The sequence below is a fragment of the Pistacia vera genome, unplaced genomic scaffold (assembly GCF_008641045.1).
Source record: "Pistacia vera cultivar Batoury unplaced genomic scaffold, PisVer_v2 Contig660, whole genome shotgun sequence".
In the NCBI taxonomy this organism is placed as follows: Eukaryota; Viridiplantae; Streptophyta; class Magnoliopsida; order Sapindales; family Anacardiaceae; genus Pistacia; species Pistacia vera.
In genome coordinates, this window is record NW_022196513.1 from 673568 (window position 1) to 745656 (window position 72089).

Consider the following 72089-nt stretch of genomic DNA (forward strand, 5'->3'; position numbering starts at 1 on the left):
CCTCTCTTTTTCAGTTGTTGTTTAATCAAGAACCTCAATATAATGAGTTAAAGGTATTTGGGTGTAGTTGTTTTCCCTATCTCAGACCTTATCACAAGCACAAGCTCTTTTTCCACACTGAAAAATGTGTTTTCCTTGGCTATGACTTAACTCACAAAGGGTGTAAGTGCATGTCTTCATCCGACAGAGTTTATATAGTCAAGCAAGTCAGATTTTGTGAAGATGAGTTCCACTTCAAGCATGGTTTTCATTAGCAACCCAACTACTCTATGTCAGAATTTTATCCACCGCAGCCTCAAGAAACTTGTTCCTGGTTTCTGTCTTCCACATTTGTATCTCATGTTCTCACTTTCCCAAGTGACAGCTCTAATTTACAAAGCACCACTTTTTCACAATCTCACTCTATCCTAGCAACGATTCAACCTAAGGATAGCCCTAAGTCTATAGAAACTCACTTTGCCACTACTGATACTTCAGCTTAGCTTCACCAGCACACTCAACTCGAAGTTAGCCAATCTTCTACAACACATAATGTTAATTGTTTAACTCAGCTTAACCAGCATACTCCACTCGTGGTTGATCAATTACCAGCAGTACATCATGAGTTGACTAAACTGAATACAAATTCTGAATTAGCCTCCACTTCACACCTGTCTTCTTCTCTTGGTATTCAACTGGAGGTTGTCCTGTCGTTTATGGCTTCTAGTATTCCACCTGGTTATAGTTCCAACTCAACTCATGATGCTCACCCCATGCTTACATGATCAAAAACAGGTTGCTCTAAGGTCAATCATAGACTTCTTCCACCAGCTCAAGCTTTACTCTCCACTCATGTGATTCTTCAAGAGTCAAAATCTGTCAAGGAAGCTCTGAATACTTCCAAATGGGAAAAAGCTATGGAAGTAGAGTACCAAGCTTTGCAAAATAATAAAACTTGGGAGATGGTACCTTATGAACATGGTATGCATGTGATTGGTTGTAAATGGGTGTTCAAAACCAAGCTCAATTCTGATGGGACTCTTAAAAAATACAAAGCTAGATTAGTTGCCAAGGGTTTTCAACAAACCCCTGGCTTGGATTATTTTGATACCTTCTCTCCGATTGTTAAAGCAGCTACAATACACATGGTTTTGTCTTTGGCTGTTCATAGGAATTGGCAACTTCAACAACTTGATGTTAACAACGCCTTCTTGAATGGAGAGCTTACAGAGAAGGTTTACATGATGCCACTCGATGGTTTTTCAGATTATTCTGGTCTATAACATGTTTGTAAGTTGAATAAGGCCCTGTCTGGTCTTAAACAGGCCCTGCGAGCTTGGTTTAATAAGCTGAAAGGGGCACTTTTGGCTTGGGGTTTCCTAAATTCCATTCTAATAGGACTCTTAAAAAATACAAAGCTAGATTAGTTGCCAAGGGTTTTCAACAAACCCCTGGCTTGGATTATTTTGATACCTTCTCTCCGATTGTTAAAGCAGCTACAATACACATAGTTTTATCTTTGGCTGTTCATAGGAATTGGCAAGTTCAACAACTTGATGTTAACAACGCCTTCTTGAATGGAGAGCTTACAGAGAAGGTTTACATGACGCCACCTGATGGTTTTTCAAATTATGCTGGTCTATAACATGTTTGTAAGTTGAATAAGGCCCTGTATGGTCTTAAACAGGCCTTGCGAGCTTGGTTTGATAAGTTGAAAGGGGCACTTTTGGCTTGGGGTTTCCTAAATTCCAATTCTAATGTCAGTCTTTTTTATTACAAAAAAGATAAGGATGTGATCTATCTCTTCGTCTACATAGATGATATTTTGGTAACCGGTAATAATTCTTAGACAAGTGGTTAAAGACTTCAATGATCAATTTGCTCTCAAAATTATAGGAGAATTGAGCTATTTCTTAGGTTTTGAAGTTTGTGGGAACAATGCTGGACTGTTACTCACACAAACAAAGTATGCTCAAGAGCTTTTAGATAAAGCTAATATGGGAGATTGTAAACCATGTCTTAGCCCTATGACTATTGGGACAAAATTGGTGAAAGAAGATGAAAATTTATTTGAATATCCAACACTCTATCGCAGTATCATTGGCGGCTTACAGTATCTCACATTGTCTAGGCCCGATATTGCATTTACAGTCAACAAACTCAGCCAATTCCTTCAAAATCCCTCAGCAGTGCATTGGACAGCTTGTAAAAGAGTGTTACGATATATTAAAGGCACTCTTCAGTATGGCCTTGTGTTTAAGAAACATAATCACTTTAATCTTGAAGCCTATGTTGATGCTAATTGGGCTAGCGATGTTAATTATCGTCAATCAACTAGTGGTTATGCAGTATTCCTTGGGGACAACTTGGTTCAGTGGAGCTCAAAGAAGCAAAAGGTGGTTTCCCTATCATCTACGGAAGCTAAGTATAGAGCCTTAAGTCAGAGTCAACAAAAGTGGTTTAGGTTCAACACCTCTTTAAGGAACTAGGGATTGAAGTTAAAAAGACTCTCATCATTTGGTGTGATAACATGTGTGTTAGGGCTTTATCCTCCAATATTGTCTTTCACGCTCAAACCAAGCATATAGAGATAGATGTACATTACGTTAGAGAGTTGGTTGCAGAGAAAAACTTGGCTGTTCAATATGTCTCCACCGAATTTCAGAAAGCTAATATCCTAACCAAACTTTGTTAGGCAGCAGATTCAATACATTGCGGGAGAAATTAAATGTGTTCTCTATCTTACCTGGTTAAAGTAGTTGTGTTGTATGATTGAAAAACAATTCAGTAGAGTTAACAGCTCACATTTTTTAGATCGGGAAGTAAAAGAGTAGAAGTCAGCTTAGTTAAGTGAGTTACAACTTTAGTCAAATGAGCAAATACAAGTTCACTTTACAGGAGAATGTTGCAGAGCAGAATTGAAGTTTGCATAGTCACAAAAATTTATAGAAAGTGAGAGAGTCCAATTTAAGGGAGAATATTGAAGAAATGAAAGCAACAAATGAAAGAATATTAAAGAGATGAAAGCAACAGTTGTTCACCTAGTCAAGGGAGTTTGATTTAAGGGAGAATATTGAGATAAAGCGACAAAGAACTGGAGTCATCTTTATAACAATTAAAATGACGATGACTGTTTGGAAATTAGTAAGTAATTAGTAGTCTTATACGCTGCGTTTTCAGTGTTGTATCAGCAATATAAAACGCTACGTTTTCATTGTTGTAATATCAGTATAAAAGAACTTCTTCTTTGTGAGAGCTTAATGAATGAAATCCAAAGACTACTCTCTTAAAATTTCAGCTCGTGTAACTAACTTATTTCCTCTCTTGCGTGTGTCATTTTTCTTTTTAGATTCTAGTAGAATTTCTACATTGAGGAAAACATTAATATTCATTTGATTAGTGCAGTGAAGTTGTCGAATCTCATCACTCAATTTTACAGTGACTCTTTAATGTCCATTTTTGTACTATCCTAATGAGACTAAAACAATTAATTGAGATCATAATACTACTAAAACATGAATTGAAATTTTAATACTACTAAAACATGAATTATAAAATCAAAAATCAAAACAATAATTCTTGTAACTACACCTCTATTAAATTATAACCTCCTTATAGTAATAAATTTAATTAGTCTCAGCATTATGACTATAGAGAGGTTCTACTGTACTATTTTTGTGTTTGATAAGTATCATACTAAATCTAGTTATATAAGCTGATAAGTTCAGAATTCTCTACTAAATTGATTTAGGGTTTTTTTTTAAATAACCAAAAAAATTTAGGTCTGTATGTAATTAACCAAAATGTCAAGCCCGGTACCAATGTAACTAACTTCTTCAACTAAATACTATCATACCATCATCCCTAACCTTCCAACACTTGAGCAAAACCTCGTCATTTTCAAAATTTCATTTACAGTGTCTCGCCACCAAAAATATAATATTAAGCAAATAGAATCACTATGTCCAAGTAACAAGATTGATCTTTAACTTAAAATTATTATATTCCTACTATTTTTCATTTTTTATGTTAAAATGATTGTCTTGTTATTCAATATTTTTTGGTTGATGTAATTTAATATGTCAACAGGCTAAAAAATACACCAATGGACAAAATATTTTACATAATAGCATAGAAAATTACACCAATAGAGAAAGACAAAATTTGTATTTTACACTACCTGGCGTATTTTTAAACCAATTAGCATAAAAAATTATGCCAACTGGGAATCTTTACAAGAAATTCCCCAGTTGGCATATTTTCCCATGCCAATTGGAAAAACAACATCAAGTGTCGAATCACCTACAATTCCTCAGATTCAACACAAACAAAACTATTGAAGTGGATGCTCTAAACGACAATGTATTGGATATTAGTGGAATGGTGTCATTTTGGACTGCTTCGAGATGAATCCTGACCATTGATCCAACTCCAATCCAACGGCTGAGAATACGCTACAAGTCAACACTCTAAAAGAGAAAGTCTTTAGTTACAACGAAGAGGGTTTTTTCTCACATCGAAAGAATCTGATTAAATCTTAAGTGGTTTGGTGTAATCATTTGAGGAAGAGTAAGATTGTTCTTATTCTAAGGATTCCAAGGTTAGAGTGTTCCTAGGGTCAGATTACAGGTTTGATTTCAGAGGTGTGTGGTGATGTGTAGGCGTATTCGAAGCTAGGGTTGTAATTGATTGATTCTGATTAATAGTAGTGCAGTGAACTCCCCTTTTCCGGAGTTCAACGTAGATGTAGCTTGCTCAAAATAGAGCAAGGGAACCACAGTAAATTTGTTGTTGTTGTATGCGTTTGATTTCTTGATTCTGTGTAGTTTGGTTTTTGACATAACAGTGGTATCAGAGCCTTTAGGCAACAAATCTTTGGGTGTTTGGATTCGGAATTACTTAGATAAAAAAATTAGGGTTTCTCGAAATTTGGGGATTTCTCAAATCTAGGGTTTCTTGATCAAATTGAGAGTTCTTAGAGCCAATATCTGAGGTTATCAGTCTCAATTACACTAAGGGTAAAACAAATTAGGGTTTTTATGGGTCGTGTTGTAAAGAGACAGATTTATAGCAAGTTCTTGAATTTGTCATTTCTAAACACAAAACCAAACACAGAACCATGACCAACACCAACACCTGAATGGAGATCTCCCAATATGATGGGAAGATCGACTTCAAGAGTTGGAAGGAAAAATTGAAAGCCCTACTTTCACACAACAAAGTTGGCCTTGCACTGGAGAAAGATCCCAAGAAGTGGCCCGAAGAGAAACTGAAGAAAAGGGAGGAAATTAACGAAGAAGCTTACAACCTGATCGTGATGAACCTATCAGATAGCGTACTGAGAAAGGTTGATGGAATCGAAACCCCTCTGTGGTTATGGGGTAAGCTCGAATCCTTGTATGCCCTTCAATTTGCCCCAAATTTAGTAGTCCTTAAAGGTGCTTTATTTTTGTATAAGATGGATAGCAATAAGTCCGTAAAGGAAAACTTGGATGAATTCCTAAAAATGACACTAATTTTAAAAGGAACCGATCAAGAATATGGGGAAACTAGTTTGGCTATGATACTGTTGAATTCTATAAATGATGAATACCAAGTAGTCAAGAATGCACTCTAGTACTCCGGTACTGTTCCTATTGTTAACTTGATAGTTGCAGGTCTTAAGGCTAGGGAACTAGAATTAAAGGTCCAAAAACGAAATGGGAGCAATCTGTTTGTGAGGGGAAAACCATATACTTTTCAACCTGCTAAAGGAAACCAATCTAGGCAGGGGTCCAAAAACAAGAAAAAGGGTAAATGGAATAATAGGCATAAGACTGAGTCTAGAAAATGTTTTTTTTGTAACAAAACTGGCCATCTGAAGAAAAAATGTTTTGAGTGGCTTAAGAAACAAAAACAGGGAAACACAAAGAGTAATTTAGCTTCTACCAAACAATTAGCAGAAGAAACAGAAGTACTTAATGTTTCTATTTCTGATAGTACAAAGGAGTGGGTATTAGATTCAGGATGCTCATTCCACATGAGCCCTAACAGGAATGGTTTCAGGATTTCGAAGACTATGATAGGGAGACTGTGTTTATGGGAAATAATAATGCTTGTAGGGTGGAAGGAATAGGAAGCATAACTCTTAGACTTTGTGGTGGGAAATTGATAAAACTCACACATGTTAGGTTTATTCCTGAACTCAAGCGGAACCTTATCTCTTTAGGGACCCTAGATGAGGCAGGGTGTTGTTATAGGGCTGAAAATGGGTGGCTGAATGTGTATAGGAACCAGAACCTCATTCTGAAAGGAGAAAAAAGGAATGGGCTATATATACTTTGTGGTGAGTATTGTTCTGATTGTTTCAATACTACCTTAGTCACCTCAAACCTATCAATTACTAAAAAATGGCACCTTAGAATGGGTCACATGAGCCAAAAAGGGTTAGACATCCTTAGCAACCAGGGATTAGGAAAAGATACTGTATCAACCCTTGAGTTCTGTGAGAACTGTGTTCTAGGTAAGCAACATAGAGTTAGTTTTCAAAAGGGTACACACCTTGCCGCAGGATGCCTAGAGTACATCCATTCTAATCTGTGGGGGCCTGAGAGAGTTAGGTCACATGGGGGCAGTAACTATTTTATGTCAATTGCAGATGATTTCAGCAGGAAAGTTTAGGTTTACCCCTTAAGAACAAAAGATTAAGCCCTGTCCAAGTTTAGAGAGTGGAAGGCCGTTGTAGAAAATCAACTAGACAAGAAAGTAAAAACCCTAAGAACTAACAATGGACTAAAGTTCTGTAATACAGAATTTGATAAATTTTGTAGTGAGCAAGGCATTCTAAGACATAGAGCGGTAAGAAAAACTTCTCAGTAGAAAATGGTAGCTGAGAGAATGAACAGGACTCTCCTAGAAAAAGTTAGATGTTTGCTTTTCACCTCAGGATTACCTAACACTTTTTTAGGGAGAGGCATTGTCCATAGTTGCCTACCTAATAAACAGGAGTCCCTCTACTGCTATAAACTTTAAATGCCCTGGAGAGGTGTGGTCTGGGAGAAAGCCTGGTTTTAAATCACCTGAGAGTATTTGGGTGTGCAGCCTATGCATACATAGTAGGGGGAAAGTTAGAGCCCAGGTCCACCAAGTGTGTGTTCCTAGGATATTAAGAAGGGACCAAGGGATACAGACTCTGGGATAGAGAGTCATCAGGGGTAAAAATCATCATAAGCAGGGATGTAGTGTTTAATGAAAGGGTTTTCCCTTGCAAAGCCACTAACCATGACACAGTCAAACACACTTCACCTAAGCACACAAATCACTCAACTGAGACTACAACAATTGAGGTGGAGCCTGTGGGTCAGCAGGCTGGACCACCTCAACCTGATGATGAACAGGTACCCAAAATCCAACCAGGACCAAATAGCCTAGAATCTGAAGAGGAAGAAGCTGTAGCAGATGCACCCGAGCCACAACAAGCCTAACTAGAACACTACCAACTTGCAAGGAACAGAATAAGAAAAGAGGTAAGACCCCCTGCTAGATTCTCTTATGCTAAACTAATTTACACTGCTTTGCTTGCAGGAACAGAGGTACAAAGAGTAGAACCAGACTCATATAAAGAAGTAATGAGATCCAAGGAGAAGGACAAGTGGAGGGCAGCAATAGAGGAGGAAACGAGATCACTTAAGGTAAACAAAACCTAGTCCTTGGTTCCAAAACCAAAGGACCAGAAACTAATCCAATGTAAATGGCTGTTTAAAATAAAAAAGCGTGTTTTAGCTGCAGACCCACTTAGGTACAAAGCTAGGTTAGTAGCCAAAGGGTATACCCAATGTGAGGGAATAGACTTCGATGAAGTCTTTTCCCCAGTAGTCAAATACAAGACCATTAGACTAATGCTCTTCATAGTTGCCCATTACAACCTAGAGTTAGAACAAATGGACATAACCACTGCCTTCTTGCATGGAAACTTAGAAGAGGAAATTTACATGTGCCAACCTATAGGTTTTATAGACTATAAAGTCCCTGATCATGTCTGCATCCTGCACAAATCTCTATATAGACTGAAACAGTCTCCTAAGCAGTGGTACAAGAGGTTTGACACTTTCATTCTAAGCATAGGGTTTACTAGGAGTAAATGCGACAGTTGTTTTTATTTTAATTTGAATAAGGACCTACCTATTTATCTTATACTGTATGTGGATGATATGTTGCTAGTGAGTAAGTCCAAGTCAAAAATACTTGAGCTAAAGGGAAAACTTAAGTCAGAATTTGACATGAAGGATCTAGGAAATGCAAAAAGAATCCTAGGAATGGACATTACTAGAAACAGGAGCAAACATAAGCTGAAAATTAGACAACATTCATACCTTAGAAAACTGGTGTCTAAGTTTGGTATGGCAGACTCCAAACTGGTATCTATGTCTTTTACAAATCATTTTGTGTTAAACAAAAGTTAATGCCGTAGAACTGAAGCTTAATTAATTAAAATGGAATATATCCCATATGCAAATGTTGTTGGATCTATGATGTATGCAATGATAAGCACTAGAACAGACCTGTCATTTGCCATCTCCTTACTGAGCCGATTTATGGCTAATCTAGGCAGTGAGCACTAGGCTGCTTTAAAGTGGGTATTGAGGTATATTAATGGTTCTTTGAATGTTGGGTTAGATCTCTGTAACAGGCATGCTTCACTTGACTTGGTTGGCTTTGTAGACTCTGACTTTGCAGGTGACAAAGACACAAATCCACTACCTCATATTACTTCACTCTTGGAGGAAACTGTATAAGCTAGAAGTCTCAGCTTTAGCCTATTGTAGCCCTCTCATCGACTGAAGCAGAGTATATTGCCATCGCTGATTGTTCAAGGAAGCCTTATAGCTGCAAGGTTTGCTAACTGAAGCAAATCTAACAGAGGGAAAGGTAATCATATATTCAAATAGCCAAAGCGCAATTCATTTGAGCAAGAACCCGGGTTTATCATGAGAGGACAAAGCATGTAGATGTTCACTTCCACTTTGTCAGAGATTTAGTCACACAAGGGGTAATCGACCTAAGGAAAGTATCTACTGAGGATAATCCAGCCGAAATGGGAACCAAGATTGTCTCCCCTGCCAAGTTCAAGCACTTCTTAAACTTACTGCATGTGAGGTAATCTGTGGAGACAAGAACGATAAGGGAACTGGTTTTGGGTTTGCTGCACTACGGTAATTTCAAGCATTCAAAGTGGAGGTTGCTAAAGTGAATGCCCGAAACGACGACGTATTGGATATTAGTGGAACGATGTCGTTTTGGACTGCTTTGAGATGAATCCTGGCCATTGATCCATCTCCAATCCAGCGGCTAAGAATATGCTACAAGTCAACACTATAAAAGAGAAAGTCTTCAGTTACAACGAAGAGGGTTTTTTCTCACATCGAAAGAATATGTTCTCTGTGTTCTTTATATGCAGTTAGGTTCATTTTTTCTGGTTCTGATTTCATGTGTAATCTAAGTAAATCTTGAGTGGTTTGGTGTAATCATTTGAGGAAAAGTAAGATTGTCCTTATTCTAGGGATTTCGGGGTTAGAGTGTTCCTAGGGTCAGATTACAGGTTTGATTTCAGAGGTGTGTGGTGAGGTTTAGGTGTATTCGAAGCTAGGGTTGTAATTGATTGATTCTTATTAATAGTAGTGCAGCGAACTCCCCTTTTCTGGAGTTCAACGTGGATATAGCTTGCTCAAAATAGAGCAAGTGAACCACAGTAAATTTGTTGTTGTTGTATGCGTTTGATTTCTTGATTCTGTGTAGTTTGGTTTGTGGATCAGTTTAGTTTTTGACATAACAAAAACCAATACAATTTTATTTGCATCAAACACAACACCACCCACACCACCAACACTCATAATATTCATAAAAGAGTAATGCTAATTCTATAACTCAATCTCACAACCTTCTCTCACAACTCCGACGTGGCAGCTCGTAATTGGTTAGCTCACAAATGGGCAAGCGGGACCCATAACAAGCAGGTAGGATCCATTTGCAAGCTATCCAATTACGAGTTGCCATGTCAGGGGTTGTGAGATTGGGTTATGAACCTAGTATTACTGTTCATAAAAACAACAACTTCTACTGTTCTACAACAATAATCACATTAACTTGAAAACCATAGAAATTTAAAATAAAAAACCTTAACTTAAACCCAAAAATCTTACATAAACTAAAAAATCCAACAACTTCCTTCACAGTGTCCAGCTTACTTTGTTCTCACCACCAAAATCGCCTAGAAATCAGTCAAAGTACAATCAAAATACTTACTTTAATCAATGTACACCGTGTTAATGCAATAAGGGAGTCTCGAGTGAAAATCTGAAAACCAAAATCGGCTCCAAATCCTTTTTCTATTTTTTTTAATGGGAAAACAGTGGAGAAAATTTTGGTAACATACGAGGGTTATTTCGAGAAAATGGCATTTAGTGGTTATATGGATATAGGGTTTGAAATTTTGGTTAATTATTATAGGCCCTCAAATTTTGGTTATTTAATTAAAACTCATTGATTTAATTAGATAATTGGATATTTATATAATGTAATATAAATATTATATGTATGTTTTATTGTAATTCATTAAATGTGATTTGTTTGTGGTGATCAATGGTCTTCCTTACTAATAGAATATACAAACATTTAGTACACTACAAGTAGACCTGGCAAACGGGCGGGTGTACCCGCGGGTCAACGGGTACCCGTATCCAACGGGCAAGTATGGATAACACATATTTTGACCCGTGAGAATCTGACCCGTACCCGGTCCACCTGTGACTTTTACGGATGGACCGGGTATTACCCGCGGGTACCCGTGGACCCGCAAATTTGAAATTTAAAAAAATTATACGTTTATCAACAATTGTTGAATTTCACGCCTCTATTTCTTCTCAGTTCTCAAACCAACCCATTGTTGAATTTGTTCATGGTGTTCTTCATTTCGTTAAGTAATCGCCAAAGTAGATATCAACAATTGAAAATATTAAAAAGATAAAAAGAATGAAAGCAAAGCAAAGCAAAGGGAGATCTTCTCATTTTGATATTGATGATAAAAAAACAACTACAACACGGGAACTTAGCTAAAAAGCCCAGTTAAATTTTGACATCCGTGACCTTCTGGTCATCTTTTAACACATTTTCCGGGGGCTCCACGGCAGGTGAAGGCAGCGGCTGCGATGGAGGGAGAGGAGCACGAATCTGAAAAGATGGCTGGGCATGATTGGATGGTGGAGATGAAAGCTTATCTCTGTGAAGAAAATAAATGAATAAAATAAAAAAGAGGAAAGAACAGTGGTTATGCACTTATGCTTAATTGCTTATACTCAGACGTTACAGGTGTCCAATACTGCCCCAATAATATCTTCTCTCAACTTAAAAAGACGGCAATTTTTTAATGAGATAATCATCAACAGTGAATCTTCTATTATTCAGGTATTCCAGATCTTTCCACAACCTTCCTCTCTTCCTGTGGGCTACCTTATATCTCCTTTCCAATTCTCTCCCCACAATTCCATTATTCACTTATTCAGATTTCTCTCCACGCTTTCTTCACTTCTCTGATTTTTGCTTGCTGCCATGGCCTCTGAAGCTGAAACTCCTGAGATTTCTTCTTTGTTTGAGCGACTCTTTGAGGCACAGAGATATGTTCTTTGTTTCTTCCCTTTATTTTCACGGGTGACCCGCGGGTGACCCGTAACCGCACGGGCGGGTACGGATCATGAAAATGTCAACCCGTGAGATTTTTCACCTGTGAATCCACGATCCGTTTCACCCGCGACCCGTTGTTACCCGGACCATACCCACCCAACCCGCCCGTTTGCCAGGTCTAACTACAAGGACGATGTTTGTACACTACAATGACGATGTTTTGTCCGGTTGTGAAAAATTGTACAATCAAGTTTGTTTTATGTGAACAATCGCGTCCTATATATGATCTGTGGGTACTTTTAATTGACTTAAGTTTTACAAAGTTCATATGTATTTTATTACTCAATTTCTAGAAAAGCTTTGAAATTATCTTATCTTTCAACTGATACGGATTATTGGAATAAGGAGAAAAGTTTTCCACTTACCCAAAGTATCTATTCTTGGGTGAGGGACAAGTTGAGATTATCCACCCGTGACCCATGAGTGTGTGATGCCCTTGTCAAACTAAAAGCATCTTTTTAATATTAACTATTTAATGTAAGTTTGATTAGATATTTTATGTGAACGTGGTATATATTTTATTATCTAACTGTTCATTAAAAAAATCATATAATAAGGTTAATATTGACTTATCAGTTACCCTAAGACTCTATCCTCACCATTGGGGGAGGAATCGCACCTAACATTACCTAATTAAATTTTTAATATATTTCTTAATCTCCAATGCCACTTGTATTAATTTCATTTCCATTACAATCACTTGAATAGTTTTACAAAATATAGAAAATAAAGGTATACAGTGTTAAAAAGAAAGTCTATAAAACCAGTGAAATTGCAGTCCCCTTGTATCATAACTCAAAAGAAAAAATGCCTTATTTTCCCATTTTTGTGCAGGACAAGCCCATTACAGACGTGCCTCTGACCACAAAACAATTGGAGCAAATTTTTAAAAAAAATGACGTCGACGGAGATGGCCGCCTCACCAAGGAAGAGCTGAAGAAAGCATTTGAACAACTGGGTTCACGCAATCCTGGTTGGCGAGTTCATCGTGCGTTTCGCCATGCAGACAACAACAAAGATGGATCCATCAGTTTGGAAGAGCTGGATGAACTAGTCAAATATGTTGTCGGTTTAGGATATCGCATCAGTGACTTTGAGGTATCCAAACCCTTAAAATAATTAATTAATATCAAGGATTTCTATTAATTCTGTGTAGGTACGTGTTTACATGCGCTGGTTTGCAACTGATGTATCTCTAAAAATTGGTCACTTATATGTATTATCTTATGTTAAGTTCTGTTATTTCAATATATATATTCAGCGGCAGCGCTTCAAGAGTGTGCCAGTGTGATATGGTTTGATCTTTATCACTATTAAAAATAAAAGTAAAAGCGTACGTTTGCGGGTTACTTGTTAATCTCTTATTATTATTCTTGATGTTTGCATCTTCCTACTGATATCATTATATTCATGTTATCTATATGACTCCTTGAATCATGGATTACGTATATATATATTCAAGTTCTTCTTATATGTTATATTGCTTCTAATCACTCTTAACAATCGTGTAGCCTTTATTGAACTTGCATGCGGAGTATATATTTACGATCGATCAGATTCTTGCAGCCCACCTTCAACTGCACCTTTGAAACCAAAAGTACACAAATACTTCTGAAACCAATTAATCTTGCATTTAACTTGATGAGACGACTCTTAAACAATTGTTTATAGTTATATTATTATACATTCTCTGTTAAAATTAGGTAATTTGAAGTCTTCACTTCATTTATCAATTAATCTATTAAATTTATAGCATATATTTGAAGATGACTCCGCTCTTATGTCAAATTGTCTATTTATTACACATATAAACTTAGATAAGAATCCGATGAAAACTAATATAATGTACATGGAGCACTTAAGTTGGCATAAAAAATAAATGAAAACTGTATTGTTAATGAGACACTTTTTGTAAATGCATTGTTGCTAACCTTTTTTCTTTTTTTTAATAATGGAGATTGTAATTTAATAACTAGAACATGCAGAATCTTTTAAACTTTTTTCAGAAAAACTCCTATGGCCATGAGTATGCTTCCTTCACCTTCGTGTAAGGGTCGTGTTCGTGTCACACACCATAAAGCAATGAGAATGAAAGGACATCTTTATCTTATTTTCTCATATATATTTTTCGGTTATATTTAATGATTTATATACTTTTAAAGTGAGAAATGTTAGTCTTATAAAAAGAAAAAAGAGAGGGACACGCAAAAGTGACGTGACAACTGATGTGGCTATATAGTAATGTCACATCATCTGTCAGATCATTCACTTACCACAATTTTTATTATTAATTTTTTTTTTTTTATTGCATTACTTTGTATAAAAATTTTAATAAAATTTATTTATACTTATAAAATTATTGATATGCACAACTCTTTTAAATTATTGTTTAAATATACAAATACAAATTTAACAACACTATTCCCGGATCCTCTACATTTGACTGTTGTTAGGAGTGATTTATAACAAATAATTGATATCCACGTTTTATGCCTTTTAAATTTGTTGAATAAATAAATTAATAAACATGAAAAAATCGTGGCGCCAGGCTAGTCAGGTAATCTGCTTTATGCCTTTAAAATTTGTTGAATCCCCCAATGCCCAGTGTTCCCACAGTCCCACTTTCTATTCCAATGTGATAACCATGTACAAAGATACTAATAAGAATCTCACCCACCGGGAATTTTGTTACCTTGGGCCCTAATTTTTATATTTTTTCTTTGCTTTTTTTTGTTTTTGTATTATATTAAAGAGGCATAATCCCCTTTATTACTTAAAAACACACACATCATACAATTTATACGGCTATCAAAAATAAGTTACATCACTTGGAACTAATTTAAATTAATTACTTGGAATAGAAATTTAGAATATATGTATACATAAGGTACCCTTAGGCACTTCAGGTAGTCGGACAGAGCATGGCCGCCTTTTTGGTTTCCAGGTTAGAGCTTCCAAGTATAAACAAATTGGCAATGGTATGTTGATCAAAAAACATTTACCTTATCTTGGGTGAAATGTGGTAGCGACTATCGATAAAAATCATTAGACATGAATAAGGTAGTTGATTAACACTTTTAGGTCCAAAACGATAAGCACCATTCGCTTGGTTTTCCAGCAAATTAAATGTATATGATGCCGTATTTTGCTTATCTTTTGCTTCAAATCTTCAAAATCAAGGTGGTTCCACATGATATATATGTTTTGGGAGAGCATATAATTATTCCAGGATTGTAGAATCTATCAAAATCACCATAATTAATTTTAATGCCCACTTCACTTGTCCTCAATACTCAATAGGTGAATCTGAGGGAGCCACTTGCATCAACTTCTTGAAGGCTCAATACAATTATGATAACGATTCCACCTCTTATGCTTTAGACTTCATCCATCCAAATAAAAGAGAAAAAAAAAAAAAGGTTCAGATGATTCTCCTGCGACTAAGAAGAAGATGAATTTTTAGATAATTTAGACTGGAGAATAAAATAAAAGATTAAAGATATGCAATATATATATCTAGCTAGCTAGCTAGCATTATATTTGCACTTACAGAACTGAACTCCAAAAACATCTCAATGTCCACTGATGAAGGCCTTAAGACTACAAAGGTTAACTTAACTGAAGAGCTGTTGAAAGGTTACTTTTGGCGGTTTGACGCCGATGGAGATCGCCGTCTTAGCAAACAAGAGCTTAATAATGCCTTCAGCAGCCTTGGTTCAAGTTTCGCAGCTTGGCGGACGTGGCAAGCGCTTTGTCATGCAGATGAAAATGGATATGGATACATTAATGAGAAGGAATTCGACGAGCTTGTCAAGTATGCTGTAAAATGTGGTTACGTCATCAGTTAGAGCTTAATAATGTTTTTTTAATTTAACCGATGGTAATTAGTATGTAAGTGGTTCTATTAGAAGGGAGGAATTGTGTGGTCTTAATTTGTACTTTCTCGTTCAAACATGCACTTAGCGGTTGGCTATATGTAGAACAATCCTCTGAATGTACTTTTTGTTTTCTTTTTCTGGTTTTATCATGACCGAAAATATTGATTCCTCTGTTTCTTTTATCCATGAAATAAAAAAAAAAAAAAAAAGGTTGTTATGGTGTTTAATTAATTCCGATTCAATGACTACGTCTATGAATACTCTATGGATTTAACTAAAAAACTTACTCCTTTTGTGTCACGAATTATAATATACTCAAGTCTCACGTTCACCTAAAAAATTATATTTGAATACATGGCTTTAGTATTAATTTCATAATATCTTTAGAGGATTGTAGCAAGTTTGATTTAATTTCAATTGAAATTATATTAACTACCAAAAAAAAAAAAAACAATCATTTTTTGTTACCAAATGTCCAAAGACAGCATTACTTTTGGGTGATACATACTCATTTCCGCAATGGTTTTCTCGGGATTGTTTAATCACCCATCTTTACCTCGATTTTGCCATCGCTCAGAGGGGATTCTATTCGCCCATATTTTCATCAATCTAAGGATTGTATGCCGATTTACAGCAGTAATTCTTTCTATTGTAGTTAATCTAACCCAAAATAACATCATTACTGGTAACCTATTACTAAAAATTGAAGTCTCCAATCTTGTGCAATGAAGCCATTGATTAATTAGTACACATAATCTCGCTCTATCTTATTTTATTTTGTATAAAGTTTTTTCTCCAACTTTTATGATACATCAGATTTCTGATTCGGATATTGAAGGATATGTGCTCCTTTCATTGATTTGTTTTGTAAAGGCCAAAAGCCCCTTGACATGGAACAACGACCTTGACTTGGACAAACTTAATAACTAATCAACCACACTTGTGACTCAATCTAGGACTTTAACTTCACATGGAGTTGACGTTACAATCTGGTTGAGATAATCTTCACGCAAATTAATCTTAACTATTTGTACTTATTTGTCCAAAAATAGGGTGTTAACCATAATTAAACGCAAACTATTAATACATATGGACCATGAGGAAACTGCATCTGTTATGCCTCAAAAGTCACATTTATGTCAGTCTAATAAATGTGCTGCCAAGCCTATATCTCTTCAAAGATACTCACACCAACTCTATCTCATTTCAAGAAATAAGTGGACGAAAGTCTTCCATGTGTCAAGGCAACTTGCAAAACACTCATTACATTGAGTGCAAATGTGTATAAATGGGCACTCCTCTTCCTAAAGAAGGAGGCTAGGTTGAGATTTGAGCTTTATTTCATTCTCTCTCTGTAAAAATTGTATTTCTTCATCTTTGTATGTCTTCTGGACAACATCATAGAAATAATCAGAGATCAATAAAATAACAGTGGATGTAGGAGTCGCATGTTGAGCATCCGAACCACTATAAAAACCCCTCTTGTCAATCTTTTATTTATGTTTTCTGCAACATATATAATCTCAGCTCCATATTCAAATCTCATGGATCCATCACGTGTGATTCCTAAGTCCGTTTAGCGTTTCTCACGTGCGAGTCGTTGGCGTCTAAAATCAAGCGTCAACAGTATCTGAGTATGACTTCAATTCACTTATATATTTCTTGAACATATAATTATAATATAAATCATTTAAATTGGGTAAACTCGAATCTTTGAACTTTATCATGTGATAAGATTCTTGTAAAAAACAAGAATCTTATCACTTAATGTAATCTCATATGATATAGAAGAAATTATCGGAATTTTGTGAATATCAAACGTTAATATCATGTATATGAAAAACATTAATTGATTGTCTCTGTATCCAATATGGTTGGGACCTTATATGTGATTACAATCAAAATTACAAGGCCTGGGAAGATTAATTAGTGTTTAGTAATAGCAGAAGGCCATGAATTCGGTTCCCTGGAGGGTTTATTATTTGTTAAGCTAGTGAACATATTCTAATAGTATTAAAACAAACTATAGGCCTACCGCCAGGGGCGGACCCAGCCCCTTGGAGGGTAGGCCCTACCCTCACATTTAGCCAAAAAAAAAAAAAAAATTGTTTATATGGGCCTATGCAAAAATTCTATTAATATATATGTTCAAGCCTGCCTTTATATTTAAAAAAAAAAAAAAAAAAAAAAAAAAAAACAACTATTGCATATATATCTAAACTCATGCAAAATTTGTTACTAATATATATATTTCAAGCCTACATCATATTAAAAGTTTAAAATTCTCTCCACTTTTTTCTACGTCCACCTATTTTTTATAATTTTATCCCAAAAATTTTTACTCTCTCATTCTCTCTTTCACTTTCTCTATGTTATTCGTTCTTAAAACTTTTATATACTGAAATTGTTAAAGCTTTCACTAATCAAAGTGTCACAATTAGCTTTGTTTTCTGTTTTATCAGTTTTAGGTATGTGTATTGCTCATTTCATTTTAATTCATTTTAAGATTGAATCATGCTTATTTTTTGAAGATTTTTTATTCTAATTTGATTGAAAAATGCATAGATCTTGTGAGTTTGTTTTATGTTTTGTGTTTAAGAATGTTCATGCTTTCCTAAATTAAACCTTAACTATATTTTACTTAATGTTATTATTCATCCTTCACCCATCACTTTCTTACATTTCAAACGTCACCGTTTGGCTACTCAAAATTATTTAAGAAGTTTGAGTTATTATCTATGTTTATACTAAGAAAATTTCCCCTTTTTTTATTAATTCAATTAAAAGTCAAGGCAACGTTGACTTAATTTAAGTTTTGATTGACTTTAGCTTAGGCTAGACTTGATCAAAGTCATGAAAATTTATATTATAATATTTGAAAGCAAAAAATAAAACAAAAAAAAAAAAAAGGAGGAATAAGAAATTTGTGTAGAACATTTTTGGTGGATTATGATTGTTGAAAACTCTTTTAATTATATTGGATTTAAGTGGATCGTTAGATTCCCGTGGTCTTTTGCTCTCTTTAATTGAAGAGGGTTTTTTACGTAAAAAATTTCTTCTGTTTCCTCGTGAATTGAATATTATTTTCAATATAATTTGCTCAATGTTTTGCTTCTCATAGATTTACTAAAATAGTAAAGTATTGTGTTATTGCATTATTTTCTTTCATATTATTAATATTATATTATTTTCTTTGTTTAAGGTTTAATGATTTTTTTAAAGTTTTCACTAGTTGTTTGACAAATCGCGGAGGCCCCCAAGACAAAAATCTTGGGTCCGCCACTGCCTATTGCCCACGTTGGTTATCTTCCTTTTCATTAGCAGAATAATTGAAGATTTAAACAATAAAAAAGATATTTAAATTCCGAACTCTTTAAATTATTGTTTAAATCAAACGCCAACAGTGTTCCCGGATCCTCTACATTTGACTGCTAACAAGAGTGAAGAACAAATAATTGGGCTCCGTTTGGTTGGTTTTTGGGAATACTATTATTAGTATTCCCAAAAAAGTTAAACAGTAATATGCCAAAAAACTCACAATGTTATTCAATTTTTTTTAAACCCCCTAAATTTGTTAATTTAATTAAATACCCCTAAATATTTTTTTTGAAATTGCAAAAACACCCCTAACCCACATTATACCAGATTCTTGCCACCACTATTGGAAATTGGCTGGAATCTGATATAATGGCGCACTACTGGCTGAATCTGGCCGGTAGTGTGCCGATCTAGCCTTTTTTGGCCAGATCTAAGGCCAAAGATCTGGCCGTTGATGGCCAGATTTTTTGCCGTAACAAGACGTCAACGACGGCCAACATATGGTTGTCATTGACCATCAATGACGGATGTATCTTTGGCCATCATTGACGAGCAAATGCGGCTAGATCTGGCGGCAAATGCGGCTAGATCTGGCGGTCAATGGCCAGATCTAGTCGTAGATCTGGCCTTTGCCAGGTGGATCTGGCCAGAAAAGGCTATATCGACGCACGACCAGCAAGATCCAGCCGGTCATGCATCGATACAGCAACTCCGGTCAGCCGGCTGTGATTATTCAATGGGTGGGTTGGCGGTGTTTTTTTTAACTTTCAAAGTTTTATTATAGGGGTGTTTAGTAAATAAACAAACATAGGGGGTATTTTTATTAATTTTCAAATCCTACATCGTAATACCTGCCCGATTCAACTTTTTAAAAAAAACTTTTCTAAAAAATGCAAAAAAGTGAACCAAATGGAGCCTTGATATCCATGTTTTATGCCTTTTAATTTGTTGAATAAATAAATTAATAAAACTTGGGCCGAACGACTTACGCATACCCAAGGTTTGGAAACGACAAGTTGGTACCCAAAAGGTAGACCTGACAAAACGGGTGGGTGGGCTGGGTACGAGCCAGGTCGAACAGGTACAGGTCAAACGGGTACGGGCCCTTATACGGGTCGATCTATATGGGTCCAATATTTTGGACCCGTGCCCTACCCTATACGGGTATGGGTGAACCCCCGGGTGGACCCGTTTTCTCTCTCTCTCTAATTTTACTTTTTACAGTTTCAGCCCTAATAGTTTTCAATTATGACAATTATACCCCCAAGATTCCTGCAGTTTTAATTTTTTACATTTACATCCCCTGAATCAACTACTCTAAATTCAATTCAATTAAGAATATAAACAAATATGAACCAAAATAAATAAATAACCCATAAACAAACAATAACATATAATAAAAAGCTACAAATACCAACCAAAATAAATAAATACAAAATCACTAATACACAATTACACAAAAACAAACAAAATAAGTTAATAAACTATAAATACCAATTAAAATAAACAAATACATAATCCAATATTCAACAAAAAACATTCTTAGGATAGCAAATGTTCATCCCAAAGTGGACGTGATAGAGTCTCTTGATTCCACTGTCTTGAGATCAGTCAATGTCATATCAAGATCATCATCCAAATCATCTTTCACCTCATCATTTACAAAACAATGATCAACTACAAATATTAATAAATGTAAATAATAAAATATAAGAAATATTATGTTAACATGTTACCTTCAAACTCATATCCATATAGCCAAGTTCGAGTGCATATCAAAGATTCTGCATTTTTTGGTCGAAGTGAGCTTCAATATTTGTTGAGCACTTTACTGCCAATACTAAAAGCGGACTCTAAGGCTATGGATGTTATTGGCATTGCCATGATATCACGAGCCAAGTTGCCATCTGTCCTGATCTCAGCTCTAAGAGAAAATCCAGTTAGAGTCGGATCCTCACCTCACCAAACAGAAGAATCAGTGTAACTGAAATCAAAATTGCACCCCAAGCTGTTATCAGACCATCAAGAAAAATCGGAAGTGCCTGAAAATTAGAAAGAAAAAAATTCATTCAGAACATTTATTTATCCTTCCAAGAAATCTAACCAAATAATTAGTTCACAACATCTGAATAATATTACCTCCATGGCAGCAGCATTGCAAATGAGTAGAGTGCATAGCAACAGATGCTGCTTTTTGACAACCGACAATATCTTTGCTGTAGCACAACTTATCAGCATAAGAAGTATGTAACATATTAAGAAATTTCCATGCAAACATATCAAGTAGTCCTTGGGTTGTCAATATAATTGTAAAAGGTCAAGTTGTAGATATATAGCATTCGCAGTAGCGGTTATTACCAATTACAGACCATGAATTGTAGAAGATTTAGTAGTTGGGCCTGCTAACAAAATCTAGGATGCCCAAAAACTATTCTCCAAGCTCCAATAACATTTCTGGATCACAAATAGTCTACTGATGTAGGACAGAAACTCACAAAATCAACAAAACCAAATGAGGAAGATTAAAAATACTTGGAAGTTATTTTGAATATAATTCACTTTCTAGAACTTCCTGAGGATTTTGGATTAGTTTTCCAGGTTTTAATCTAAACCAAACTTTTCACTACAAAAAGGCTATCAAACTACAATTTTCATTTCTAGATTTTACAATCCATTTTTTACTTTAATAAAAAAATTCGCAATTCCTGGTAAAATTAATTCTTTCTCAAAACTTCTCTGATAAAAAATATATATAGCCCTTACACCACATAATCCTATTTACATTGAACTTAGAGACATCATGCTACCAAATCCCGTACAAAACTCTTCCGTAACTTTTGAAACATCCAAACAGAACGTTTTCACAAACTTAACCAAAACTGGAAACTTAAACAACAAATTTTCTAACTCTCAACATCATCACCCCAAGAAACCATACAAAACTAACTTACATCAGAGTCAGATCCGAATTTTCGAAGATGCAAATAACTCTACATTAGCTTCAATCTTTTTAAGTAGAACTTACGGGATCTCCACAACCCACTTCTGTTCTCACTTTCTTAGCAACCCAACAACCAAAACAAACAAATGCAGTAGAGCAAAAGAGCTAAAACATACAAATAAAGAAACAAACATCATTCATAGCATAAAGAGATATAGATATATACCAGCATGTTTGCGATCCTTAGGAGTTCCAGACTTGGCAAGAACTTCAAGATCAACTAGATTCATAGACATGAGTCCCAAAGTAAGGCCAGACATCAGCCCAGCAAACAGCACCAAAAACACTATTATCACAATATGTATAAAGAAATTAGTCTCACAACAATTATACTCCGCCGCATTCTTTCCCCAAATCAAAAGAACACTCGAATTTCACCCCAAAGCAATCTCTTTGATCCCAACAAATATCTCTCAACTAATAACCAAAATGACTGCGTATTAAGCAACACTGAACAAAAGCATATGCCCAGAATGTTCAAGAAATTTAATATCATAAATAAATCAAAAAAGCATAAGCAGTTTAGCTTAACTGCAATGTTGTCTGATCTGGGAAAGAGGTGCAGCAATCTTAGCACCAACGAGAGCATTATTTTTCCCAAGTGCAATGTCTATAAGGACAGTCTGGATTGCTGACTCGATTAAGTTTCCAGAAGCTGCGAGTTCTTTTGGTATTGGAACAGTAATTAATATTCCAGATCCAGTTACAAATTTCCTATTAGTACTTAAGAGTTTCTATAGTTAAATTTTCATTTGGGATTTTGTGGATGAAAAACGGAAAGCTTAAGGCAAAGCCTTGAAGCAGAGGAAACTAAAAGAAAGGATTAAATTTTATATATATATATATAAAAGAAAGGATTAAATTTCATTTAACACAAGACTCACCCTTTCGAAATCAAACAGACAAGAACTTGCTCTTTATTGATCTTTCATTGTAAGGGGAGATAAACCCACGTTATTGGCCATGATTTCACCCAAACACAAACACACTCAACCCAAACAACTCTACATATCTACGTACAGGGAAAGCTCAACCAGACAACAATATAAGTGTAAACAATGTTAATCTCACAAACAAAAATTAAAATACAAAATATTAACCATTCAAACCAAAAAGAAAACACAAAATCTGTCAAAAAAACAAAAACAAACACACAAAATTAGGGGTTAGGGATTCATTACCAGCCGACGAGTGACGAACTGACTATTAATCGAAGATGGAGACACCGAGATAGGGAGTTGATTCAGTTGAACTTCAGACAAAGAAGAATGACGAGAGATTGAGATGCGACCGCGATAAGGTTGCTGAGAATCTGAGAGTGAGAAATTAGAGATGAGATGAGAGTGAGAGATTAGAAATGTGAGAGATCAGAGACGACTGAGATGAGATGAGACTGAGAGAGTGAGAGGTGTGAGTGCGTCTGTGCGTGACTGCTGCGTGAATGGCGAAGGCGTGAAAAAATTAGGGATTCAAAAAAAATGAAAAAGTTCATTTCTGTAAATACGGGTGCCCGCGGGTTCACCCGTATAAACCTTTTGTTTTTGGGTCGGGTACGGGTACGAGTCTAAAAAAACAGGTTTAATAAATTGGACTCGTACCCTATATTATTTACCTGGGTACGGTCCAACCCGCGGGTCCAGACCCTTTTTGCCAAGTCTACCAAAAGGTTTTGAAATGATAAATAGGTACCTTCTGTCATGTTCTGTTAATGATTTTCGTTTGATAATAGTGAAAAGACTAGAATGCCCTTGAAAGTTTGATATTTTAGTTTTTTATAAATTTAAAATTTCTAAAAAACCGCCCAGGTTTGCTAATTTAACTAAATACCCCAATATATAAAAATTTTGTAAAATAAAAAAAATACCCCCACACCCACAGTGCCAAATTCTAGTCACCACCGCTGGGATCTGGCCAGAAAATTGTTTTACAACACAGACCCCGTCGGATATGTGTCGTAACGCGTCGATCTGGCATTTTTCGGCCAGATCCTTGGCGGATCTGGTCGGCGAGGCCGGAAAAGGCCACATGGAGTTTTGCGGCCTCGACAGCCAGATTTGGACGTAGATGTGGCCGGAAAAGGCCATATCGATGTGTTACGATACAGATCTGATGGGTCTGTGTCGTAACGCAATTTTTCGGCCAGATTCCAACGCTGATGGCCGAAATCTGGCACTGCAGGTGGGGGAGTGTTTTATTATTTTACAAAAAAATTATATATTGGGGTAGTTAGTAAAATTAGTAAACTTAAGAGGTTTTTTAGAAATTTTTAAATTTATAAAAAACTAAAATATCAAACTTTCAAAGGTATTTTAGTCTTTTCACTATTATCAAACGAAAATCACTAACAGAACAGGACAAAAGGTATCTATTTGTTGTTTTAAAATCTTTTAAGTATCACCTTATTATTTTGATAAATCTTGGGTATGTATAGGTCGTTCGGCCATAAAACTTGCAAAATCTCAGGCTGGTTACATAATCTGCTTTATGCCTTTAATATTTGTTGAATTTCCCAAAGCCTAATGTGATAACCAACAAAGAAATTACTCAGATTCTCACGCACCTGGAATTTTGTTACCTTGGGCCTAATTTTAATCTTTTTCTTTTTTCTTTTTTCATTTTTTTTGGGTAAAAAAGCATAATCCCCTTTATTATATGCCATATATAACTTTATTCGTCTCTATCTAGTGATGTTGAAAAATTGCACATGAAAAAGATTCAATCCAATCAAATAGCATCTTTACGTCTATTACTCCTACAACTGGGGATTAATTTGTAACTTAATTAAAGTGCATATCGGCTGTAGGGTCGGTCAGGCATTTAATGGTTTTCGGAACAATATGTCAGAGTTTACTTTAAACTTGCATTTGACACGTGGTAGATAATTTAGTTCTAGAGAGTTAGATTCACTTAAATTGTAAATACTATTTTGTGTTTAGTAAATGTCAGACCAAATGTAATTTAAATCTAATTATATAAGCGGATAAGTTCAAAATTCTCTACTAAATTGATTTGGTGTTTTTAAAAAAAAAAACCAAAAAAATTTGGGTCCATAGTCATTAACCAAAATTGCAACCCCGTGCCAATGTAACTAACTTCTTTAACGAAATACTATTATACCATCATCCTTAACCTTCCAACACTTGAGTAAAAGCTTGTCATTTTCAAACTTTCATTTGCAATCTCTCACACCAAAAATAAAATATCAAGCAAGTAGAATCACTACATCCAAGCAACAAGATTGATCTTTAACTTAAAATTGTTATATTTCTGCTATTTTTCATTTTTTATGTTACAGTAACTGTCTTCAATATTTCTTGGTTTACATAATTTAATATACCACCAGGCTAAAAAATACTCCCATGGACAAAATATTTTACATAATAGCATAGAAAATTATGCCAATAAAGAAAGACAAAATATGTATTTTAAACCAGTTGGCGTATTTTTAAACCAATTGGCATAAAAATTATGCCATCTAGGAATCTTTACAAGAAATTTCCCAATTTGTGTATTTTCCCATGCCAATTGGAAAAATAGCATCAAGTGTCGAACCACCTACAATTCTTCAAATTCAGCACAAACAAAACCAATACACTTCTATTCACATCAAACACAACATCACCCACACCACCAGCACTCATAATATTCATAAAAGAGTAATGCTAAGTCTATAACTCAATCTCACAATCTTTTCTCATAACTCTGACGTAGCAGTTCGTAATTGGTTAGCTCGCAAATAGGCAGGCAGGACCCGTAATAAATATGTGGGATCCATTTACGAGCTGTCACATCGAGGGTTGTGAAATTTGGTTGTGGACCTAACATTACTGTTCGTAAAAACAACTTTCACAACAATAATCACATTAACCCGAAAACTATAGAAATTTAAAATCCAAAAACCTTAACTCAAACCCAAAAATCTTACATAAACTAAAAAATCCAAATATTCCGTTAACTTTTTCTCACCACCAAAATTGCCTAGAAATTAATCAAATAAGAATCAAAATACTACCTTTAATCGATGTATACCGTGTTAATGTAGTAAGGAAGTGAAAATCCAAAAATCAAAATCGGCTCCAACTCTTTTTTTTTTAAATGGGAAACCCGTGGAGAAAAATTTGCTTACATATGAGGGTAATTTCGGGAAAATGGCATTTGTTGGTTATATGGATATAGGGTTTGAAATTTTGGTTAATTATTATAGGCCCTCAAAATTTTGGTTATTTAATTAAAACCCATTGATTTAACTAGATAATTGGATATTTATATAATGTAATATGCAAATTTATGTATGTTTTATTAGCAATTCATTAATATGATTTGTTTGTAATGATCAATGGTCTTCCTTTCTAATAGAACGCACAAATATTTAGTACACTGCTTTGTCCGGTTGTGAAAAATTGTACAGTCAAGTTTGTTTTGTCCAACACTATATGAACAATCGCGCCCTATATATGATCGGTGGATACTTTTAATTGACTTAAGTTTTACAAAGTTCATTTGTATTTTATTACTCAATTTCTAGAAAAGCTTTGAAATTATCTTATCATTCAACTATTATGGATTATTGGAATAAGGGGAAAAGTTTTCCACTTATCCAAAGTATTTATTCTTGGGTGACCACGAGTGTGTGATGTGTAGATGCAAAAAATCTACCGTCATGAAAATTGGGTCTGATCCCGTAAAATTGAGGCCACTAACAATCCGTTAGACCTGCACACATGAAAGGGCAAGCGTGAAGCTTCCGGAAAACACCAGGGTGGTGTCTGTCATAGGCACTCCGACGCTTAAGTCAGCAAGTCTGAAAGAGATTATTTAATAAGAATTAAGGAGAAGAAGAATTACCCGGAGTCTTGTCGAAGGCTAGGACTACAGTGAAAGTGTCGAGTTCTTGGGAGCAAGAACTTCAAGAGCAAATAGATGGTGTTGAGTAGAGTAGATTGACTATCGGAGATTGCATGCCTAATGAGAGGGTAAGCCTCTATTTTTATAGTGAACCCAAGGGGTTGGAATCCTAGTAAGACATTGAGTTCTATTTTGGGAGATAATCCCTATCATGATTTCTTGACCTTATCAGATTAAGTTTAATAGTTTATATAAGATTTGGAATCTTAGTAATGGGGGATAATCTCTATCCTGAAAGAGATATGATATCTTGACCTTATCAGATCAAGTTTAATAGTTTGAGTAAGATTTGGAATCATAGTAGAAAAGGAAATAGAATGTGATTCTGATTTCCTATTTATAGACTGTTGTAGGCTAATGGGCTGAAATCCAGTTTAAATAGCCAAACTAGTAGAGTGGGTAGTTCACAAGGTGATTTTAATTGTAGGCCCGATCAAGATTGGGTTGAGGCCTTGGGCCATAATATGTTTATTTAGTTATTAGGCCTCGTCAAGCCCAAGATGATTTTTGGCGCTAACAGTTAGCCCACCACTTTCTAAGTTAAAGAGTATTTAGCTTAGAGAGTAGATTTAATCGAATGTGTCAACTTATGAATTGGGCTGGGCCAATCGAAGGTGTAAACTTAAGAATCAGGCTGGGCCGATCGAAGGTGTAAATTTATGAATCGGGCCAGGCCGATTGAAGGTGTAAACTCATGAATTGGGCAAGGCCAATCGAAGGTGTAGAATCGTGAATCGGGTAGGGCCGATTCGAATGTGTAAACTTATGAATCAGGCAAGGCCGATTCGAAGGTGTAGAGTCATGAATCGGCGGGGCTGATTCGAAGGTATAAACTCGTGAATCGGGTAAGGTCAATCTGAAGGGGTAAACTTATGAATTGGGTAGGCTAACCCGAAGGTATAAATCTGTGGATCGGGCAGGGCCAATTCGAAGGTGTAAATCTGTGGATCGAGCAAGGCCGATCCAAAGGTGTAAATCCGTGGATCGAGCAGGGCCGATCCGAAGGTGTAAATCCATGGATCGAGCATGGTCGATCCGAAGGTGTGAATCCATATTTCGGGCAAGGCTGATCCGAAGGTGTAAATCCGTGGATCGAGCAAGATTGATCCGAAGGTGTAAATCTGTGGATCAGGTAGGGCCAATCCGAAGGTGCAAATCCGTAAATCGAGTAGGGTCGATCCGAAGATACAAATCCATGGATGGAACAGGGCCGATCCGAAGGTGTAAATCTGTGGATCGGGCAAGGCCAATTCGAATGTATAAATCTATGAATTGAGCAGGGTCGATCCAAAGGTGTAAACTCGTGAATCAGGCAGGATCGATTCGAAGGTATAAACTTGTGAATCAGGCAGGGTCGATTCGAAGTGTATGCCAAGTGGAGCTTGTATGGAGCATGTGGTCGAGTCTGCGTGACCGGCTTGTAGTTGAAACCTTTGAGGGTTGTGTGGCCCCGTCGGCGTGACCGACTTTGTAGTTGAAAACATTTGATTGAAGCTAGAGCAGTGACATGCATGGCATGCATGTTTTAAGTAAAGAGCCGAATGGAGAGTCAATATGCATGGTGTTCATGTGTAATAAACCAAATGAAAAATAAAACTTAAATGGAAGAATGGCATGCGTGAAGCGCATTTATCAATAGTAAACCGAGTCAACCGAATAAGTCATAGGGAGAAAGTAATATGCATGGCAGCATGGTGTGCATATATAATAAAGCAAATGAATAATAGGTTAAAGAGAAAGAAAAATACCAATGAAGTGGATGAGCCAAATGAAGATGATTGAACCGAATGGGGAATTCCAACCGAATGAAAACCATTCGTCCATCATATTGGAGCAAGTAATGTCCCCCATGCTGAGAAATGTAAGAAAATTAGGCAAGCAATTGCATCGCATGTTGAATGCTCCATACAAGTTGGGTTGGCTCACGTTGCCAAGTGAGAGATGTTAGTCGAATGGGAGTGTCTATGGTACTTGTCATGTTGTGGTGCTTGACATATGCTAAGTTGTAATGAGACATACCTTTTACTTGACTCTTCTCGAGATGTCGAATGGAGGATGCCTACCGACTGATGAATTTGACATTTCATTTAGCCGAGTGAAGCTGGTTGGAAGTAGGTAGGAGTCTTTTATTTGGTTGTGAAAACTAGTGGTCTTCCAGATACAAGAGTGCACTTTTGCCAAGATGATAAAGAGCCATGTTGTGAGGCTTTAATAAAAGGTCTTAGCATACTAGTGACTAGGTTGAGAGCAGCCAAGCGAGCTTGAGGCAGCTTGTTTGTGGCTGAGTCGGTTAGCTTCATGTTTGCCGAGCAGAGTTGTGGGAGATTTGGATCGGTGATTGGTAGAGTGTCGTAAGAAAATGGCCAGCAGTTGTGAACGGGTTTTGACTGGAATGTTCTACAAACTGGAGCTGAAGCTGTTGTCGATGGTGAAGGAGATGGCGAGAAGAAGTGATGGTGAATGGATTTGGACTGAAATTCTTAGTAAATTGGAGCAGAAATCAATGTTGATGCTAATGGAGATGGCAAGAAAAAGTGGTCAGCGTTATATGTTGATAAGGAGGGGGTGGAAGAAATTGGTCTGTGGCGTGGCATATGAAGTGCTATGATCGGCTCCGGAAAAAGCATATTTAATTCTAAGACGTAGAAAAGGGAAAAGGGAAAGTGCATTCATGTTGAGCAAAAGAAAGTGGAGAGTTGAAAGTGGAGAGTTGAAAGTGAAGGAGATATGAAAAAAGAGTTTAAAAATGCCCGTTACAAATATTGGGAAAGACAAGTGTCAATCGGTGGAAAAGCCTTTTTTTAGTCTTGTACTTTATGTGAAGATGTTTTGGACGAGTCAAGCCGTAGTGTTTCAAGTCCTAAGATTAAGTGGCAACTCATGCTAAACAAGTAGTCAAAGAGTAATAAAACTAAGTCGAGTGGTACGTGGTGCTTTTAGGCGAGTGTGTGAGGGATCAGTGGTTTGGATAAATACTTGCTTGAGCCAAGTAAACGCTGCTGGGTTGGGAACAAGAAATAAAGGACCCTTGACATATCTCTTACCATATTTTACACCTCTCAACTCAGTGAAGACAGTCAAAGCCGAGTGATCATTCCTTGTGTTGTGGAGGTTTGGCCAGTTGGTTGTTTTTAGTGCTGGGCTGAAGATGGTGCAAGCAATTAGAGGGGATTGAACTCTTGAGGAGAGATGAGAGAAAAAGGACAAAGGGGATAGAAAGTTCATAATTGGTAAACTTGTTCTAGTTGTCCCGATATGTTCGAGCCCTTGAAAAGCTTGGTATCTTGAGGTTGCTTCGGTAGGTATCCCATGTTTCAGATAATGAAAGTTGAGAGTTTAAAATTTAGGCGAAGAAGTGAGCACGAGTAAAGGAGAAAGAGGAGAGAAATCGGGGGAAAGAATTTTATTTCTTTTCTTTGAGCAGTGTTTGGAGAGATCGTATGTTTCAGAGGGTGGATTTTTTGGGTGAATGAGTCTGAGCGAGGCATGGAAAAAGTGGGTGTTTTTTGCTTCAAAATTTTGAATCTAATGGTCTACGGGATCACTTGGTTGTTCCTATTGAGTCTTTAATGAAGGAATGGTTCCATTAGCAAGTGACTCCATTGAGCAACTCTACGCCAGCCACCAGCTCTTATCATAAGAGAGAGAAGAAGGGAATGCAATGGTTCATGAAGTGGGGAAAAAAAAAGCAAAGTATCTTTTGGTGAAGAGGTGTGGGAAGAGGTGTTTGGTTCAGACTGGTTCAAAAGAAAAAGAGAGCAAAGGAGGAGAAATAGAGGGAGTGAATAATGATAATAATAAAGAAAGGAAGAGAGATAATGTAGACGAAAATTTGGATGGGATTACAAAAGGACGACGGGATAGATGACTGGGTAACCGGATTTTTGTTTCCAAGTTCTCGGTTTATTCGCATGATGCATCATGTTAGGTGGCGTTTGAACAAACCAAAGGCGGACAAAATGAAACTCTCATTTTCCTAGATGCAACGGGGTGCCAACACTTGGTCAGGATGATCAAGTCGAGTGGTGACTAGAGTGGAGAGCCCAGCGACGTATCTTCCAAGGACGGGTTGAGTGGAGAGTGTGATGCGAAGGATCACAATGTGGGGGCCCCTTCCATTAACAAAGGTTATGGGGATGAGCCAAGTCGACCAGGATGTGGTATTTCGGAAGCCATTTAGCCCATGGAGATGAGTGGAGTCGAGCGGGAAGAGTGTGGGAGTTCTCAATAAATTATTTGAATGAAATCCAAACGTGTTGACAAAGCTAGAGGAAGATGGATAAAGGTGAAGAATGTGAAAACACATTGGTGTATGTGGTGCTACGAGGTTAGGGTACTCTTACCTAGTTCCAAGACATTGACAGTGGTCTGTCAGCCGGGTTGAGTGGAGACAGTCCAAGAGGTAGATGAAGTTGGTGGAAAGGAATTCCACGCCTCCTTTCATGTTACAAGTCATCGTTGGCAGATGATTGTCAAAGTTCCACGGTGGGCGTCAAACTGTAGATGCAAAAAATCTACCGTCATGAAAATAAGGTCTGATCCCATGAGGTTAAGGCCACTAACAATCTGTTAGACTAGGAGTCTTGTCGGAGGCTAAGACTATGGCGAAAGCGGCGGGTTCTTGGGAGCAAGAACTTCAAGTGTAAATAGATGGTTTTGAGTAGAGTGGATTGACTATCGGAGATTGCATGCCTAATGAGAAGGCAAGCCTCTGTTTTTATAGTGAACCCAAGGGGTTGGAATCCTAGTAGGACATTGAGTCCTATTTTGGGAGATAATCTCTATCATGATTTCTTGACCTTATCAGATTAATTTTAATAGTTTATATAAGATTGGAAATTCTAGTAATAGGAGATAATCCCTATCCTGAGAGAGATATGATTTCTTGACCTTATCAGATCAAGCTTAATAGTTTAAGTAAGATTGAAATCTTAATAGAAGAGGAAATAGAATGGGATTCTGATTTCCTATTTATAGACTGTTGTCGGCTAATGGGCTGAAACCCAGTTTAGATAGCCAAACTAGTAGAATGGGTAGTTCACAAGGTGATTTTAATCATAGGCCCGATCAGGATTGGGTTGAGGCCTTAGGCCATGATATGTTTATTTAGTTATTGGGCCTCGTCACGCCCAAGATGATTTTTGGCCCTAACATGGTGCCTTTATCAAACTAAAAGCATCTTTTTCAATTTCTTCAGACAAATTAATATTAACTATTTAATGTAACTTTGATTAGATATTTTATGTGAATGTAGTATATATTTTGTTATGTAACTGTTCATTAAAAAAAAAATCATATAATAAGGTTAATATTGACTTATCAGTTACCCTAATACTCTATTCTTGCCACTGGGGGAGGAATCGCACCTAACATTACCTAATTAAATTTTTAATATCTTTCTTAATCTCCATGCCACTTGTATTAATTTCATTTCCATTACAAGCAATTGAATAGTTTTACAAAATATAGAAAATAAAGGTATACAGTGTCAAAAAGAAAGTCTATAAAGCCAGTGAAATTGCAGTCCCCTTTATGAGATTTGGAACAAAACTGAAAGAAAACTGAGAACTAAAATTCGTAGATCTGATTTTATTTTTCTGTATATTACAAACTGCAGCTAACCTCTCTTTTATATGAAATGAGAGAGATGACAATGATAATGAAAAACGACACCTCACGAGCTAGTAAACAAAACAATTGTCTTGACCTTTTTGCCCTTTTTTTCTTTCTTTGGTCAACATCTCCCCTCAAACGCAACAGGGGTTATTCTATTCAACACTTCCCTTCAGAATTAAACTGGGATTGTGCCTGGTCTTTTAACTTGAGCAGCTCCAAGTTGTACCAACTTTAACAACTGCCAAGTTCCCAAAGCAGTATAACAGCTCCAACTTCAGCAGTTGCCAAGTTCCCCAAGCAATATAACAGCTCAAACTCCAGCAGCTGCCAAGTTCTCAAGCAATATGACAACTAGAAAACAAGAGAACTCTAGCAAACAGAAACATTTTGACACAAGAACTGTCAATAATTTGCAGAACTCCTTACTCTATTTGTACCATTGAAACGGGAACAAAAATATCAATAATCTGCAGAACTCTTACTCCATTTGTACCATCGAAACAGAAACAAAATGTCAATAATCTGCAGTACTCCTTACTCCATTTGTACCATCGAAACAGAAACAAATAAAAATTAATACACTGCAGAGAGACTCAACATACTCAATAATCTGTAGTACTTCTTACTCCATTTGTACCAATTTGCAATAATCTTCTCAAATCAGAAATGACACACTCCATATACTCAAGAATCTGCCACACTNTGGAGGCCACATGGTGTTGAATGGTTGCTATTAGAAGTGTTGATGTGTTGTTTGCATTAGCTTACAATGTTATAGCAATAATGGATGGTTATGGGAATGAGATTTTACACTTCCTTTAAGATGTTAAAGACTATTAAGGGGAGGTTTATTTGATCCATAAGTTAACCTATTGGTTAATGTCAATAGGAATTGATGTGGCATAGTTAATATGAAAATTCGGATTTAGTGAGCTTAGGGGTTCTGTTAACCCTGCTTTAGTATTTCGACCATAACTTGAGTTATAAACATTGAAATGAGATGATTCTTGAAGCATTAGAAAGCTAAGACACAGACTATAATTTATGTTTATGCCAAGAGCCAATTGGTTTGATAAATGGATGGAAAACGGCCTGAAGTATAAACTGGTTATTAAAGTTTAAGATTGAACATGATCAATTCTTATAATTATGAATTGATTATTAATGTATTATTGTAATTATGCCATGTCCTAATGTTTACCCATTAGTTAGATGATCTTTGAAAGATATACATGGTCATGATGTCAATGCATGATTAATGTTATGAAATGGCATGAAGATGCAATGTAATACAGTTTTTTTAAGATAATGTATGTAAGCAAGAGGTAATGTAAATGGATTGATAATCCATAGATGAATTAAAAGTATTAAGCTCACCAAAATATGTATTTACATGCCATAAGATGTTAGAGATNACTGAGCAAGAATTTGTATTACCAAAACAAGTATTACAATTATGATCAGTATGTAAAGTACATGTATTGGAATTCAAAGCAACATTGCTAGATGTACACTTGTCAGCAGAGGTATTTAGCTCATTCTAAAATGTTTTATTACTACCTAATGAATTATGACCAATTGAAGAAACAAAAGCTTTTGAGTTCAAACTGATGGGAATAGTCTTCATAGGAAAACTAGATGAAGTGTTAATAGTCAGGGAAGGTGATGGCAGACTAGAGGGAATGTGCAACTGATACAAGCCAGCTTTAATTCCTCACTGCAATAGCATTGTTCTGGTATCCTTGTCCTTAACAAGGCAGCAATCAGAACTAAATTCCACAACTACATTATTATCTTGTGTAAATTTTGAAATACTAAGAAGTTTCTTAGTTATTTTTGGCACACACAAAACATTTTTCAAATATAAACACTTAGACTGCAGAGAACTAGGTAACAAGGTAAAGCCAATATGTGAAATGTTGAGAGACTCACCGTTGCGTAATTGTAGTTGATCGACCCCCTCATAATTCCTGCTGGTTGCTAGTTGGTTAGGATCAGAAGTGACATGGTCAGTAGCACCTGAATCCATGTACCAGGCTGGATCAGGTGTGTTGGCAGTAGGGACAGTTATAGGTATTATGGTATTAGGAGGGTGAGATGGATTTTGATGAGTTGCAAAATAGTTCTGATTTGGTGATTGATATGGAGGAATAGTCATAGGTGCTATGGAGTGTGGATGGTGTAAGGGAGTTTGATGGGACACAAAGTAGGCTTGGCTGGGTGACTGCATTTGTTGACTGGGAACTGGAAAACTATGTTGTTGTGAGCCTTGCTACTGAGTAGAGAAAGAAGCATTGGTGCCTTCTTGTTGCAAATTGGTTCCTAAATGAGAAATGCTAGGATAAGATGCTTGTGAAGGGCCACTAGCAGAACTAGAATTTGGCCGAATACTAGAACCAAACTGTGGTGATGAAACCCCAAACTGAGCAACATAATTCACACCATACTGAGACAGAGAACCAGCATTGAACTATGGAGAACCAACATTGAATTGTGGAGGAGCTCCATTATAGTTCGAATTGTATCTATGGTAGCACTGGATTGCTGTATGACCAATTTTACTACAGACTTGGCAGATTGGTTTAGCTCGACCATTACCTCAGCCTCTTCCTCTTCCAAAAGGGTTGTAACTAGGTGCTCTAAAGGATGGAAAAGAAGCACTAAAAGATCCACCAAACTGATTTTGATGTCCAGTAGGGAAATATGGATCACCATGAATAGACGGTGCATAAGCCTGATACATTGGTGCAAGAGGCAGATTATGACTCAAGGTTATTACATTGTTGAGTGCGTTTGGAGTTCCAGTTACATCACCACTTGCATTGGTAGAGCCTTGCAGCAGCAGAGTGTACAGATTTGCCACCAGAATTATTGAGAGAAGCTAAATGACTGAGCTATTAGAAAAATCCAGTTTAAACTTCTCAAGTTCATCTCATACTTTTGAAGCAGGAATTGAGCTTCCTGTAATGTTACTGAATCAAACTTAGATTCAATTCGAGATGTCAAATTAACCACAGCAACACAAACTCTGGCCCTAGTCCATCCAATACATACTGAAGAGATCTTCATCAGTTCACCTGACCACTGGCGGACAAACTCTCTGCAATCCCTTCATTTTCTTAATGAATTCATTACACTCATACTTCCTTTTTGAGTGTTTTGAAGTAAATTCTTCAAGTGAAGTGCTTTGCTGGATGGTAAGAAATTCATTTTCAAGACTATACAAATTTCAGAGGCAAACTGACATTTGGAAAATGACTAAACATACATTCTGAAATAGAAGCCAAAAACCAAGTTACAAGAACCTTACAGTCTTTTTCCAAGCATATAAGCTGGATTAATCTTCCCTTTAGTTAGGTTATTTTCAATTGATTCAATAGAACAATCATTTCTGAAGCAATCAAGGGTTTAGGACAGGAACAAAACCTGTCAAATGTTCCTCTAATTCATGCGTCCTACGGCTGATAAGACTTGCAACCTCCAGAAGCGTAATTGTCTTTGTAATTATCCCTTGTAAGCTTCGGATTCACTACTTGTAAGCTAGATGAGAAGATTGAAGATTGAATTGAGAGAGTTGAACAGTGAAGACTGAGCTGAACCGAGAGCTGTTTTTCCATGTTACTATCAGACTGAAAACCAGAAACCTTAGCCATGGACGCTAGTCACAGGCTCTGATACCATGTGAGTTTTGGAAAAAAAATTGAAAGAAAACTAAGAGCTGAAATTCGTAGTAGATCGTTTTTTATTTACAGTACATTACAAACTGCAGTTGGCCTCCTTTTATATGAAATGAGAGAGATGACAATGATAAATAAAAACGACATCGCATGAGTTAGTAAACAAAACTACAGTTTGATCTTTTTACCCTTTTTCTTCTTTGGTCAACATGTTTCAACTCATTCTCATCCATAACCTCATCCCCAGTTTTTGTAATCGGTGGGCATGGGATTTCTGAAAAGCAAAAGGAATTCCTTTTTTCCTGATTCCACCTAAACTATCCTTTAAATGTATCATTTATACTTTTTTCTTAAAATTAAAGATATCACAGAAAGCATTTGAATTCGAAATTAAATCTAAATTCTTGGAAAAACCACGTTATTTTTAACCTTAATCAAATAGCTAGCTCTAATGCAACAACCAGGATTACAGTCTAATTTAGCCTTATCTTAACAAAAAAGGATATGATCGATAATTCATTACAGAAAAACATAATAAAAAGAGTGCATGGTTCTTCATTACATATGAAAATTTCCTTCATAAGCAGATTCGTACAAGAATAGAAACTAAAATATTATAGGCCAAAAAAAAAAAAAGAATTAGTTAACAATTAATTGGTGGCATGTGATGTCCAATCTATGATTCAAGAAAGGGTTTGTTTATTTATTTGGTTATGCTAACTAATGATTTCTAGATTGTTTATGCTAAATTGCCAATACCAGTCTTGTTTTTAGTCATTAAGTCAATGAAGCATAAAAAATATTGAGATAAAAACTGGATAAGAAATAATTAAAAAATAATTGATAATAATAATATCTTCTAACGTAACTATTTGATTGATTTATATGTAAGACATCAAATATTAATGAAATGACCTATATTGTCTCACTTAACACAATTTATTCCATAATTTAAACTCTGCTTAATTGTTTTTGGTACACCATCTAAACATATATATCGATTAGACTTCCCCTCTACTTTGCACATGGAAGCAAATAATATTGAAATGGGTTTATTGTTTTCTTCTATATTTTTCAATTATTTTTAGTTTATCATTTCTCCCGTTTCAAATATCTGATTCCGTTTTCTCTTCTCAGAATATACCAATTTTCCTAAACAAGACAAATCAATTATTGAAAGCATTGTTCTTAGTCTTTTTTTTTTTAACCTATCCAAGGACATGCCCTGTGGTAGGATGTCTTTGTCTTTGTATTTCTTTGCTTACTCTTCTCCTCTTATCTCTTTTCTTTAGCGTGCTTACTGCCTTGAAAGACAAAATAAGAGGAAATTAGGTTTTCAGTCAATTAAGTTTGTATTTTTATTCTTATCTAAGGGCCTGTTCTAAGTTAGAATGGTCAATCTTTTATGGCCTCTCTGTATATTCTCCTTTTTTTAATGATATAACTTACTTATCCAAAAAATAAAAAATAATGAAAGCACAAAACCTTTTAGTTGAATTGGTAGTTAAGATGTCACCAATCATATTTCCATATTATTTGCAGATGTAACTTTTTTTTTTTTTTTTTTTTCTGTGTGAGCATCTCTATGATATTCTTCACAAAAGTCAGGAGAATTCGGATAAGACGGGATTATAAGTCAATAAAAAAAATTAAAAAAAAAAAAGTTTCGGACTTTAAAAGGGCAACTTAGAATCTCAATTCCCTCTATTTAACCTGAGTTTTCCACGTAATTAGCCCTCATCCCTTGGACTTTCAAAATTTAAAATTTAAAAATTAAAATAATAATAATAATAATAGTAATAATAATAATAATAATAATAATAATAAAACCAATATCAATCCCGTAACAGCACCAAAAGTTCCCATTGTAGATTTATCAAAGGAAAATTTGCAGCCAGGTTCAAGTTGTTGGGTATCAGCATGCAATGAAATCATGGTTGCTCTTGAAGAATATGGCTGATTTGTAGCTTCGTACCACAAACTCTCTTCAGAATTTCGTGAAAACGTATTTGACGCGCTCAAAGAATTGTTTCGACTTCCAGAAGAAACAAAAATGAAAAATGTGGACCCGAACCCTGGTCATGGCTACTTGAAGTTGCCCAATCTTCCTCGTCATGAAGGCTTAGGCATTGAGTTTGCAACAAATAAAGAGGCGTGTAAAAATTTCACAAACGTCTTGTGGCCAAAAGGAAATGATCGGTTCTGTTAATTATCAAATTATTTGTTGAATGTTTCTTCTTATTAATTAAGATTAGATCGTTCTGATTAATTATTCGTTTCAATTATAAATATTGGTCAGTGAAATCGCTCATACATTCGCAAACATTGTAGCGGAATTGCAGCAATTGGTGATGAGAATGTTGTTTGAAAGCTATGGCATTGATGAGAAGCATTACGAGTCTCAAAGGAGATCAACTACATATCTTCTTCGTTTCTTGAATTACAGAAAATGTCATAAAACAGAAAAGAATACTGCTGCTTTAAGTGGTCATACAGATAAGACCTTGGTGTTGATTCTTTATTCAGATGAAGTTAAGGGTTTGGAGTTAAGAACAAAGGATGGAGAGTGGATGCATTTTCAGCCCTCGCCTTCATCTAATTTGGTCATCGCCGGTGATGTAGGCATGGTGAGTCAATCCAAAATCCTCTCCTGATATGAGCTTTTACCTGAAAGAAGGAAAAAATAAAAAAGAGAGATATTCACTTGTGCTGTTTGCATTCTTAAGTGGAGTAATACAGGCTCCTAAAGAGCTAGTTGATGATGAATATCCATTAAAATACAAGCCATTTGATCATCAAGGATTACTTCAGTTCTTTCAATCAAGCAATGTCCCAAATAAAAGGGACAGCGACTGCATAAAAGCCTACTGCTGCGTTTAATCATCACTGAACTTCAGATGCGTGCACACCTATGTTAAATTTTATTCATGTTCAGAGTTTGTTCAGTTAATTAATAAGGGTTTTTCAGAATATTCTTCCATGGCTTTCTTGTGTTTGGATTTGTCATTTTTATATTCTTGCAATAATTCTGTACCTGTTCTGTTTACTAGTGGAATTCTTTTTTTTAAATAATCGCAGAATCACGAGTTCATACAATCTAGAAATTATCCACGAGACTATGACTTTTTTTTAAATGGGCTTTTTTAATTCATTAAAATATTTATGAGACTATGACTTTTTTTTTCTTTTTTTTTTTCTAGTTAATTAATGTATTTCATGTGTGAAACTTAGGGTTTGAACGAAGAATTTGAGAGAAAAATTAGAGAGTAGACGAGTATTTGGATTTTAGTAGATTCAATGATTAATTAGTTCAGTGTACGGTATGTTTTATAACAAACTAACATAGACTACAACGGCATCACTTTGGCTTAGACTAATCTTAATACAAAACGACGACGTTTTGAGGTACAAAGTAAAATAGCTACTGGAGGCCTCCTTAATATCATGCTATAGATTGAAGATTTGTGAATTTCTTCTGGGCTGCACTCTGTTGAGACATCAATTTAAGCAACATATTCTTTCTAGCTAATTTTAACATTTGTGTCAACATTCAACCTTTATCATTAAAACGATCCAGTCTCAACTTATAAGAAATGGAAATATAATTATATATAATGATCACAATATGAATGAAAAGTTACAAATAACCCTTTAAGGGTGTGTTTGGTTGAGAGTAAACCCCTGAGGTAATATTATCTTATATTACTTAAAGTACTATATTTGATTATCAAGTAATATAACATTCTAGTAATTTTCTAAAACCAATAGTAATTACTGTTGGTTATATAAGTGGTAATCTGATTATCTTTATTTTCTTAAGTATTTTAAGATTACTTAGTAATCTTAATTTTATTATAATTTTACCCTTAACTATTAAAATTTTTGGACAAAAATGCTCTTATTTTGAAATTAATTTACATGAACCTATCATTACAATTTTACCCTTAATTAATTAAGTTTTTTTGACAATAATGCCCTTATATTTAAAACAAATTACAGGTCACCCAAGATCACTGCAACTCGCTAACCACCACCGATAGTTGTCGAAACGGTGCACGACCAATGGATCTAGTTGACCAAACACCGATCTAGTCATTTTCGAGCATATCGATGACCGAAAATGGCCAAATGGATGTAAAACGGCCAGATCCATGGCCATTAACACCCAGAATTCTTATGCATGACAACGGAATAGATTTGGCCATTAACCGCCAGATCCATGGCGCACAACAACCACAAATCTGGCCGTTAACGACCATTGATCTGGCCGAAAACGACCAGAATATATCTAACCGTTTTTGGCTAGATCCATGACCAGATCGACGCACAGTCGGTCAGACTCAACCGGTTGTGTGCCTTTTTGGTGACTACCGATGGCAGATGACAGTGGTGGCCAACGGTCAACAATAGCTTATTGTGGGTGGGAGTGATTTTTTTACAAATTAAATTTTTATATGCCTGAGGTGTTTTAGCAAAATTTCAATTGTAGGGGGTTAAAAAGATGATCCAAAAATTAATATTATATTAATATCTAAAAAGGAGGGCAATCTAGTAATCTATATAACATACCCACCAATTAATTTATTTCAACCTAATCAAATACATTTTCCTAAATATTCCTACTAATCTACATTATAATCTATCTTTCTATTAATATAACATTTCCAATAATACAACATTCTCTCAACCAAACGCACCCTAATAGTTGTTTCTATTCTATATAGTTTACTATATGATGCAATATGTGTCTCAAAAGCATCATTAGTTATTATGTATCCTAAAAAACAAATGTTCGTGGAAAATTTATGTATTATTGATAAAAAAAATTTACTCTATCAAGGTATGGTATCATGCCCATAAATTTAGGTTTTATTCGTATCTCTCTCCCTTTATATGTTTTCTCAGGAAAAAAAAAAAAAAAAATTCCTTTAATATGTATGTTTATAATACATCTCTCTCTATATATAATCCCCAATTACTAGATAATTAACAAATTCACGTCAAAAATAAGTATAATGAAGACAAAGTGCCTAACTAATTTAAAGATTCTTCAAAATTAAAGTAAGCTATTTTTTATGAGTTATATATATATAGATTTATTACCGTTGTAATATAATTATACGAGGATCATACATATTTACTTTTAGATCTTTATGTATAAAATATTATTTTATTCTAATGAGTGAATCCAACAGTATTCAAACATTATCTTGACTAGAGAATTGTATATATATGTGTGTGTATGTGTTTTTTTTTTTTTTTTTTTTCTTTTTGTGATCGGTATGAAAAATCTATTCCACAAGATTAATTCCGAAGATGTTTTGATAAGATTTTGAAATAGCCAATTAAAAAGCCCATTGGCGAGTCAGCCAACCATACAAAGTAGTTGCATTTAGGTTTCTTCCTTCTAATTTCCTTTCCTTTTGGCTAATTGTAACTCATCCAATCTTATAATTTAATTAGGCTTGCTGCTGCCACTAATTAGTCAATAAAATCTCACCTATCAAGCTCGTCAGTCAATTACACAAATCAAACCCTAATCAATTTCATATATCAGGTTCATCCCATCAGCCGTCCACATCACAAATCATTCGATATCTTTTTTCCTATAGTATTTGCACATCTCTGTTCAAAATTGGGATAATTGATTCCTAAAATTTGTTAAATAATCTTAAAAAACTTATATAATGTGATACAAGTTGTCTTAGCGATCCTAACTTTTGACAATTCTTATCCTTTTGGCTTTTTCATAAAAAATATTATTGACTACGTTAAACAAAGGCTGCTCAACTTGTTTTTATTATTTTTTTTCCTACTTGCGAATTTAAAATAAATCCCTCCCACTCTAGTCTGAGTTGGGTGGGGTTTAAGCACGTGAAAACTTGTACCTTCTAAATATTTAGATCTCTGAGAGTGAAATTTCAGAAGCCATCTTATCCTACCTCTCAAAAATNAAAACGAATAATGCAAAGACATAAATGCTCATGTAGAAGATGGGCCATTCGACAAAGATGTCCTCCAAACTTGCTACTATATAGACTTTTTTGATAAGCGATCGCATCTCTCATAATTCAATTACCAATAATTTATGAATAAAAATTAATGTTTAGTGTAGGTCAAAACTAGCTTTAAATTCATTAATCTTTCTGAGGATAAAATAAAGAATATAATATTATAACATAACATAAAGTAATTAAATAAGTATATATCAAGATGATGAGTATGTCCCAAGATGCATGCTTATTATATATGTTGGATACTATATAGTATTAATTGTTGATAAAATTGAAACAAATTTAACCCATACGATTAAAGGACTTAATCATATATGCACCGTAAAATATGTCCCTCATAATTAGAATTTAGGTGTTTTATATATATATATATATATATATATATATAGTATTACTCTTTTGACCAAAATGGTTAGTGTACATAGTATTATTCTTTTGTATTAGGTATGAAAAATCTATTTCACAAGATTAGTGCACACTATTCAAACTTGGATTAGTACAAAATAGTTAGTGCACAGAATTATATATATAGTATTACTCTTTTGTACAAAATGGTTAGTACACATAGTATTATTATTTTGTATTAGGTATGAAAAATCTATTCCACAAGATTAGTGCACACTATTCAAACTTGGATTAGTACAAAATAGTTAATGCACATAGTATTATTCTTTTGTGTTAAGTATGAAAAATCTATTCTACAAGATTAATTCTAAGATGTTTTGATAAGATTTTGAAATAGCCAATTAAAAAGCCTATTGGCGAGTCAGTCCAACCATATTTTACTATTATAATCAAATGAGAAATGACTTTTGCCTTCGAGACGCGGGATGCCAACACCACCAATACAAAGTAGTTGCTTTTAGGTTTCTTCCTTCTAATTTCCTTTCCTTTTGGCTAATTGTATACTCATCCAATCTTATAATTTAATTAGGCTTGCTGCTGCCACTAATTAGTCAATAAAATCTCACCTATCAAGCCCGTCAGTCAATTACACAAATCACACCCTAATCAATTTCATATATCCGGCTCATCCCATCAGCCTTCCACATCACAAATCATTCGATATCTTTTTTCCTATAGTATTTGCACATCTCTGTTCAAAATTGGGATAATTGATTCCTAAAATTCGTTAAATAATCTTAAAACACTTATATAATGTAATACAAGTTGTCTTAGCAATCCTAACTTTTTGACAATTCTTATCCTTTTGGCTTTTTCATAAAAAATATTATAGTTAATTGACTACGTCAAGCAAAGGCTGCTCAACTTGTTTTTATTATTTTTTTCCTACTTGCGAATTTAAAATAAATCCCTATCACTCTAGTCTGAGTTGGGTGGGGTTTAAGCACGTGAAAACTTGTACCTTCTAAATATTTAGATCTCTGAGAATGAAATTTCAGAAGCCATCTTATCCTACCTCTCAAAAATGGCCATCTCCAATACGAAGAGGATTCTTGTTATTCAATTCTTTGTGATCATCACCTTGTTTTTTTTTAAAATCCCGGCGGCGAGTGCTCTATCTTTCAACTTTTCTAGTTTCAGTTCTAATAGGGAAAACATGACATACGAGAGAGCTTACCCAAAAAACCAAGTTATTCTACTAGCCTCAGGAGAAGGCATGTTTGGTCGGGCCACATACTATAAACCTCTGCGCCTTTGGGACAATGCCACGGAAAATCTCACAGACTTCAAGACTCATTTCTCTTTCATTATTGATTCTCAAAACAGAAGTGCTTATGGAGATGGGTTGACCTTCTTTCTGGCGCCTCAAGTTTCAATGATTCCTGTGAACGCCACGAGAGGAGGGTCTTTTGGTCTTGCAAACGATGATGAGCGATTAAATTCAACCTCCAATCCATTTTTTGCTGTGGAATTTGATATTATGTATCCTAAAAAACAAATGTTTGTGGAAAATTTATTTATTATGATAAAAAAAAAAAAAAAAAAAAAATTTACTCTATCAAGGTATGGTATCATGCCCATAAATTTACGTTGTATTCGATCTCTCTCCCTTCATAAGTTTCCTCAGGCAAAAAAAAAAAAAAAATCCCTTAATATGTATGTTTATAATACATATCTCTCTATATGTAATCCCCAATTACAAGATAATTAACAAATTCACGCAAAAAATAAGTATAATGAAGACAAGTGCCTGACTAATTTAAAGATTCTTCAAATAAAGTAACTATTTTTATGAGTGGTATATATTATATATAATAGTTATGATGTTATGATGTTGTATATAATTATACAAGCATCATAAATATTCACTTTTAGATTTATATATAAAATATATTTCATTCTAATGAGGTGATTCAACATTACCCTGACTAAAGAATTATATATGTGTGTGTATGTGTTAAGTATGAAAAATCTATTCCACAAGATTAATTCTGAAGATGTTTTGATAAGATTTTGAAATAACCAATTAAGAAACCCATTGGCGAGTCAGCCAACCATATTTTACTATTACAATCAAATGGAAATGATTTTTAGACCCAATTTTTCATTCTATTTTAAGTGAGGATTTAATTATAATAAAAGATTTAATTCTTTTTCCTCTGCAGTTTATTCAAAGCTTTATATTTGGAGGCATCAAAAAATTAAAAACATAATATTATATTTAAAAGAAATCTTACAAGATTTACCTACAAAATGAAGTGGTAAAAAATGAATGGAAGAGTGAAATAAAAAATCAAACTTATTAAATTCACTCTTCTATTTATTTATGTTAGGTCATTGAGTTTGCAACAAATAAAGAGGCTTGTAAAAATTTCACAAACGTCTTGTGGCCAAAAGGAAATGATCGGTTCTGGTAATTATCAAATTATTTGTTGAATGTTTCTTCTTATTAATTAAGATTAGATCGTTCTGATTAATTATTCGTTTCAATTATAAATATTGGCCAGTGAAATCGCTCATACATTCGCAAACATGGTAGCGGCATTGCAGCAATTGGTGATGAGAATGTTGTTTGAAAGCTATGGCATTGACGAGAAGCATTACGAGTCTCAAAGGAGATCAACTACTTATCTTCTTCGTTTCTTGAATTACAGAAAATGTCATAAAACAGAAAAGAATACTGCTGCTTTAAGTGGTCACACAGATAAGACCTTGGTGTCGATTCTTCATTCAGATGACGTTAAGGGTTTGGAGTTAAGAACAAAGGATGGAGAGAGGATGCATTTTCAGCCCTCGCCTTCATCTTATTTGGTCATCGCCGGTGATGTAGGCATGGTGAGTCAATCCAAAATCCTCTCCTGATATGAGCTTTTACCTGAAAGATGGAAAAAAAATAAAAAGCTCGAATTCTATATTTATGTCTTCTATTTCATCTCTGGAATGCTAACAATTTTCTTTTTTTCTTTCTGATTAATCTCAATGAAGGCATGGAGCAATGACAGAATAATATCTTGTTATCATCGTGTCATTGTGGATCCAAACATAGAGAGATATTCACTTGTGCTGTTTGCATTCTTAAGTGGAGTAATACAGACTCCTAAAGAGCTAGTTGATGATGAACGTCCATTAAAATACAAGCCATTTGATCATCACGGATTACTTCAGTTCTTTCAATCAAGCAATGTCCCAAATAAAACGGACAGCGAATGCATAAAAGCCTCCTGCGGTGTTTAATCATCACTGAACTTCAGCTGCGTGCATACCTATGTTAAATTTTATTCATGTTTAGAGTTTGTTCAGTTAATTAATAAGGGTTTTTCAGAATATTCTTCCATGGCTTTCTTGTGTTTGGATTTGTCATTTTTATATTCTTGCAATAATTCTGTATCTGTTCTGTTTACTAATGGAATTCTTTTTTTTAAAATAATCGCAGAATCACGAGTTCATGCAATCTAAAAATTATCCTGTTAATACGAGACTATGACTTTCTTTTTTTCTAGTTAATTAACGTATTTCATGCGTGAAACTTAGGGTTTGAACGAAGAATTTGAGAGAAAAATGAGAGAGTAGATGAGTATTTGGATTTTAGTAGATTCAATGATTAATTAGCTCAGTGTACAGTAACTGTTTTATAACAAACTAACATAGACTACAACGGCATCACTTTGCCTTAGACTAATCTTGATAGAAAACGACGACGTTTTGAGGTACAAAGTAAAATAGCTACTGGAGGCCTCCTTAAAATCATGCTATAGATTGAAGATTTGTGAATTTCTTCTGGTCTGCACTCTGTTGAGACATCAATTTAAGCAACATATTCTTTCTAGCTAATTTTAACATTTGTGTCATTAAATTTTTTGGACAAAAATGCCCTTATTTTGAAATTAATTTATATGAACCTATCATTACAATCTTACCCCAAATTAATTAAGTTTTTTGGATAATAATGCCCTTAGATTTAAAACAAATTGCTGGTCACTCAGGACCGCTACAACTCGCCAACCACCACCATTGGCCGCTAGCCAACCACCGTAGATAGTCACTGAAACGGTGCACGACCAACGGATCTAGCCGACCATATGCCAATCTAGTCATTTTCGGTCATATCGACGACCGAAAATGGCCAAATGGTTGTATATGGCAGAAAATGGCTAGATCCATGGCCATTAACAACCAGATCTATTTCGACTGGAATAGTATGGCCGTTAACACTCATAATTCTTATGCACGACACTAGAATAGATCTAGTCGTTACGGCCAGATCCATGGTGCACAACGACCACAAATCTGGTCGTTAACAACCATTGATCTGGCCATTTCTAGCTAGATGCATGACCAGATCGGCACATAGTCGGTCAGACTTGACCGGTTGTACACCTTTTTGGTTACTACTGATGGCAAACGATGGTGGTGGCCAACGGTCAGTAGTGGCTTGGGGTGGGTAGGAGTGATTTTTTTACAAATTAAATTTTTATATGGTTTAGGTGTTTTAGCAAAATTTCAATTGTAGGGGGTTAAAAGAGATTATTCAAAAATTAATATTATATTAATATTTAAAAAGGAGGGCAATTTAGTAATCTATATAACATATCCACCAATTTATCCTCCCAACCAAACATATTAATATAACATACCCACCAATTAATTTATTACAACTTAATCAAACACATTTTCCTAAATATTCCTACTAATCTTCATAATAATCTATCTTTCTATTAATCTAACATTCCCAATAATACAACATTTTATGAACCAAACACACCCTAATAGTTGTTTCTATTCTATATAGTTTATTATATGATGCAGTCAGTGTCTCAAAAGCATCTTTGGTTATTATGTATCCTAAAAAACAAATGTTTGTGGAAAATTTATATATTATTGATAAAAAAAAAAAAAAAAAAAAAATTTACTCTATCAAGGTATGGTATCATGCCCATAAATTTACGTTGTATTCGTATCTCTCTCCCTTCATAAGTTTCCTCAGGCAAAAAAAAAAAAAAATCCCTTAATATGTATGTTTATAATACATATCTCTCTATATGTAATCCCCAATTACAAGATAATTAACAAATTCACGTCAAAAAATAAGTATAATGAAGACAAAGTGCCTGACTAATTTAAAGATTCTTCAAAACTAAAGTAAACTATTTTTTATGAGTGTTATATATATATATATATATAGTTATGATGTTATGATGTTGTAATATAATTATACAAGCATCATAAATATTCACTTTTAGATTTTTATATATAAAATATTATTTCATTCTAATGAGTGAATTCAACATTACCCTGACTAAAGAATTATATATGTGTGTGTATGTGTTAAGTATGAAAAATCTATTCCACAAGATTAATTCTGAAGATGTTTTGATAAGATTTTGAAATAACCAATTAAGAAACCCATTGGCGAGTCAGCCCAACCATATTTTACTATTACAATCAAATGAGAAATGATTTTTAGACTCCATTATTTTTCATTCTATTTTAAGTGAGGATTTAATTATAATAAAAGATTTTATATTCTTTTTCCTCTGCAGTTTTATTTCAAAGCTTTATATTTGGAGGCATCAAAAAATTAAAACAATAATATTATATTTATAAAGAAATCTTACAAAGATTTACATACAAAATGAAGTGGTAAAAAATGAATGGAAGAGTGAAATAAAAAATCAAACTTATTAAATTCACTCTTCTATTTATTTTATGTTAGGTATGAAAAATCTATTCCAGGAGGTTAATTTTAAAGATGTTTTGATAAGATTTTGAAATAGCCAATTAAAAAACGCATTGGCAAGTCAGCCCAACCATATTTTACTATTATAATCAAATGAGAAATGACTTTTGCCTTCTAGACGGCGAATGCCAACACCACCAATACAAAGTAGTTGCTTTTAGGTTTCTTCCTTCTAATTTCCTTTCCTTTTGGCTAATTGTAACTCATCAAATCTCATAATTTAATTAGGCTTGCTGCTGCCACTTATTAGTTAATAAAATCTCACCTATCAAGCCCGTCAGTCAATTACACAAATCAAACCCTGATCAATTTCATATATCAGGCTCATCCCATCAGCCTTCCACATCACAAATCATTCGATATCTTGTTTCCTATAGTATTTGCACAATTTTACTTGATTTTTTATATTATCATACATCTCTGTTCAAAATTGGGATAATTGATTCCTAAAATTCGTTAAATAATCTTAAAAAACTTATATAATGTATACAAGTTGTCTTAGCAATCCTAACTTTTTGACAATTCTTATCCTTTAGGCTTTTTCATAAAAAATATTATAGTTAATTGACTACGTTCAACAAAGGCTGCTCAACTTGTTTTTATTATGTTTTTCCTACTTGCGAATTTAAAATAAATCCCTCCCACTCTAGTCTGAGTTGGGTGGGGTTTAAGCACGTGAAAACTTGTACCTTCTAAATATTTAGATCTCTGAGAGTGAAATTTCAGAAGCCATCTTATCCTACCTCTCAAAAATGGCCATCTCCAACTCCAATGCGAAGAGGATTCTTGTTATTCAATTCTTTGTGATCATCATCTTGTTATTTTTAAAAATTCCGGCGGCGAGTGCTTTATCGTTCAACTTTTCTAGGTTCAGTTCTAATCGGGAAAACATGACATACCAGAGAGCTTACCCACAAAACCAAGTTATTCTACTAGCCTCAGGAAAAGCCATGTTTGGTCGGGCCACATACTATAAACCTCTGCGCCTTTGGGACAATGCCACGGAAAAGCTCACAGACTTCACGACTCATTTCTCTTTCATTATTGATTCTCAAAACAGAAGTGCTTACGGAGATGGGTTGACCTTCTTTCTGGCGCCTCAAGGTTCAATGATTCCTGTGAACGCCACGAGAGGAGGGTCTTTGGGTCTTGCAAACGACGATGAGCGATTATTTTCAACCTCCAATCCATTTTTTGCTGTGGAATTTGATATTTATCGTAACTACCATGATCCAACCAGCAGCCGTGAACATGTGGGTATCGACATCAACTCTTTGCAGTCTGTGAAAACTGTGGCATGGTGGAGTGATGTCATGGGTGGAAGAAGAAATGAGGCATGGATCAATTACAATTCTAGCACAAAGAATTTAAGTGTTGAGTTCACTGGTTTTAGAAATGGTACCATTGTGAAGCAGCACCTTGATTTTAAAGTCGATTTGAGGCTTTATTTACCTGAGTTTGTAACTTTTGGTTTCTCAGGGGCAACTGGAAATGCAACTGCAACACATACAGTTAACTCGTGGGAGTTCAGTTCAAGCTTGGAAGATGGTAATTCAACTAATCCGCCAGTAAGCCCAAATCTTGTTGACGGTAGGAAAAGCAAAACCGGGCTGGCTGTGGGATTGGGTATTGTTGGTGGTGTGTTGGTTGCCGGGTTGGTTTTGGTTCGGCTGGCTTGCTTTGGTAGGAAGAGAGATGGGAAAGATGAAGAAGAAACTATGGATAATGAATTTGAAAGAGGAACTGGACCCAAGAAGTTTTCGTATGAGGAATTAGCAAGCGCTACAGATAATTTTAATGACGAAAACAAGTTAGGACAGGGAGGTTTTGGTGGGGTTTATAGAGGATTTATGAAGGACACCAACTCTTATATTGCAGTTAAGAAGGTCTCCAAAGAGTCTAAACAAGGGATAAAGGAGTATGCATCAGAAGTGAAAATCATTAGTCGATTGAGGCACAGGAATCTGGTGCAACTTCTGGGTTGGTGCCATGAGAAAAAGAATCTTCTACTTGTTTATGAATTTATGCGTAATAGCAGCTTGGATTGCCATCTTTTCAAAGGAAAAAGCTTATTGACATGGGAAATAAGGTACAAAATTGCTCAAGATTTGGCTTCAGGATTACTATATTTGCACGAAGGATGGGAACAATGTGTACTGCATAGGGACATCAAATCAAGCAACATTATGTTAGATTCAAATTTCAATTCAAAGCTTGGGGATTTCGGGTTAGCTACATTTGTTGACCATGCAAAAGGGTCACATGCTACCGGTTTGGCTGGAACTCAGGAATACATGGCACCTGAATGTCTCAAAACAAAGAAGGCCAGCAAGGAATCAGATATTTTCAGCTTCGGTGTAGTTGCACTGGAAATTGCATGTGGAAGAAAATCAATAGAGCACAAATATGAGGAGGATCAAGTTTCATTGGTACCTTGGGTTTGGGAGACATATAGAAATGAAAGACTTCTGGATATTGCTGATAAGAAGTTATGTATGAATTTTGACGTGAAACAGATGGAGTGTTTGTTAATTGTGGGGCTCTTGTGTGCTCACCCAGACCGTAATCAGAGACCATCCATAAGGCATGTTATTCAATATCTTAATTTTGAGTTAGCTTTGCCGAATATTCCACCAAATATGCCTGCTTCCAATTATGATCATACACTATATACGGCTGCAGCTATAGGTTCAAGCCATGCGCCTTCTCAGTCTTTGACTATTCTACGTTAATCCATCTGTAAATTTTATTAACATTTTTGTATGTTATGCTAAATCTACCGTATTAAAGTGCAAATTAATGCCATACTGTTATCTTTTTACTACATGATTCTTTTGTCTAATATCAGGACCGTTTGTTTTGTTATTTTAGATATGATTTTGAGAATAATATTGGATAGTTGAATAAAGTGAATATTACGAGGTAAAATTTAAAAATTAACAAAAAAAACTCCATAAGTTTACTAATTTAACTAAACACCCCAAATATATAAAAAAACCCACAGTGCCAGATTCCGGCCACCACCACCAAAATCTGGCTAAAAAAGGCGTTACGATGTAGATCGGTCGAATCTGACCGGTTATGCATCAATATAGACTTTGAAAAGGTCAGATCTACGGCCAGATCTAGCCGAAAAGGCCAGATCTATAGTCAGATCTGGCTGTCGACATTTGTAAAATGCTAGATTTGGCTGTCAGCGATGGCCAAAGATATGGCCGTCGTTGTCGGTCAACGATCGACAACGACGGCCAAGATTTGGCCAACGACAGCCGTATCTAGCCTTTTCCGGCCAGATCCACTATGGATCTGATCGGAAAAGGCCAGATCAGTGAATTATCGACCATTTTCGACCGTTTCTACGCCGTTGTGATAGATTCCGACAACCACTATCTGACAACTATGGGTGGATGCAGTGGCGAACCCAGAATTTTTGTCCAGGGGGGCCCCCTCACTCCGCCACTATTTGCCAATCAACCGGTAAAAACATAAGAAAATAAACATATTTAAAAGGTTACATCAATTCAAGAAATATATTTATGTTTGTGAGATAAACATTTAATCATGAAATTAAAACTCAAAGTAAATTAATTCATATAAATTTGAATCATTGTATCAAGGTTACATCAAACCCTAGCTAAACAACTCAATTCATACTCAAAAACAAAATAAAATAACAAAAACAAATTGAATCAAGATTCATCATTGAAAAACAAGCAAAATGTGAAGAAATCTTCTCTAATTTGAAGCCCAAATCTTTAATAATCTTCTCCTTCCAAGAGCTGCCTTCCCAATGACGAACCAAGACCCTTTTTCTTTCATTTTTGTGCTAATTTATACCTCTTTCACTTAAGGACCAAGCCCTAGCAAGCCAAAACGCGTCGTTTTATTTTTCACATCTGACGCAGTTTCGCCGCGGTGAAGCTTTTTCCTTGCCGCGGTGAGAATATTTTGGGCCAAATTTGAACATGAAAGAATCTGAACATGGAAAAGTCTTAAACATATGAATTGTAGCCCTTTAAATTATGTTTCTACTCGTTCAAGAATCAGCACAATCCAAGGTGTACAGCTCAAGTTATGACAGAAATACTGAAGCCCGTCCAAAGACATTTTTCTTCAGTTTCCAACATACTGTTCACTATTTCAAGCCAAGTTTTCACCCTTGTCCAGTCAGAGTTAGGAAAAACCCAAAACATGAAAGTTGTAACTCTGCTTCTTAGCTTTCCAAAGCTTCTAAAATCAGGTCATTCTGAGTTTTCAAGCTCAAGTTACGCAATTTATGCTCAAAACTATTATTTATGCTCAAAATCATCGTTTAGGCTTGCAAAGACAAATTAATCGAATTAGGTAATAATTATAACCTAAATTGTATAAGAAGTATCCTAAATCCTATCGAAATTCAATGCAAAATCATAGGAAAAAATAGGATTATCATTTACAACAACCACAAATCCACCAAAAATATTCTACACAAATTTAGAGTTCAATCATAACTCTAACAAAAGTAAAATACACAAAGGTTTACAAAAATATGGATTATAATCGCTCCAAATCCAGATCCACATGTAAATGGGAAGTTGGGAATTGGGGAAGAAAAACTTGAATATAAAAAAGACAAAACCTAACTTTTAACTTTTTTTTTTTTTTTTTATCTTTTAAAAAAACTTTTCAAATTTTTTTTTAAAGTTGAGGACAGGCCTGGGCCTACCCTCAAGGGGCTTGGGTCCGCCCCTGGGTGATGGAGATATTTTTGTTAATTTTTAAATTTTTTTTCTAGTAGAGTTTAATTAAATTAATAAATTTAAGAAGTTTAAAAGTAATTAAAAAAAAATAGTATTTCTTAAATAATAAACTAAATAAGTATTTTAGGAATATGATTGAGAATATAGATAGCAACAAAAACAAAAGGCACCCATAGTTTCTATTTAGTTTTGTCAGAAGATTTCTTCCTGTCATTGGATTGACTTTGTCCAAGTAATTTAATGCCCTTAATACAAGCTTCCACATCTTTTTGCCATATGTGATGCTGATTTAATATTCTTATTTAAATAAAATAGAATCTCTATCTTAATTTATTAACATGTTGAGACCATCTAATGAAAAAGAATCACTATCTTAATTTATTAACATGGTGAGACCATCTAACCAAATAAAAACATGAATTCTTAGGCTCTGTTTGGTTTACATTTTTGTATTTTTGAGAAAAGTTTTTTGAAAAAAGTTGAATTGGGCGGATATTACGATGTAGGATTTATAAATTAACAAAATACCTCATATGTTTGTTTATTTACAAAACACCCTTATAATAAAATATTAAAAGTTAACAAAAACACCCCTAACCCACCCTCAAATATGGACAGCCGGCCACCACCGCCGAAGGGTGGCTGGAGTTGCCGTATTGGTGCATGACCGGCTGGATCTTCCTGGTCGTGCGCCAATATGACATTTTCTAGCCAAATCCACGATGGATCTTGCCGGTCGTGCGTCGATATGGCCTTTTCCGACCAGATCCACGGTGGATCTGTCCGACAAATGTCAGATCTAGCCGTAGATCTAGTCATTGACGGCCAGATTTGACCGTATTTGTTCGTCAATGACGGCCAACAAACGGTCGTCGTTGATGGTCAACGACGACCGTTTGTTGGCCGTCATTATAAACCGTTACGGCCAAAGATCTGGCCATCAACGACCAGATCTTTGGCCTTAGATCTGGCTTTTTTCGTCTAGATCCACTGTGGATTTGGCTGAAAAAGGCTAGATCGGTGCACTACCGGCCAGATTCAGCTGTAGTGCGCCATCCTACCAAATTCCAGCTATTTTTCGACAGTGGTGGCCGGAATCTAGTAAATGTAGATTGCTGGGGTGTTTTTGCAATTTAAAAAAATATTTAGGGGTATTTAATTAAATTAACAAATTTAAGGGTTTTAAAAAAAGTTGAATAATATTGTGAGTTTTTTGGTATTTTACTGTTTAACTTTTTTGGGAATACTAATAATAGTATTCCCAAAAACTAACCAAATGGAGCCTTAGTTTTTATACCACTTCTCGCGATGGTAGTTATTGATAAAGAATATTGGGTTGGGTAATCACGATAATGAATGAATAAAAAAGTAAATTTAAGAATATTGGGTTGGATAATCGCGATGGTAGTTTAGTCTCATTAGACGACGGCGTTTCAATTACATGCATCAGAGTTTTAACGAAGCTTCGTGACGATCAAAGAGCAAGGTTTTTTTTTTCTTCCTCAAAGTTACTGGAGCTAGAATGGACAGATCCCACGACTCAAAATTGTTCTAATTGTGTTTCTTGTAATAAGGAAATGGTTGTCACAGGGATTACCAGCTTAGATTAGCTTTGTACTATAAAAAACGTATTCTCATTCATTTTTTTTCATTAATGAAGTTGAAGATACAATTTCTCTAGCTCGTTTTCTCTGAAATTTAGTTTTTTCTAGTCTGAAATTTTACATGGTATCAGAGCTTCTAAGGTTCACATCGCCATGGAATCGCTAAAGTTTACTTTTCCTGTCAACAAAACTGAAGATGATGCACTGTTTGAGGCTAAATATTTAGAAATGTCATGAACTTTGCTACAAACGTAGCAAACCCTGCAGATTCGACTTAGAATTTTGTTTCCTGACCTCATTACCTGCAATTTCAGTAAAATTCTTGGAGAAGAACTGCAATGACTGGAAATCTCAAGCGTTTCCAACTCTAGTCTCATTTGAACTTGATGGCTTTGTGACTGGAAAAAAGGTATGTTCGGCTCCTTTTCTTACTGAGTTGGTTTTATTAAAATCTTGCTTATTTTCTATGGAAAAGAATGGATCAATTTATGGGAGGAAATTTAAGCACCATGCCTTATGAAGTTTGGAATTGAGAATATGGCCTTGAAAATCGTTTTGATATTTTTTTTTTTTTTTTTAGTTCGAAATACTGAGGCACACGTAAGTATAAGAAAAATGATATCCTTACAAAGACCTATACAAAGAGGGCTATAAAGTGACGTGGGAGAGAAGAAAAAACAAAGAAAAAAGGGAGAGAGAGAGAGAGAGAGAGAGGGAGAGAGAGAGAAATCATGAAGATCAACGGTAGCAATTGTCTTTGTATCCCCCTTTGTATTTGTCTTTGTAAGGATAACACTTCTCTAAGTATAATTAAAGCAGCAAAAAGGGTTAGGGTGCAAATATTTAAACGTTTATGGGTTATAGTATAATAAACAGAAGTTGGATTTAAAATTTGAAAATACAAAACAAATTCCCTGTGAAACTTGCGCAAAACACGATTAAACACCCACCTTTCTCTCTGGTTTTTCTTCCCGTTTTCCGCCATTGAATTTTTTTTGCTCTTTGCATTTTTGCCATTCCCCTGTTAGTTACAATGGCTGAGATTAACAAAGAAACCGAAAAAAACCTAGCCACTCTTGAAATTGTAGGCGCTAATGGTTCTTCCAAAAATGGAGAAGAAGAGGTTTTAGTGGAGCAACCTCTGACGAATGAAGTTTCTCCACCAGGAGAGGACAATTCATCGGCAAAGGAAGAGATGCAAGGCACCCACAATGTAGCTGAAGACAATGACATCGGCAAAAAGTTCGGCCAAGAGGTGGAAGAAGAGGAAGAAGATGTAATATTCATTGATATTTTATGAAGATATTGGTTGTAGGTGCCAATTTGGGGGATATTTGCTTGGTGTTGGTCTGATTAGAGAAGTTTGGGTGATTGGTACATTTTGTTGAGCACTTAAAGGGCATCAGGGAAGTGGGTGTTTTGACTAGGGAAGCCAAGTCCTAGTGAGGTTGTTTGTGGCAGGTTGTTTGGCTGGAGTTGGTAGAAGAGTACGAAAATGCATTTTGGGGGGGGGGGTGTTGTTGTTTGCTTACTTGCATTCTACAAGGCTGGCCATGCGTAGCTACGAGTGTTGTGTCACACACAGGTAAGCTCCATGCGCCCCCCTCCGGTATGCGTTTCCACACTCTTCTACCAACTCCAACCAACCAACTTGCCATAAACAACCTCCCTAGGGCCTGCCTTGGCTTCCCTGGTTCTCTCGAAGCCAAAAAAACCCACTCCCCTGATGCTCTCTAAGTGCTTGACAAAATGCAACAATCACCCAAACTTCTCTGATCAAACCAACAACAAATCTATATCCCCCAGATTGGCAGCCTGTTGTTTGTTTTCCATTCTTTTAGGCATGGTGCTCCTATGCTAATATTCACTTTCTATCTATTCTACAATGTTCTAGGAGCATAAATATTAAGGAATATTGGCTTGAGGTTGTTATGGATGTTGTATTATACTTCCTTGCAAGGGTTACAATAAGGTCAAGTTGGCAAGTCTTTTCCAAAATTAAGGAGATTCTAGGTGGGTAGAGGAAAGGTATGGATTGGTTTAGAGGGAGTTGTTTCGGTCACTTTGTGGAGTTAGGCAAAAATTGGAATAGGCGCTTCTGGAGGCAAGCTGCACATTATCTTTTGCTGCACTCTATTATATGCAAAAAGATAAATGAAATGTGGTTTGTGGTGGATGGGAAGTTGATGCGTTTCAGGATGATGGAATTTTGTTTGATGATAGGCTTTAACTGTGGGCCATTTCTAGAAGCAGAAGTGGAAGAGAGGTTAAAAAAGAGCAAGGTAGCAGAAAATTTTGTTAGAAAGGTTTTGGGGGGATAACAGTCTGTTTCGGCGCATGATTTAGAGAAGAGGTTAGATGCGGAAGACAATAATTATACCTCTTCAGAGAAGTTAAGAATTTGTTTGATATGGTTCATGCATTCCATCCTTATAGCTTGTGACTCAACGAAAGTCGTTAATCTTGAATGGGAGTGATTTGCAAGTAATGATGAATTCTTTAATTCTTATCCATGGGGAAGGTTATCATTCCAATTAATCATTGATTCCCTCTGAGGAAAAGATATGGCGATAAAACACCGCCAATATGTGGAGAAGGATAAAGCGAGCACTTACAATTTGTTCAGCTTTCCATGGGCAATGCATATAAATATCAATAGGTTTTTATTATTTTTTGTGTATTATATGTGTTTTAAATCTGATATGGATTGTTTTTTTAGAATGTAGGTTTGGTTGTACAAGGCTATCCCTATCCTTGGTAAGGCAAGAAGGCGAAAGAAGACATCAGCTCAGACACCGATCCCACTTCCTAGGATGTTGCGATGGCACACTGAGAAGAGCGCCCATTGGGACTACAATAAACTTGAAGTGGAAATTGAAGTGGCTTGGGTAAGATTAAAGGATTTGTTTTTTGAATATGTACTTGTTTTTAAATATCGCTTAAGAGATATGTTGATTATTTTATAAATTTGGTTGATTTTTTTCTTATTGCAGGGAGTAGTCCATCCGTTCATCACTCCTACTAAAGGTGAATTGCTCATGGATTATGTTACGTCGTTCATACCATTGGACGATGTTTCTGATGAGAGCATAGACTGTCTGACGCGAGACCTAGAAGGAGTCATGCATTTGATTGCAGCTACAAGGTCGCTTGTGAAACATGTAATATAAAAATCAGATTTAGAAATTTACCGATCTAAAGATGGTGAAATCCATCAATTGTATGCAATTGAGAAATTCCTTAACGGTTAAGTTTTGCTCTAGCTTAAAACCTAAACTGGCCACATAAATCTTATAAGACTCTCCTTACTATCTTATTAAATTTATGAACTATGCTATTCTACAAATCTTAAGCAATTTCACCACCCGATTCATCATCACATCAATAAATCAATTGAACACAATGAAACCCTAATTAAGAGATTTCTAATCAAACTTCACTGCCTAGTTCATCATTTAATTAAAACCCTAAATAATTAAAGAAACACCAGACCCAAAAGCATTAAGTAAATAACACAAATTCTTGTAGACCAATAAAATTCTTGAATACTTTTGAATAGAAAGAAAATCAAGTGAACATGGTGTTTGGTAGAATCTACCCTTTAACAAAAGAAATCTACTTCATAATCAAAATGATTAAAATCAATATTAGTTTTGAAATCAACATTACAAAAAACAAAAAAAAAAAAACAAAAAAACTCAAAATAAAAGTGAAGTAAGATGAAATAAAAACTGAAATCTTGAAGAATTGATCTCTGGAAGGGTTTCATGCCAACTTCTCCTGAATGAATGGTGCTAGACTCCCCTCTTTTTCTACTTAAAGCTAGTTCTAAACCTCTATTTATACTCCTGGGGTTTTTAAGAGTGTGACCAAAATAATACAATTAGGAAAAATTAGTATAAAAGCCTAACAAAATATGTGTAACTTGATGCTTGCCACGACAAAGAATTTATTAGCCGTGGCGAATGCACAAACCACACTTGATGACCCAAAACATGATTGTATAGAGCCAATATTCTTTGTCATGGTAAACGGTGATTTCTTCAGATGGCCATTATCTAGTCAGAATCTAATGAAAACATTAACATATAAATTGTAGTCCTCTGAATCAAATCTCCAATGCATAAAGAATCATCAAAATCCAAGATTCACAGCTCATGTTATTGTCAAAGTATCGACACATGTTCCTCGCTCAAGCTTCCTCGAAATACACTAACTTTCTCGTTTCAACTCCGATTCTTTTACCATTCGTTCTTGTTCATCATGATCTTCATTGCCATCATTTTTTTTTTTCATCTGAACATCTTTTTAATTATTTATGACCTGGAAATACTCAAAACACACCCGTGATCCCATAAAAAAATATTTTTGAAATAATTACGTCAAATTTCACAATTTAGACCAGTTTTCCCACAAATAATCTCAATAAGTCACTAAGTAGACATGTATTTTTAGAATTTCATCACAACCTTGAAATAGCTTCTTGCTTGTCCCTAGCAAGCTAAGCGATAAAAATAGTCCTTTAGCTTAAAGATCTAAAACAAAATAAAATGTATATCTACTATCCTAAATCACTTCCGTAGATTGACATAATTGCATTTAGTATATGCAACAAGCGTTTAAATCGCTAGGCAACCCTAGTCAGACGAGTTGTAGTCTTGTGAGAGTCTTGTGAGGGTTTCCACCTCTAAATCGTCTAGAATGGTTAAAAGCTATATAGGCTAAATACAATGCCTTGATCAAGAATGATACCTAGACCTTGGTTCCTTACACTACAGACATGAATGCAGTAGATAATAAATGGGTTTTAAAGCTGAAATATAATGTTGAGGGCACATTGCAAAAGTATAAAACCAAACTTGTAGCAAAGGGTTTCAACAAACTACAGGACTTGATTACTTTGAAACCTTCAGTCCTGTAGTTAAAACTATTACTATCAGAGTTATGCTCACATTGTCTATTACATATCGAGAGATCAGCCAAATAGATGTGAATAATGTTTTTCTAAATGGTGAATTACAAGAGGAAGTATATACGTCTCAGCCTAAAGGCTTTATTGATCCCACAAACTCTAGCTATGTTTGCAAATTAAACAAAGCTTTGAATGGTCTTAAACAAGCTCCTTGAGGTTGTATGACAAACTGAAGACATCTTTGATTAATTGGGCTTTGTCAACTCAAAATTAAACTCTAGCTTGTTTATTCTTAACACAAGTGACAAAGTTCTTTATGTGTTGATCTATTTAGATGATATTCTACTGATTGGTTATGATAGCAAGTTAGTTCAGAATCTAATTCAACATCTTAATGCTCAATTCTCTTTGAAAGATTTAGGATCTCTTCATTATTTTATAGGATTGAATGCCTATAGAGACAGCAATCGTATTCATCTCAATCAAATAAAATATGCCATTGATCTCCTGAGACAAAAAAATAAAATAAAATAATAAAGTGCTAGAAGCTCACAGTTGCAACACACCTATGGCCTTGGGTACAAAGTTATATTATGAAGATAGCATGGCTTTCCAGCAACCTACAATTTATAGAAGCACAATTGGTGCCCTTCAACATCTTACTTTAACTAAGTCAGATATCTCATTTGTAGTGAATAAGCTAAGTCAATTCTTGAAATCTCCCATTGAATTGCATTGGCAAGCATGTAAAAAAGAGTTCTTAGATATGTCAAAGGTACTCCAAATTATGGTTTTCATTTTCAAGCAACAACACAATTGAGCTTAGAATGTTATGTAGATGCTAATTGGGCAAGTAACATTCAAGACAAGAAGTCCACAAGTGGCTATTATGTGTTTCTTTGTCCCAACCTTATTCAATGAAAGCAAAAGGTAGTTGTTTTTCTTCTATTAAAGCTGAATACATGGCCCTAGCAAATACAACAACTGAAGTTGCTTGGTTGTAAAGTTTGTTTCATGAACTTGGCATATCTCTTTTTGCTTCTCCTATTATTTGGTGTGACAATATCAATGTAAGCTCTCTTGCATCCAATCTTGTTTATCATGCTCAAATAACGCATATTGAGATAGATGCAAACTATATTCGAGATAAAGTCCTTGCAAAGAAGCTCATTGTCAAGTATGTGCCTTCTACTTTACAAATTGTTGACATCCTCACAAAAGCTTTACCAATTGCTTCATTTGTTTTGTTAACTCATAAACTTACCCTTAGTACCTCTCCAGAACAAGCCTCCTCTTCAGCATAATCTAGTTCTTTTCAAGTTGCAATTGCTACTTGCAGTTTAGCTTGAGGGGTGTTGACTTTAGTATCCTAGAGTTCTTGATTTGATGTTATAGTTTTGGAAGTGTTTTCTAGTTGAAAAGTATCTTTTAAAGTTCTTGATTTGGTGTATAGTCTTGAAAGTATTGTGAAAATTGAAGTTAGCAGAAGTAGTAGAAGTGTGAACTAAAGTTAGTAGAAGATTCAATTAAGCTTTGAAGAACTTGTTATACCGAAGCAATAGGATTTGAGCAAAATCAACAAGAAATGCCTGTTCTTGAAGGAAGGACACCCATTCCAAATCCAAAGTAAGCTGTTCTCATGAAGAACGAGTTCATTCTAATGATTGTTCCTTATACTATCCAGTTTGGAATTTAAGTGCAGTCAACAAGGAACGCCCGTTCCACATCAAGGAACTCCTCTTCCCCTATCCTTCAAGCTGTTTTAGGTAAGAACGACATCTTTTCTCTAATCGTTAATAGTTTTGTTCAATTTTTGCAAAAGTGAAGATTCAAAGAGGAACAACCATTCCACGTCGAGGAACTCCCATTCCTTTATCCTCAAGCCATCTCCAAGAAGAATGATCTCGTTCCTATGTCGATTCTGTCTTCTGGAAACTTAGTGCACATTTTGGACAACAAGAACACTAGTTACCAAAGAGAAGGGATGCTTGTTCCTTATACTATAGAAGTCAACAAGCTACAGCTGTAGAACAACTTAGCTTGAGGGGGCCTGTCAAGATATAAGCTTAGGAGCAGTCTGGGTTAAAATGTAATATTGAAAAGTGTTTAGGACTAAATTGTAATTTGTTTGGGTTAAAGTGTCATAAAGCAAAATGTGTAAGAAACACAGTATTTTGAATCACTAGCTTTATAAAAGCATTGCACGTGTTATTCCAATTAGTTATAATGGAATCCCAAATTTTTCTTCTCTTCAATTTCGTTCTAATTATCTGTTTCTTCTAATTGATTCTAGAAAAAATCTTCACTAAAGCTAAGGAACTCAGTTTATTATTATTGAAGAATAATCACAACAGAATTTTTTGGAAACTTCGTCTTCTCTCACAGATGCAATAAGGGGTAATTAGTACTTTGAGAAATCTTTAAGAAGATAGAAATTACCCTCAAGAAAAAACAATTCATCTTTCGTTGATGGCTAGCTAAAGTGTTGAAATCAACATACAATTTTGGAAGTTGCATACCTAACTTCTTCATTCACATTTGGTTCTTCTACATGAACATGTTAGTCAACATTGCCCCACAACTCATACAGCTCGTACATTAAAAAGGGCGGACACCATGTTCCCATTCGAAGTTTGCCCTAATGAAAATTTACTATCCGAAAAGTTTCAAAATGACAATTACCCACCTTTCATTAATAGATTTAATAAAATCTGTTATGTTAGTAAAATCTGTTATGTGAGATTGATAGTTACTATAAAGACAAAAATACCCTTTCCTCTTTGAATCTATATCCAGGAATCGATTCTGGCAACTAGACCTCCACCCATTCCAAACTCGCCACTAGAACCACCAAATACAGTCTTCACCACCACCACAAACAAAGAAAAAAATTTCAAATTTTGGCACTAAGTGTGCATAGAAGGCTCTTTGAGGCTTTTTTACGAACAAGCTTGGTGGGCATTTAAAAAAACCAAGGGGAAAACAACCGCCGACGACAGGAATTGGCCAAAAAATAAAAGTACAAAACCACGATAGACTACCAACTGTTGGAGTAGGTGCCCTAGAGCCAATCAATTATTGTAGAAGTGAATGTTTATTAATCAATAAAAGGCGTATTCTACTATATCATGTAAATCATAATTGTATGTATTGATATATGTCCTTAGGATGGTAGAACCGTGACGAGGGTGTCAAGTGTTTCAAATCTTGATAGTGAGAACCCTATGATCACATATGGTGGCCATTCCAAAAATGTCCATAGCCCTAGTATTATTCTGACGAAGGACACAAGTAATACAGTAAGACTATCATAGGGTTGAACGACCTTGTCGAAAGACAGTAATTGAACTCACTTGTCAAGGTTGTTTACTGACAACAACACTTGAGTGCTTGCTGTAGGTAAGTTCATTAGACTAACCCAGCAGAGAATTCCACGTCAATACTAACCCTAATGTCTATGAAACAAATCCTCTAACGAATGGTGGTGCATGTGATCTTTAGACTTGAGATCACTGGAGCGCCTTGTGCACCGATTGGTATAGTTTGACACTAGTCTAACGTAGTTCTATTTAGAGCCATCAATATGGTAGTGATTGACTATATCAAGGAGTGTGTCAAGACTATGGTGGATCGACAGAGGATTCATCACTCCCAGATATGGAAGAAATTATCTCACAGCGCAATTCAGTGATTGAAAATGAAACTAAAGTTGTGGCCACAGTGGGATTGAGTTGTTGCCGAATCTAATTTATTATTCCACTCATTGGTCCAGTAACTGAATACAAAGGTATCGAGGATAACTGAGGTTGACACTATTTATGTACCTCAGTCTCGATGAGATAACAGATGATGAAAAGATTTGATTGCATGGTAACCATATTGTTTATAGGTAGCTGTTTCACTAAATTTGAATCTATCGGTTGGCCATGATGCCTTGTTAGGGGCTAATCTTGGTCTGTGTGTAGTGAGACGATTGATTGGTGTCAATCGCGATACTACTCACTGCCAATATGATGAGGAGCCTACGAGTCACACACTTAGAAGACAATTTAAGGTTGGTAAATTTTAGAAGGGCATATTGGCGATTTTGCTGTGTAATTAAATTTATTGAGGTTGTAGCCTATGTCCAATTTTGTTATTGGAGTAATTTAGCAAAATTACAAATTTAATTATTAGATTTAATATTAATATTTAACCAAATAATTAAATAGGGGCTAATATGCGATTCCACATAAGTTTGGGTTGTTGCAAACTTTGGAGATGGAATGGAAATTCGCCTCATTATATAAATGAAGCAAATTTAGGTTTTATACACAATTTTCATTGTGTGGCCGTAGAGAAGATTTTGAGAGAAAACTTTATCTTTTCTACTCTTCACTCTATCTTTCTAAACACCAGCGTTAAAGCCAAGAATTGATTCTAGCAAAATCAATTCTTGGTCTTTGACATACTGTCTTCGTGTGGACGACATGACTTCGATTCCGTTCTCGAATCGGTAGAGAATTAGATTCAGATACACTGACAAAGCCTCTAAACGCTAGTATAATCTAATACTTGCATGGATCTTTATTGTTTCAATTAAGCATATATATATTAGACCCTAATCTTGGCAAAATCAGAGTAATCAATGGGCAAAATTTTTGTTTTCCACTGCCTCTGCTCATCGACTTACTAACACCAACAAGCCTGACTCTAAACAAGCAAGCAATTACCCCCAATCTACTCCTCAAAAACTCCAATAAAAAACACCCCAACTTCAAAGTCACACAAACCCAAGAGGAAGTCGCTGGTGATAATGATAGACAAGCTCGGGTCAAACTGATGGGGGTTTTGAAGAGGTGAATCCAATGAGTCATTTATTATTGATAGGTTGCATTTTGGTGGTTGGAGATGGGAAAGTTGGCTGAAGAATTTTACAAATAGGTAGTGGGCAACCCAAAAACGACCGGTGGACGGCAAACGGGGAGTGGGGAAAGTCGATTGAATGGTGGGTTTAGAAGAGGGGTGAAGGGGGTTCCAATGATGGTGGAAGGGTGAATTTCTGGTCTACCAGTCGACTGGAAACACACCTGAAAGATAGGTATTCGTCAGAAAAAAGGTGAGATGAAGAAGACGAAGATGGGAGGGGGAAGATGAGAAAAGGATGGGGGTAGGGTTTTTTTGGTTGATATATAAGGGGTAAAGTGACATAATTATCCTTTGACTATTTTTAAATTTACTTATTTTATCTTCATTCAGTTAAACTTGATGGATAGATACTAACAGAAAGTGGGTAATTGTCTTTCTGAAACTGTTTGGGTAGTAAATTGTCATTAGGGCAAACTTCGGGTGGGAACATGTTGTTCAGCCTACATTGAAACAATAATTCATCTTGTTCTGTTTTTCCTTTTAAGTTCCTTTCTTTTGACTTTGACTAACTCTTGGACTCTCTTCTATGCTATATAGTCGACTCAAGTAAAGAAAGGCTGCTGAACCATTTGAAAATATACTTTACCAATTGAAACTCAAATTAAAGCCTGGCAGTTTTGAAGCAAACCAATGTTATACCAAAAATGTCAATTTACGATAATAGCAGGCCTCTTTACTATTGTTTCTTTTTTTATAATAATTTTGTTGTCTCAAAAATTCCTATTGGCAATTGGTTTATCCTTCAAATTTTCCAGTTTTAGTTTTAATGACAATAACACAGCATATGAGAGAGCTTTTCCACAAAACCAGGTTATCCAAATAGCCGTAGAAAGTGCTATTTAGGTCGAGCCACACACTCTAAACCAACGCGCCTTTGGATAAAGCATTGGGAAATCTCACTAATTTCACAACTCATTCCATTTTTTTTTTTTATTCTCAAAACAGAAGCCAATAAAGAGATGGGATGGCCTTCTTTCTCGCTCCTCAAGGTTCAAGGATTCCTTCGGACGCCACAAGAGATGGGTCTCTTGGTCTTAGAGTTGATTTTGAGAGATTAAATTCAACTTCCAATCCATTCATTGCAATTGAAATTGATATCTTCCACAACTATTATGATCCACCCGGTGATCATATGGGTATTAATATCGATTCTATGAAATCTTTGAACAATATGACATGGTAGAGTGATGTAAGAGGTAGGAGAAGGAATGCATGGATTAATTATAATTCTAGTACATAAAATTTCGGTGTTATCTTCTAGTTTTATAAATAATGCCTTAGTGATGCTGCACCTTTATTATCAAGTTGATTTGAGGCTTTATTTACCCAAGTTGGTTACTTTCGGCTTCTTAGCGGCAAATGTGAACAACTTAGCAATCCAGACCTTTAACTCGTGGGAGTTTAGTTCAAGATTAGAAGCTGATTACAATTTAACCAATCCAATAATACCTGATAGAAGAGAAAACCAAATAGGACTCACACTGCGATTGGGATTGGGTATTGGAGTAGGTATTTTTGTTGTTGTGCCGATTTTAGTGTGACTTCCTGGCTTTGGTAGGAAGAAAGAGGAACTAGACCTAAGAATTTTTCGTATATGGACTTGGCAAGTGCAACAAATGATTTCAATGTTGAAAAGAACTTAGAACAGGGGGGATTTGGTGGAGTTTATGAAGGGTTTATGAGGGATATTGCTGATAAGAAATTATGTATGAATTTTGACGTGAAACAAATGGAGTGATTGATGATCGTCGGGCTATCGTGTGCTCACCCGAATCATAATCAAAGACCATCTATAAGGCAAGTTATTCAATTTATTAATATTGAGTTACCATTTAGGAATCTTCCACCTAATATGCCTATTCCCAATTTTGATCATATGCTATATATAGGTGCAGGTGTAAGGTCAGGCCATGCGCCTTCTCAATCTTTGACTATTCTTTGTTAAGATTCAAAAAGAATCCTCAATTCACCCATAATCGATAAACAATAAGAGTTGAAAAAAACAGAGTAAAAATAGGTATTGGAACTGTGCGGCTTTATTACTCGTTTTAAACACAGTTTTCAGGATGCTCAAACATACTATTTACCAAATCTCACTATTGATTAGACGGCAGAAAGAAAGACTAAAAAAAACTCCTTGATTCACCCATAATCGAGATTCACTAAATGCTAGGAAAAAATTGAGTGAAAAGAGGTACTAGGACTATGCAACTTTTTCGCTCGTTTTAAACACAGTTTTCAGGACACTCGAGCATGTTGTTTACCAAACCTCATTATTGATTAGATGATGAAAAAAGATTCAAAAAGACTCCTCGATTCACCTATAATCAAGATCCATTACATGCTACAAAAAAACTGAGTGAAAAAAGGTATTGGGACTATGTAGCTTTTCTACTCATTTTAAACACGATTTTTGGGACAATCAAGCATTCTGTTTACCAAAACCTCAAATAGCTTTTGCAAATGGAATGCTTTTATTGAGTTGAAACGCTCAATATTAATCTGTATTAGTAAATAGTATGTAGGTATTAATTTTCAATATTAATACCTACATACTATTTACTAATACAGATTAATATTGTAACCTCTGTTTTTCCTTGTTGAAGCGGTCCATGTAGTCTAATCATTTTGCTGCTGTCTATTTATTAATCTGTTTTAAACATATGTGAATTAATTTTCAATAGTAATTCTGGTTAAACACTCAATATGGGAAAGTTATTTGATGGCCTACGAAATTACCACACATCGAGGCCAAGCGAGATACCACCAAGTGGTGTGATACCATGGGGACCATGGCCATGTCACCGCTGATTGCATCACCCTCCATCTTGAAGTAGTAGAGCTACTAAAGAGGGGCCACCTTCATGACTTCCTAACGGACAAAGAGAAGAACACCGTAACAAACAAGTATTGCCAGATTACACCTCCACCAAAAGCATCGCCTACGGACGAGTTGTGCAATGTGATCTCAAGCAGATTAGAAATAAGCAGTGTAAGCTACTTCTTGCCCAAATGTCATGCCAGAGCCGTAGCTAACCCCGAGGTCTAATCCTCCAGGCCATCTTCGCAGAAGGCAACCAACCCGGCCATTGAGTTTGTTGACAACAAAGCGATGAAGTCAAGACCACAATTCAAAAAATCAATATTTAGACGGCCAAAAAAGATTCAAAAAAACTCCTCGATTCACCCATAATCAAGATCTACTACATGCTACGAAAAAACTAAGTGAAAAAAGGTATTGGGATTATGCAGCTTTTCTACTCATTTTCAACACGATTTTCAGGACAATCAAGCATTCTATTTACCAAAACCTCAAATAGCTTTTGCATACAAAATGCTTTTATTGAGTTGAAACGCTCAATATTAATCTGTATCAATAAATAATATGTAGGTATTAATTTTCAACACTAATACCTACATACTATTTACTAATATAGATTAATATTGTCGTCTAATCGATGCTCAAACATGCTGTTTACCAAACCTCAGTATCGATTAGACGGCGAAAAAAAGATTCAAAAAGACTCCTCGATTCACCCATAATCGAGATCCACTACATGTTAGAAAAAAACTAAGTGAAAAGAGGTCATGGTTAATACAAACTTAATATTTTCAATAAATGTAATCAAATAGCTTTATCAATCTAGCTGAACACATTTTATTATTGCATAGGATACTTCACTCCCCATTGGATTCGGCTTTCATTATTGTTGTTGATTTTCGTCAGTGTACGAAATCATGCAAGTAATAAAGTGTATAAATACGGATATCGAACCCAAGGGAATTACTATTATCAATTATCAATTACCAATTAAACTATCCTATTACTATTTGATCAATCCAAATTGTATTAAGAAAAACCTAAATTAAACAAAATTAACAATTGAATTAAAAAGAGTACAATTAAAATAAACCTTTGGGTAAAAACAAGATGACTAGACCTAGGGCATAGACTTCACACCAACTCTTATTCATATGTATAGATCTCTCATGCTAATTTGATTAAGCTCTTCCTACAGGTCAAACTCCCTAAATTTCCAATAATTTTCTCTCGAACAATTATCAAATTAACGCCTAATTACTAACCCGAATGATCTCTAATCAAATTTAAGCAATTGGGGATCATTACGCTCTATGGAATTTACCAAAAACCTCACAAGTCACGGTAACCTATCTCTAGCGTTTGCTCAACCTATGATTTTACCACCGTAGACCAACTAACTATCATCTGTCGATCTCAACTTAGTCCATTAGTTCATTCAATTCTTGGGCCCTTAAGAATCAAAAGCATTAGGAAAAATAGTAAAACTTAGAATTAAAAGCTCAATAGGAATTAACAACAATTTAAGTAATACATAATTAAGAGATTGGGCTACGTCTTAGCCCTAGAGAATAAATTTAGTTCATAATAAACATGAAAGAAACAATCATATTTATTAAAACATTCATCATGAGTTTACAAGAAAAGAATAAGGAAAACTTCTCTAATTTGTGAATCAAAGCTCCAGAATTTCTGTTACTTCTCTTCACTGCAGATTTTTCTTCCTTTCTTCTCACCCAAGAATCCCCCAATTAATACTAAAAGACTTCTATTTATATCCCACAAGGGTTAGGGTTTGTTTTTCCTTAATTCTATTTGATTTAGAACTCTTAACCCTATTCTCCTGGCTAAAAACAGAAAACAAGTTAGTGAATTCTGTGACTGTGCTGTGGCAAGTAGCTACTGGAAAAAGTGTGATGCGGCATAGTAGCTGCTGCCCTTTTCCCGCTTCATTTCACTGTTCTTCAAAGATGTTGATTTTTGAACTCAATAACGATGGAATTTGGAAACATTGTAAACATATGAAATGTACCCCTTTGAATCAGATTTCCAACGGTCTAAGAATCGTCTTAATCCAAGTTCTACAACTCAAGATATTCTCAAAATACCGAGGCATGTGCAAGCTGGAACGTAATCTAGAATCTTCTCTTTGCTTCAACTTCCATAACTTCTTCAATTTAAGTTCGATTCTTGATCCGTTTGTTTCCACTCGTCACTCATTCCGTTGCCAACATGATTCTTCATCTGAGCATACCATTTAAGCACTAGTAACACTCAAAAACACCCGTGATCCCGTAAAAGGCAATTACGAAAAACATTAAGCAACTTTACCAAATTAAGCCTAATTTCCCACAATTAATCCCCCAAAAACCACTAACTAAATGTGTATTTTCAAGCTCTTATTACAACCCTCAACCAGCTTTTTGCTAGTCCCTAGCAAGCTGAGCAATAGAACAAGTCCTTTAGCTTGAAAACACAAAAAAATAAAATCTAAATCTAAACTATCCTAAATCACTTCCGTAGATTGTCACGGTTGCATTTTGCATATGCAACAAGCCTTTAAACCCCTAGGCGGCCCTAGTTGGACAAGTTATAGTCTCGTGAGGGTTTCCAGCAATGATACCCACAAACATCCAAACCTAACCTCACCTAGACTCAAAACTAAAGACTCAAACAAACATTTTAGGATTCGTACATATAATCGTCTCAAAAATTGTGTCAATGTGAACAAATCGAATAATTAACAGCATGCAAATGCAATGAATAAGTGAATTTCAACTACACTTTTGTTATTGACTCTCTCATAATCATTCACAAACCATTCATCTAAAAACCCAGATGATTTTATGCATAGCTTCCATAGGCGAAGTACGAAAATAAAACAAATGTGCATTCAAACTCCATAGGCTCACTTTTCAAACCACTCTCCACTAATGTAGAATCCAATCACTACCTCGGATCATTAGGTCTTTTTCATGGTTGTAACGTTAGGCTAGGGTAATGGTTTATGAAAGAACGGAAAGGAATTTTTAACAAAATGTAAGAGACTTGATATTTTTCAGTAAATGACCATGAACAATCTCTTTCTTGCTTCACTTCTCATTCACCCTCTACCCTTTCACATTGATTGAACTCTTCCTTCCATCATTAGCACAAACCCTCATGCAATGTACCTCATTTTAAGTTCTTCTCCCCAGCTACTTTTTCCTTTTTTTTTCATTTTTCATTTTTTTCATTTTTCATTTTTTACCTTTTTTTTTTTTTTTTTTTTTTTCAGGAAGATAGTAACTCATAAAAAAAAATGCGTCTACCCCACCTTGCTTCTGCTATCATCATTCATTTTTTTTTTTCACAACCCCCAACCTATCTCATTACACATACTTAGGTTGTGGTCCAAAAAATATTTTTATTTTCTTCTACCACACTTCTTTTCATAAGTTTTTTTTTTTTTGTGCATTATAAGGTCACCCTAAATTAAGTCTCTTACAATAAGATGGGTCGGAAAGTGTTTTAGGATTCATCATCAAGGTGAGATATAGTAGGTTTACAACAACAAAAAATAAGGCTTACCAAGTGTATATATAGGCTCAAAGGGTTAACTAGGGAAAAAATAATATAGGTTGGCTTGAAAGGTTCAATCGTTTCGAAGAAAATTGCCTAAATCATATCCTAAGCAATGCAGATTCTAGGATTTCGCCTCAAGTGGTTATCAAATGAGTTCTAGAGTTTATGCACAATTTTCACAAAAAAATTATTGCCCATAAAAACACACATAAAACGTCTCTAAGTTTCTGAATTATTCAACCAATCAAACCCATTCCCAAGAGAGTCATAACTAAATGCAATTGTCATCTACTATTGTCTTTACACTATGCAAAAGTTAATCAAATATCAATGTCACAAATTCACTATCATGGTCTTATCATTAACTTATGTATGCACACAACTAAAACAATTTCACCCAAAAGCTTTTAAAGAGATAATTCAAAGCACAAAAACAATTTGACCATAAGAAAATATTCCTTACCCCCAACGTTAGAGATGATCATTGTCCTTAATGTGCAAAGAGAACAACCACACTACCTTTCGTGCGCAACATTTATGTGGAGATAATCTTGTGAAGACATGCATATTGTTTGTTGTATCCAATAGTCATCGGGAATCTAGTCAAAAGAAAACAAACTATGTGCCTTTCTTGGCCAATTTAGTGTGCATAAAAGAAATTATGGGTGAAACATAAACAACTGACATATCAAACCAAACCAAAGTTATCACAACTTAACACATTAAACAAAAATCTAAAATAAATTCAAAACAAAAACCAAAATTAAAGTAAAGAGCTTGGGTTGCCTCCCAAGAAGCGTTTTATTAGAGTTGTAAGCTCGACTTTTCAAATCCTTCAATCTGGATCATCTAGGAAAATCCAAACCCTTCTATCCTTCAATCCACCATACACATAAGGCTTCAATTGTTGTTCATCTATCCTCTCAAATTCAACCTCCATAATCCTAAAGTTGACTAAACAATTTTCTAGGGGTGAGCTAGGGTAGTTTTCTTCTAAGTTTTCTGCTACTTTGTCATCAAGGATGCTAATCTCAAAGCAAGTATCTAACTCGGATGGACATTTCATCTTGTTAAAAACATTGAACTCCACTTGTTCGTCTTCCACCCTTAAGATTAGTTTACCTTGGTGTACATCTATTAAAGTCCTACTTGTGGCTAGAAAAGGCCTTCTTAAAATTAAAGGTATGTTCTGGTTTTCTTCCATATCAAGAACTACAAAATCTACTAGAAAGAAAAATTTATCTACCTTTATTAGGACATCCTCCACCACTCCCCTAGGATATGTTATGGATCTAT

The 72089-nt window shown here is 35.2% G+C and overlaps 4 protein-coding genes across 7 annotated transcripts; 3 read left to right on the plus strand and 1 right to left on the minus strand.

The window, feature by feature from the left end:
* Positions 1 to 20401: 20401 nt before the first annotated feature.
* On the minus strand, positions 20402 to 23323 carry LOC116112382 (DUF21 domain-containing protein At2g14520-like). 4 transcript variants are annotated; one of them, XR_004125237.1, is made up of 5 exons: positions 22424 to 22699; positions 22058 to 22177; positions 21030 to 21106; positions 20627 to 20932; positions 20402 to 20534 (listed from the first exon to the last, which is right to left on the minus strand). XR_004125237.1 is itself a non-coding variant. In XM_031398527.1 (4 exons), the coding sequence occupies exons 2-4, from the start codon at positions 22149 to 22151 to the stop codon at positions 20831 to 20833; spliced, it is 273 nt and encodes a 90-aa protein (XP_031254387.1). In that variant the 5' UTR covers positions 22152 to 22177; positions 23073 to 23323; the 3' UTR covers positions 20414 to 20830. The 4 variants fall into 4 exon arrangements, 3 of the variants coding, with proteins under 3 accessions (XP_031254387.1, XP_031254385.1, XP_031254386.1); XM_031398527.1 differs by lacking the exon at positions 22424 to 22699 and adding an exon at positions 23073 to 23323 and having other exon boundaries at positions 20414 to 20932; XM_031398525.1 differs by having other exon boundaries at positions 20414 to 20932.
* A 14819-nt stretch (positions 23324 to 38142) lies between these two features.
* LOC116112314 (probable 2-oxoglutarate-dependent dioxygenase AOP1.2) lies at positions 38143 to 38969 on the plus strand. Its single transcript, XM_031398468.1, has 3 exons — positions 38143 to 38288; positions 38389 to 38716; positions 38829 to 38969. The coding sequence occupies exons 1-3, from the start codon at positions 38143 to 38145 to the stop codon at positions 38967 to 38969; spliced, it is 615 nt and encodes a 204-aa protein (XP_031254328.1).
* Positions 38970 to 43664: 4695 nt separating this feature from the next.
* LOC116112315 (2-oxoglutarate-dependent dioxygenase AOP3-like) lies at positions 43665 to 45742 on the plus strand. Its single transcript, XM_031398469.1, has 4 exons — positions 43665 to 43973; positions 44842 to 44921; positions 45016 to 45343; positions 45494 to 45742. The coding sequence occupies exons 1-4, from the start codon at positions 43665 to 43667 to the stop codon at positions 45740 to 45742; spliced, it is 966 nt and encodes a 321-aa protein (XP_031254329.1).
* A 3255-nt stretch (positions 45743 to 48997) lies between these two features.
* LOC116112316 (L-type lectin-domain containing receptor kinase IX.1-like) lies at positions 48998 to 50977 on the plus strand. Its single transcript, XM_031398470.1, has one exon. It carries the CDS (start codon positions 48998 to 49000, stop codon positions 50975 to 50977), a length of 1980 nt encoding a protein of 659 aa, XP_031254330.1.
* Positions 50978 to 72089: the final 21112 nt, after the last annotated feature.

Excerpts from the sequence above, each read along its gene's own strand:
- LOC116112382 (XM_031398525.1), bottom strand. Across the intron at positions 21,107-22,057 it reads TAAGGATCGCAAACATGCTG|CAAAGATATTGTCGGTTGTC; the intron begins GTATATATCTAT and ends GTTGTGCTACAG. Across the intron at positions 20,933-21,029 it reads GCAATGCTGCTGCCATGGAG|GCACTTCCGATTTTTCTTGA; the intron begins GTAATATTATTC and ends TCTAATTTTCAG.
- LOC116112314 (XM_031398468.1), top strand. The coding sequence starts at position 38,143 with ATGAAAAATGTGGACCCGAACCCTGGTCATGGCTACTTGAAGTTGCCC. Across the intron at positions 38,289-38,388 it reads TGGCCAAAAGGAAATGATCG|TGAAATCGCTCATACATTCG; the intron begins GTTCTGTTAATT and ends AATATTGGTCAG. Across the intron at positions 38,717-38,828 it reads TCGCCGGTGATGTAGGCATG|GCTCCTAAAGAGCTAGTTGA; the intron begins GTGAGTCAATCC and ends GGAGTAATACAG.
- LOC116112315 (XM_031398469.1), top strand. The coding sequence starts at position 43,665 with ATGACATACGAGAGAGCTTACCCAAAAAACCAAGTTATTCTACTAGCC. Across the intron at positions 43,974-44,841 it reads CCTCCAATCCATTTTTTGCT|GTCATTGAGTTTGCAACAAA; the intron begins GTGGAATTTGAT and ends TATTTATGTTAG. Across the intron at positions 45,344-45,493 it reads TCGCCGGTGATGTAGGCATG|GCATGGAGCAATGACAGAAT; the intron begins GTGAGTCAATCC and ends ATCTCAATGAAG.
- LOC116112316 (XM_031398470.1), top strand. The coding sequence starts at position 48,998 with ATGGCCATCTCCAACTCCAATGCGAAGAGGATTCTTGTTATTCAATTC.